General features: G+C 29.0%; 6 protein-coding genes across 7 annotated transcripts; 1 reads left to right on the top strand and 5 right to left on the bottom strand.

Annotated features, from left to right (window-relative positions):
• The first annotated feature begins 260 nt into the window (after positions 1-260).
• LOC123300461 (mediator of RNA polymerase II transcription subunit 8) lies at positions 261-1,463 on the top strand. Its single transcript, XM_044883039.1, has 2 exons — positions 261-569; positions 806-1,463. Exons 1-2 carry the CDS (start codon positions 405-407, stop codon positions 1,460-1,462), a joined length of 822 nt encoding a protein of 273 aa, XP_044738974.1. The 5' UTR covers positions 261-404; the 3' UTR covers position 1,463.
• An 8,255-nt stretch (positions 1,464-9,718) lies between these two features.
• LOC123300019 (CTD small phosphatase-like protein 2) lies at positions 9,719-16,162 on the bottom strand. Of its 2 annotated transcripts, none has more exons than XM_044882473.1 (8): positions 16,080-16,162; positions 15,797-15,827; positions 15,592-15,733; positions 14,308-14,691; positions 11,203-12,466; positions 10,527-10,751; positions 10,349-10,444; positions 9,719-10,073 (listed from the first exon to the last, which is right to left on the bottom strand). In XM_044882473.1, the coding sequence occupies exons 5-8, from the start codon at positions 12,406-12,408 to the stop codon at positions 10,008-10,010; spliced, it is 1,593 nt and encodes a 530-aa protein (XP_044738408.1). In that variant the 5' UTR covers positions 12,409-12,466; positions 14,308-14,691; positions 15,592-15,733; positions 15,797-15,827; positions 16,080-16,162; the 3' UTR covers positions 9,719-10,007. The 2 variants fall into 2 exon arrangements, with proteins under 2 accessions (XP_044738408.1, XP_044738407.1); XM_044882472.1 differs by having other exon boundaries at positions 15,797-15,984; positions 16,080-16,136.
• A 7,063-nt stretch (positions 16,163-23,225) lies between these two features.
• Positions 23,226-51,191, bottom strand: LOC123299738 (CLIP-associating protein). Its single transcript, XM_044882062.1, has 18 exons — positions 51,103-51,191; positions 50,216-50,440; positions 43,873-44,150; positions 42,846-43,446; positions 41,999-42,495; positions 41,597-41,829; positions 37,253-37,384; positions 36,161-36,181; positions 34,444-34,554; positions 33,670-34,040; positions 32,875-33,315; positions 31,580-31,642; positions 31,230-31,503; positions 30,119-30,712; positions 28,673-29,102; positions 27,914-28,094; positions 26,975-27,187; positions 23,226-25,633 (listed from the first exon to the last, which is right to left on the bottom strand). The coding sequence occupies exons 2-18, from the start codon at positions 50,405-50,407 to the stop codon at positions 25,349-25,351; spliced, it is 4,917 nt and encodes a 1,638-aa protein (XP_044737997.1). The 5' UTR covers positions 50,408-50,440; positions 51,103-51,191; the 3' UTR covers positions 23,226-25,348.
• A 1,804-nt stretch (positions 51,192-52,995) lies between these two features.
• Positions 52,996-55,062, bottom strand: LOC123299704 (proteasome subunit beta type-4). The gene is made up of 3 exons (XM_044882009.1): positions 54,806-55,062; positions 54,246-54,452; positions 52,996-53,493 (listed from the first exon to the last, which is right to left on the bottom strand). Exons 1-3 carry the CDS (start codon positions 54,937-54,939, stop codon positions 53,040-53,042), a joined length of 795 nt encoding a protein of 264 aa, XP_044737944.1. The 5' UTR covers positions 54,940-55,062; the 3' UTR covers positions 52,996-53,039.
• Positions 55,063-55,878: 816 nt separating this feature from the next.
• Positions 55,879-57,738, bottom strand: LOC123301037 (protein KTI12 homolog). Its single transcript, XM_044883765.1, has 4 exons — positions 57,350-57,738; positions 56,408-56,802; positions 56,031-56,295; positions 55,879-55,907 (listed from the first exon to the last, which is right to left on the bottom strand). The coding sequence occupies exons 1-4, from the start codon at positions 57,507-57,509 to the stop codon at positions 55,879-55,881; spliced, it is 849 nt and encodes a 282-aa protein (XP_044739700.1). The 5' UTR covers positions 57,510-57,738.
• A 1,193-nt stretch (positions 57,739-58,931) lies between these two features.
• On the bottom strand, positions 58,932-62,882 carry LOC123301036. The gene is made up of 5 exons (XM_044883764.1): positions 62,746-62,882; positions 61,687-61,856; positions 60,380-60,405; positions 59,165-59,321; positions 58,932-59,098 (listed from the first exon to the last, which is right to left on the bottom strand). The coding sequence occupies exons 1-5, from the start codon at positions 62,853-62,855 to the stop codon at positions 58,932-58,934; spliced, it is 630 nt and encodes a 209-aa protein (XP_044739699.1). The 5' UTR covers positions 62,856-62,882.
• Positions 62,883-63,252: the final 370 nt, after the last annotated feature.

Here is a 63,252-nt window from a genome sequence, read left to right as displayed (position 1 = left end):
TTTTGTTCAAAATGACCTGGCAACACTGTTCGGAAACCATCCTTGTTCCTTTCACCTTTGACCTTTGCTCCGTTAGTACAGTAAGAATAACGAATGCCATGGTATCATACGAACAAATTTGTATACAGAGGTTGTGTGGCGCTAACCAAGGATTTAATAGAATAAGTTTCGTACTTTTAATAGAACAAGTAAAATAAAATTAGCTATTCCATAATATTTGGAGACAAATTTTAAAATTTTATATAATGTTGAAATTCAAATTTTCAAATTAAAGAATGTAAATAAACACAAACGAAACATAACCTCTAAATATATGTCAATTATTCATTTGTTTATAAAAATTCTACCCTGAAGTACGAATTTCTAAATATTTAGATTGAGAAATTCGTAACTTCAGAGGAAAAATGCAGCGTGAAGAGAAACAATTGGAATCTGCTTTGGAAGCAATTACATTACGAGTAAACGATTTAAAAAATTCGATTGCTAATATGATATTTAAAATCGAACATGAATATGAAACATTGAATTGGCCTACGTTTTTAGATAATTATGCACTTCTATCAGGACATGTAAGTTATCCAATTTTTGTGTTTTGCATTATAAACGAAGAGCTCGAATTTCTAGAAGTGAAGTCTTTTCTACTATGAGTTCAATTGTTTTGTTTTTGGAATGAATTTAGATGATCAATCAATAAATTTCTATATTTTGGGAGTTGCTTTTGGCCAAAAAATTGCGCAGCCCATCAAATCTTACAAAAGATCCTTTATTTGACACTCAAAGAATCTTAAAATCTGGTTTTTTGCAGTTAACAGCTCTATCCAAAATATTGAGTCATGATAAATCACCTCCATTACGAAGTCTTACTGTTCTACCGCTGTTATTATCACCAGAGCGTGATGAAGCTTTGGCAGAACTTACTGAAGGTCGTGTCACAACATTCGCTCATGATTTAGTACCAAATTATCTACGAACAAAACTTGAACCAATGGCTGATATACGTATGGGACAATTAGAAAATAAAGCAGCAAGTTTAAGTTACGAAGCTGCGCAGAAACAAATCGCAGCATACCAAAAAGTTGTAAATCACATTTGGGATATCATCAATAAAGCACGTGAGGATTGGGAAAGTGAGTCGGGAGCGCGACAAGGTGCTCAACAAACTAGTTCAGTAGCTGATACACATCAATTAGTTGCGGCGGTTGGTATGGGTAAAGGATTAAAAATGCAAGGTCAACCTGTAGTAGGACCAGGTGGAACAGTTGGTCCAGGACAAATGCAACCGGGTGGTGCTATTATGGGTGCACCACAAGGAGTGCGTGGTAACACAATGCCACAAACTAATGCAAGTGGTCAACCTACAATGGGACCTGGAGGGGTAATGGGTCCTGGTGGTGGGAAAGCACCATCCGCTATTAAGACAGTTATTAAACCAGGCAATCAAATTCATCCTTATGGGCGATAATTAGTATAGTTTATAATTAATTTAATTTTTTTATAAATAAAAGTTTTTAAGTATATAATTTGTCTTTTAGTTTTTCAGATTATTGATTACTCACCTCCTCCCACGGGTGTCACTAAATTTTTAAGCTCAAGCAATTTTTATACCCTGTATATATGAAATATCAAGGTATACTAAATTTAGTTCCGAGTAGTAAATAAATTTTTGTTTAATTTCTTTCAAAACAATTTTATATCTCAAAAAAATGTTTCCACCAAAAAAGCCGTGTTTTTATAATAAACAACTTTTTCATCAAAAGTTTTGTTCTTTTTTATCTAAAACAAAATTGTATCTTTAACTGAACTTCAAGATCAGATTTCCACTCAAGATGCTTATGGAATGTCCATCTTTGATCCGAACAATTTTCGTTTGAAACATTTTTCTGTATCTGACTTACCTTGGAAGAAAGACGACATTAAAGGGTGGCTAAGGGCATACTGGATACCCTGCCATTAAATTTTGTTATTTTAAAATTCATTTTGTTTCTGCGAGAGATTTTGTTCCAAATATTGCTAATGTGAAGCCTAATGATGCATTTTCAACTGTTGTAGCTCGAAGGCGAATTTTTGGTAGAAGCCCACTTAAGCAGACACTGCTGCTTTTTTAATCTTCGTAAAACTACCAACAGGAGCCTTTTAACAAAAAATTTTACTACTTCGTTACATTTTCCTTCTATTTGTCCATATTTTTTAATCCTCGTAAATCTACCAGGAGCGCTTTGACAAAATATTTAGTAGAGGCTTCTAGGCTGTCTAAATAGTAAATGCTGCACTGGTAAGGCCCCCTAAAAGCATCACTGAGTTTCCATAATTAAGAAGAACTCTACACTAAGGTACAGGAAGCGTCAAATAAGTTTAAATACATCTGAAATACATTATCCGATACTTTCGATGCGAGAAGGTAAATATAGTAAAACAGTAAACATTTAAAACGTAAATGATATTCTTTTTTTATTATTATTTCAATAAGTAGTAGACACAAGAGATAAAATTTGCTAGCTAGCCTACAAATATATTATTATGGATTATTTCTTTTTATTGATCTATTGATTTGTTATTTAATTTTTATAATAATTGATCTATTTTTAAATTGGTAATAAAATTTAATTTTTTTTTTTTTTAAATATTTATTTTCGTTATTATTTTTAAAAATGAGTAATATTAATATAATTTATAATAATATAATGTGTTTGTGTGTGGCTTTAATAAAATGTTCAACAATTTATTTATTTTATTAATAATAATAATTTTTTTTTTAAACTTTTTACATAAATACATAATTAATTAATTAGTAATTATTAATTTAATAATAATCGGTGTAATTAGTGTAATGTATCGATTTATTTAAATTAATAATAATTAATCGTGTGTTAAATATATTTTTTTTAAATGTATACACAAATTATTCGATCATGGATTTTGATTCAAATTGAGCTTTGAATTATTTGTGTATAATTTTGAATTAAAATTTAATAATAATTAATATTTAATTATTAATTAATTAATTACTAAATAGCTATCAACAAACAACTATAGAAAATATATATCATTAATATTTTTACATTTTTTTTTTATTGCAAGTTTAATATGTTTGAAGTATAATCACTGTCTTTATGTCTGTCATGTTAATTTTTGTCATACTTTAAATACATAAGTAGTTGTGGGGCATTAACGAAAGGGGTTAAATTTAACTAAAGTATCTCGGTAACTACATTCGTTCCTTTATTTTATGTCGAAAACAGCACGGTTTGCTGAACTAAAAAATTGACAATTGATTTTTCGTTACATTTCTTCGGAAATGTTTTAAAGAAAAACGACAAAAATTTACTTAGCTACTATCACATTCGAATTGTCTAATTGTCGAATAAAAGTTTGTAGTATTTCTGTTAATTTAAAACAAGGGCAAAATATACATAGCTGCTACACAATGCTAGATTTTGAATGTCCGATTTATAACTCCTACCTAAAAGATTGAATTTCGTAAGCAGGATCCCATGTCATCAACTAAAAAATTTTATCAGTTCACCATCTTGATCCCTTTCCTTGGCTCACTGGCTACGATACCCTTGTCAAAAATTAGTCGTTGCAAGTTTTATTTAGGGTGAGGCATCATATTATACCAACCCATAAGTGAATGCGAATCAAAGACTGTATCGGAAAATTTTGTTTTAATATTTCACAAAATATGTGTTTGGCAAATTACATTTGAAGTAAACCAACATTATTAGATTTACATAGTGTTAAACAGAGTTTGAAGGTTTGTTAATATTGACGCCCGTGTGAACTTTGAATTAGAATGCCTTGTTAAAACCTTTACGCAAGCATTTATAACGATGTCGATTTTGCAATCGAAGCTTTCGACAGCTATTTATGTATTTAAATTGTGTATTCGTCACAGTCTAAAATGATAAGTAAATTTTTATACAAAAAGAATAATAAATAAATAAATAAATATGAACTCTTATATTCTAATATCATTATAATCCATCATGAATCTCAAATTTTATGCACATTATATTCATTTTTTTAAACACGTGAATGTATGACGTCAACGTGCTTGTTCTATTGCAAATTTTACATAAAAAGTGATTGTCTGTGTAGCTGCTGCACGGTTCAAACGGCATAGGGAACTTTATGCAAAAATGGCACCACCATGCAAATTTGAATTAACCGTAAATTGTATTAAACTTTACTTTGGATATAGTAGTTTTTTTTTTATCTTTAAGGAATAAGTAGACCCCAAAAGTTATTAGATTTTAGGTCTAGGTACAGACGTAGTATTTTACAACCATTTCAGAACGGCTAGAAATTTGAAAAACTGTTGCCAAGGTCGTGCCTAACAGCACTTAAAAATATTCATATTAAAGTCGTTCTGTTAAATGATTGTCGAAGGTCTAAGAAAAAACTTCCTTTGTAATTTTAGCATTAAAGTTCCCTAATTAAAAACAATTTTGTGCATTCTGGGTTTGTATGTGCGATTATTAACATGTGTCTTTAGTTTCGCACGAAACTACCTTTTAGTTTGTAAAAAAATTCCCATCACACTAATTAAACAGTTCAAAATAATTTAAGCAAATAAATGAAATTTAGGATATATGTTTAAAATGTAGAAAGAATAATGATTTATAGATTATGGCCACATTCAAATATATGATATGAAATAGTTTTAATAAAGTGATGAATTGATTAGTGAGCTATCGCATTCGTTTCTTTTTAAATAATCGATCTTTAGAAAATAAAATTTAATAAACGGATAGCTCTGGAAGCAAGATTTATCTTTTCTAATTTATTATCTTAAATAAGTTTTCATTTGCTATCTTAGATAATATTTCTATGTTTATAGCATCGGACTTACTTCTTTAATAGCCATATTTGATACTACCATAAAAAGGTTTCTTTTTATATTCTTCGAGCCAGAAATGAAATAAAGCTTCCATTATCAAAAAGAATAGCTTTACATAATTTTATGTGCTAGGCCGCCGTCCATATTTTCTAAAATATTTTGAGACCAAATCTTTTTTTAAGATATTCAACCATTTCCAGATTTTTTTGTAGCATTATAAGTTCCTTTTTTTTCTAGGCTAGGAATGCGGATAACTCACTTAAGTGTTCTAATATATTCAGGATATATCTTATCATATACTCACAAATTTTGCTCAATATTCATTAATATCTGCTTTATTTCATCTACAATATTTGAAAATTAAAATTTTTTGGTATAGTTGTTATGGCAAAAAAGAATAATATGGTTAATGTTAATAATAATTACGTTCTTATATAAAAATATTATTTTAATATTATTGTTTAAAAACAATTTTTTATTACATTTTTGAACTTGATCATAAATTATATATAAATTTTTTTAACAAAATAAGAACATTTATTGCTTAGTTTAAACATGTCCCCGACCCGATATGAATTAAATTGACGCCTAAAAACCTTTACATTTAACCTTCTCAGGCTAATTTCAAAATTTAATTGAGTAATTACAAACAGGGGCCATGAAAAAGGCATGATTAATTCACCTAAACTGTCTCGGATTTACTTTTTATTTATTATTTAAAAATAAAAAGCATAATGGACTTCCACAATTTAACGTTCGATATAATTAACATTGCGGATTTAAAAGAAAAGTTTAAATATCAGGAACTATATCGGTTTAGAGTAAAATAAAAATATTTAAAATGCTTCTGAATCTTTAATGAAGTTCGGTTATCATTAATTTAAACAGATTATTCATTTTTGCCATGACATAAATTTTGTAAAAAGAAAACTGACTTCAAATAATTCTGTTCAAATTTTTTTTTTTTTAATTTATATAAATTCTAGTTACGTATTTTGATTTATATAATAACATTTTAAATTTTAAAACAATGCACTTTTATCCAAGGGAAGAATTTTGTGGTCAAATTTGGTTCCAACAAGGGCAAATTACTCTAACGCCACATTTTGTAAGAACACTACTTATTTTCTCTTGTACTCTATGGAGACATTTTACTGGAAGTTATATTTAACCTTTAAAATTGAAAAAAAATGATTTGGTTTCCTTCCACTTCGAGCATTTCCAAGACGACTGCCAAAAGTATTATTACGTATTTCAAGCACCAGACATTTCATTTTCAGTGTTGGTAGATAATCAGGCATGAAAAATAAGTATAATAGCGAAATCAATTTCCAGACGCGGTCAATTCTGGTAGGCATGATTGGTAGATGTATTTTGCACCACTTTAAGCTGGCAAAGAGCCGAGGTGATTTTTTCAGCCAGTCATATACAAATATTTCTTACTCGTGTTATTTGCCGTGATATTATAGAAAAAAAAGGTTCCTACGTCATAATGTATGTTTATCCTTATCTATTGCCATCAACAACTAATTAAAAGATTTGTTTTTGTGTTTATATGTTAGACGAGGAATCTTACAACAGACAAGAACTTACACTTGTGGTGATTTAATTGTACTTATGAAATTACCTGTCTGTTTTTGACGTTTCATGATTCGATAAGAATTCAAAGAATTGTGTCATTTTTTAATAAAAAATAATTACCAAGATAAATCAAACCCAAAAACGGATATTTTCTGGTCAAAAACGATGCAAAATATATACATAACAAGATATCGATGAAGAATTCATTTCATCAGAATATTTATTAAAAATTTTCTCTGAGCGACATAAAAATTACCTGACTCTTCCAGGTTGATCGCAATCCGGTTAAATATCATAAATAAATTGTAACACTCGATGCGGTTTTTTCCTTCCCGAATGCGGCTCTCTCCCGACTGAACCGTTTATGAAGATCCATCAAATTATCTTTAAAAAAAATCAAAATCGGTTCATCCGTTTAGGAGTTACGATGCCACATACAGGCAGACACACATAGCGGTCAACCATTGACCCCTCTTTTCGGTTTGGGAGTTACAAATCATTCATCTACATACTTTCCAGCAAGTATAGAATGTTGGTGTATGGTTGATAATGCCGTAGATTGAATTAAAAGAAAAATAAACAAAAAAAGTTTCATATTTGAACATTTACTGGAACACTAATAATATTTTATTAGGACCACAAAATTTGAAATATCATAAACTAAATAAAATTTTGAAGAAATGTGATGAGATCAATTAAATGAACACACTTTGTATAAGAACGAATATTAGAGTGGCGGATACTAATCAATATTTATTTTTTTTTAAATTTAATTTTTAATTAATGAGATCTTCAAATATTTTTAATTTTTTTAAATAATTAATTTTAAATTTATTTAATACTTCTCTTTAATTGGTAGATAGGCTTCTTGTTTGTCATTAATAAATTTGTTTTTGTTAATTTTAATAAAAACATTACATTTTAATGATTGTACGTATATTTTTAAAATTTATATTTAATTTTAGTTTAATTTTATTTTCTTTATAATAATAATTAATAAATGTATCTCTTATTACTTTGTTTCTTTAATTTTAAGTTCAATTGTGCAAAAATTTTTATTTCAAATTTACCGTTCAAAGTAAATCTGAAATTTTTTTTTTCATAATTAAAATATTTTACATTTTTAGAATATTTAGCGTTTTTCAAATTATGACTGATTGATTCTCAACTTAGTTGATACTAAAAATTGTGTTCTAATTTAATTCACGATCAAATTATTTCATTATAAGTTTATTTGTTTGAAATTTTCGAACCGACGAATATTAACTTCTAAGAAAGTATTCCCCTTTCATTCTTTACATTGTAAAAATTTATGTATTATTTGACTTGCATGTAGAAGTCTATTAGTCTCTACAATTTTTGTAACGGAAACATAAATTAAACTTTTGAATAAAAAAAGGATGCAATTTTTGGTGAAAAAAAATTTTGAATTTCAAAAAAACCAAACGCTAAATATTCTAATTAAATTAATAATAAACAGTAAAACCTTGTATGGGGTGATAAAATCACAACAAATGAATTCAAACTCTCACTATTCTTGGTTTGTCTTATTTTTAATTTTTATCTTAAACAATATAGTCACCATTTTCACATTAATATAAATAAAAATAAAACATTTAACTTTTCAATTTTTTTTAATTAATTATTCTGTTTTCTTAATAAAATATATAGTAAATATAATTTTCTTTTAAAAAAAGGAAATGGAATCCAGCTTCCATTTTGTTAAATATAAAATAGTGCTTTTTTTTTCTTCAAAATATTAAGAAATTTTTTTATTAATTATAAAAAAATATATTTAAAAAAAAAAAAACACTATTTTTAAATAAAAAAGAAAATGTGCCACTTATTTCTACCCAAATGCGATCCTTTGCCAAACATCTTACTACAGACATCAGTAATACATATTCTCCTGTGCAGTATAATTATGTCTGCCGCATATTCGTCGACAAGTCATTATTATATCTTCTTATGTTTAGAATGAACTGCAGGCGGGTTTATATTCAATTATTTTAACCCGTCAATACTCCCGTTATGAGCATTTTGCTCACACTCTATTAAAAATGATGGTTAATATTTTGATTTTTGTTCTAAAATTATTCACTTATTCAAATTCGTACTCCGTAAATTAAAATCAGCAAATCTTTCATCACGCGACTAAAAATTATTGAACGTTTGACGGGAGTGCTAACGGGTTAAAAAACCTTCCACTTATCACTTGTGAAATTGTCCTTGAAACTTTCAACTAATTGTTAAAAATTGCGAAAGCGTTAAAATGGTAAAATATGCGTCAATCATTTTAAATATAATTTTGAATATTTTAAAAATAAATGGCACACCCTCCGTTGAGTAACAAAACAGGATTATTTTTAATTTTTTTGAAAAGAAAAAAATTCTAAAATTAGAAAAATTCTTCAAAATATTGCAACAACATTTTATAATTAATAGAAAAAAAAGATAATTATTATTTTGTTGAAAGAATACAATAAAACATTGCACTGGGTATTTTTAAAAAATTAATATACAAACAAAAATTAACAAAAAAAAATGGAATTTTTCATTTGAGCTTAATATATTTTACAAAAAATTTTTTAGTTCGTCAATATTATTAAGATAAAAATTGTTTTTTCTCTAAATTATTTCTTTAATTAATTTTCCAATTAACAATGTTTTGTGTCAAAAAAGATGATTCGACACCTTTCGAAACTAACATTTGCAATCTGTAGTACAAATTTTGAATAATTTTGCATATAAATTCAGTTAAAACAGTCGTTTTTTCAATTTTCTGTCCTGCCCAAATCACTACATTTTTAAGTTTTCGCGGGCAATAGAAAATTACAAAGAAGAACTTCGATTTGACTTGTGTTCATTATTTATCTATCTTTTGAGAGCGAATTTAGCGGCCTTAACAATTGGTCACGCACATAAAAAGACACCTAATCTCACCCTGTATGGATTAATAATATTTTTCGATAAAATACAAAAATGAAAATAAATTATTTAAATATTAATAAAAAAAAAATTACTTAAAATTACATTTGAGATATCACAGATAAGTGCAACGTTTTAATGTATCAAACAATTTTCTCAAAATGGTTTCTGTTACTTTCTTCTTACATACTATATTATCACCACCTAAGTAAAAAATACTTATTGAATATAATACGCGACACGACGCGAACTAAATAAAATTACAAAAATAGTTTAACAAGTTTAAACAATATACACGACGAAGGACAATAACGTATATTGTATATATAAAAACAAAACACATTTAATTATTTTAAGTAGTACGACGACACATTCAATATACGATATAAAAACAAGATGGCTGCAAGATACACACAAAAAAACAAGATGGCTGCAAGATATACACAAAAAAAACAAGATGGCTGCAAACAAGATGCTTTTATGTTTATATTAATTGGCAAGACGTTAGTTATTTTTGTGGGTTTTAACTTTTTATAGTGAATCAATTGATCCCGTTTTTGTGTGATGATCACGTTTTAATAAAATTTTGGGGATTATTTTATTTTATAATTTAGACTAATTTAAAAACTTTTTAACAAAATTATTTTTGTTAAAATATTTAATCCGGTGGTAAAAAACTGAATAGTTTGAATTTTTCACGTATATGTGGTCGTACGTCTTCTTTCTGTAATTAAAAAAAAAAAATACATATATCAACATTTAGTCACTTTTAGTTTCGATATATCCAATATTATTAACAAGGGCTACCTTATACGATCGCTTACAGATCTTAGGTTTTACTTAATCTTCAGCACCTTTATTACCAAAGTTAAAAGTAAAATTAAAGGTAGCCAAAAATAAAAGGGCCAACGTTTACAAAGTTAAAAAAGGTAAAATTTTAATAAAGGTACAATTTCCTAACATGGTTACACAAAATAACATTGAAATAAATTAACTTACCATGTGAACTAAGTCTTCTAAAAATGGTAAAAGTTTAATTAATTCACAATCTGACCTATCCACAAACCAACTTTCAATTGGTATCCCATTATTTAACTACAAAAAACAGAAATAAATAAAATTATTGATATTAAAATCGAGAAAGAAGCCAAGATGTCGTAAAAGATATAAAATTTACCTGATATCCAAACGCTTGTGGTGAATTATCGATAATTATAGTTTTAGATAGATCACGTCCAAGTATACTTAAATCTTTGATGTAATTACCATTGACACATACACAATGTTCCCGAAACAAACGATATTTAATCCATTTACGATCTGGATCCAGTAAATTCAATAATTTATCGGCATACACTCGTTTTGATGCCGTAAATAAAATTACTTCAAATAATTGTGAAACCTAAACAAAAGAACAATCGTTATTAATTTACTCCATATTATCTGTGTTGGAGTCTATGAGCCTTCTACAAAAATAGGTAGTTCTGTAATTACCATAGATTCCATTCTTTTTATCTAATCTATATGGGATTAATTTTTGAATGTAAGAGTCAGAAGTTCAGAGCAGGACAAATTGGGAAAAAAACCTGAGACTTCAAAGGAGATCTTTTTTTTGCAGAAATAGTATAATCTAATGCCAAAATAAAAAAATTCATATTTAGGAATGATCACGTTCTATGCCTAGAAGAAAGTGAGGACAAACTTCACCATTTGTAAACGTTTTGAAATTAAAGGCGTGGGAAGTCCTTGGGTCTAAATAAAACTATTTAGGTTTATACATACGAAATCAATTTTGCAAGGTATACAAAAATCCTTTTTTAGTAGAAAAACTCTTGAATGAAAAATAAATGTACCTTTTCTAAAAATTCACGAAAATATGGCCTCGTCCGTACATAGACAGTATATGCACAATCTTGAAACAATACTGGAAAATTAAAACTAGCATCAGATAATTCTTGTAAGCTGCAATGTACCAATGTTTCATCCAAATCCAACACCAAACTGAATTCAGGACTTGAACGTGTTTTTAATGGTAGAGCAGGGCATTTTGAACGCATTTCAAAAGTTAACGGCGGCAAATGCTTAATAAATAAATATGGATCAAAAGCATCCCAACAATCTTGTGGCTGTTCAACCCTTTGCTCCTCTTCTTGAATCTGTTGACTTTCAGCAACACTTGCAGCTACCGTTGTTATTAACGTATCCGAGTGGTTCACTGCACTTCCATATAACATACCATAGTCGTAATTTAATAGATCAATTGAATTGGATGATTTCATTTCTTCATCCAAAAAGCAACTTAAATCCGTTGCAGCTGGTAGATCTTGTAAATCTATATTTAAATCTTGATAATTCTCATGAGATTTTAAATGTTCGAATTCATGACCTTCCAAATTCATATTCTCTTGGTGATTGCTATCAGACGTCGCATTTTCCGAGGGAGAGTAATCCATTAAACGCGTACTCCGATTTGAGTACATATTAATCATTTCCGCTGTATATGAATGGTCATTTTCTGGTGCATTCAAATCTAACTCCAATGCTTCGATGTTTGCTAATTCTCCGTTCATAGCATTGGTGTCATCTTTTAAATTATTGTTAAGGTGTGATTGTTGGGTCTCCATTTGTATATTTAATTCTGGTTCAGATTCCGAACCAGAAACGCAACATGTCTCAGCTTCGTCATGTTCTGGTGATGACACATTATTCTCCGAGTACAATTCTGGATTGTAAACAACATCTGGGACAACTTGATAACAGTTCTCTTTTTCAGTTCCATAATCATCATCTACATATTTTTGTGTTTTGGAGTTCGTTTTACTTGGAGCCAGTTTACCACACTGTGCTTGATATGCACGACAAACTATATCTAAAGTTTTTTGTATAGATGCGTCTTTTTGAATTTCTTTTGTAAATGCAAAAGCGATCTTTTTTGAAAAACGTCGTTGCACTAACGATTTTTTACGTGATGTACTGCTGCGTGTGGTTTTATTTTTAATTCCGCTACCGTTTAACTTTCTAATACGATCCTTCTTCCCACTGCCGCTTCGCAACCACATGTTTTTTTGTTGTCGTTTTGAATGCGGATTCGTATACGAATTTTCACATTACTTCCGCCTGGAAATTTGTTAATTAAAACAAAAAGAAAAGAAAAAATATGCATTTTTAATTAATTTTCATCAAAGTTAAGTTTTGTGACGTAACATTAATAATATCAGAGATTCTGGCCACCAATTAAATAATTGAATTTTAGCAAACAAGTAGATGTTCTAGTCGTTAAAGTGGAAAAATATGCATTTTTGAGAAATATTTTCTTCATATTGCTTTAAGACACAGATTTTACAAAAAAAAAAAATCTCAGACAAAATTTGTTGGATTCAAATACGGGCATTTAAAGGTAAAACCTTCAATTTGACCTTGGGCTTCAGAATCATTTAAAAGTCAAGCTTAGACAAAGATCGAAAAACAAAAATTAGGAAAGTGCTTCTTATAAAATTTTTTTGTTTGCTACATTTTTCCGAACACCAAATCATTTTGAAAGAGGTAATTTCGAATGTAGAAGAAGGAAGAGTAATTGCATATTTTCTTTAATGTTAAAAAAGGGCTGGCTCGAAAATATGCCTTTAAGGATTTTTATTTAAAAACGGAAATCTAAAAATATTCAAAATTCAAATTTTGTTGGAAAAGTTAACGGATTTTCAAAACTCGAATGGGAAAAGATAAAAAATTTGAATAAAATCTTTGAAAATATATTCGTTTTTTTAAAAACTATTTCCTACAAGGGTAATTCCTGGAAAGGAAATAATTTGGTATTACTTTCCAGTCGGTATCAAGGATCATGTGACCATAAAGGAGTTGACAAACGATTTAGATCAATTCCTAATATTATACTTTTCGAGATATGTATTTCTAGAGGCCTTTAGTTTTTTAACGATTGGGCAAACTGGAGAATGATCATTTTTCGTAAGACTAGTGAGGATGACAAGTGTACTACCCCGGAAAGAGAAATTCGATAATTTTGGAAACCTCGAAAATCAAGCCTGATACAAAAAAATCAACTCTCGTTAAAGAACTCTACAATAACAAGTCATGGAAAGCGTAAAATCAGTTTTATAGATAACTAGCATATTTTAATATTTATTTTATTATGAAAAATTCGATCCAAAATTTAAAAAAAAAAAACAAATTTCGTGAAAAGTAGGTATGTTATTTATAGAATGTTATATGTTATATACAACTTCTCTCGCATATTATAATAAAATCGAAATTTCTCGAATTCATAGGTACAAATTCAAATAAATTTAAAAATAAAAATTGTAATTTAAAAAATCATCTAGAATAAAAATCTTAAATGCACAAAAATTGAATAATATTAAAAAAAAAAAGAAGCTATTCTTCGATATACAAAATTCAAAAAAACGATATTAGACGAAGTGTTATAAATAAATCGATATTTCTTATTTTTTAAAATATCGAAAATAAACATTGAACAAATTGAATAAAATAAAAAATGCAACTTTATTGAAACAAAAAGTAACTTTACAAATATATTACAAATTGAATAAAAAATTATTATTGAACTGATATATTGGGTCTATGTTTATAGATTCACAAAAACTACTTTCCATTTTGTAAATAAGATGTAAACAATTCAAATGCAATTTGACCCTTATTGCACTGTTTACATTCAGGTGTAAATCGCTTAATAAACAATATAAGCGTCCTATATTATTCCCGCCTCACAATTTTTATTTATTTATTTATAAAAATTTTATCAAATGTCAACGTTTTTTTTTCAATAAAACTTCTAATTAATCAAATATATTGATTAGATTATTGAATTGTTACCTGTTTTAGAAACAGTTCGAAATAACAAATTACTACCAATTTTTTTTTAAGCAAAATAAATACATAAGTTAATTACATGCATTAATTAAAAATTGTTTATTAAAAATTACCTTCAATTGTAATAAAAAATACGAAAACAATTTTATTAATTAGTACAATAAAACACTGTTTTTATTTATTTTAAATTTACGATACTCGTCTACCATTTATTATACACCAACTCTTGTCAATATGGCGTCATAGCGCGTTATTTTAGTTTACAAATGCATATACACAAATACAATACGATACACACACACATACACTTATACATTATAACACGCATGCGCATTACATTTTATTAGATTTTAAATCACAATATTTGAAAATATTTTGCTTATTAAAATTAAAAATAATTCGTTTTAGATAAATAATTATTCCATTAAACGCAAAAAAATTCTATTTTTATTCTCACTGTTTAAAATCGTTCAAAACATTTCTCCATTTTCTTGCGTCTGAAAAAATTAATATGTGGTGAATTCAATTGTACAGTGTCTTCCAAAAGAATATTCAAATAATAAACCAGACAATGTATTGTAATTAAGATGATTTTAATCAATTACGTATCTGTAATCGGAAAACGATGCAGAAAAATTTGTATATTATCGAATATTAAAGTTTTCTTAGTTTTCATTTCCTGACTTGTTCACTTTACGCCAAACGACCCTTCAAATTAGTTTATATGATCAGGGGAAACTAAGAAATTTTTTAATATTTTTCTTGGCTTTTTTAATGATTTTCTTTTTCTTGATTTTAACTTTGCATTTAAATATTTTCAAGAACTGGACACCCCTCCCCAGTAATAGATTTATGGAAAAATTACATGGTTGAAGTCTCGAAAACATTCTAATGGAAATTTTTCTCTGGTTGAATTTGTTTTCGAGATATCATCATAGAATACGGATAAAATTTGGAGACAAATCAGAAATAGCTCCTTGTTTGGCGCTTTAAGAACTCCAACAATCTTCAAATGGTCGATCTGGTTAGGAAATGAAAATCACTTTTTATTAAAAACCGATTGCAGTGGGAATCAATCGGTTATAACTGAAAAAATCGTTGAAATTTAGTGGGAAAAATACGATATTCAATAGACATTGCTGAAGTGGGAGGGATTCCGTAATTAGCCATATAAATTACGCAGATTTAGTGGAAATTCAAAATATTTTTAGTGTACCATTTTCCATGTCCGAATATTCTCAAATATAAATTAAAAAAACGGGAGCCTAAAAATTTTCTATACTTCCCACGTCTACATGGACACCAAATCCAGATGACTGAGTTCTTATTTTCATTTAATTGAAAAAAAAAATCTTTATTCATAAATAAAAAATCTTGTAGTTCTGTTGTGCACACACCTTCAACTTGAGCATAAATGTTTTTATCTACTTGCTTAATATCATTTTTTAAATTCATCGTTACTGCTTTCATTTTGATAAATTGCAGTTTTAATCTTCGAAGTTGATCAAGTCCTTCTCTAAGTACTCGTAATTCATCATCCTGTAATTATAATTAACAATCGTTTATAAATTATGAAGCTTTTACTTACAAATTTATTCTGACCTTATTTGAATTTTCCATTTTGTTTTTTTACCTAAAGATTAATGCAAATTAATTGATGTATTTACTTGAACTTGAGTTCGAAATAATAATTTTATCAACGTCAGATCGGTCGAACGCAATAAAATATTTTGATGTTTTCTCAGATCTTTCTTTTATGAATCAATAATCATTTATAATCTTGGTTACTACTATATAGCATTAAATAAAATCATTGTACATAGATAATTAATTACTTTTATATTAATTATCAAATCATCAATTTTTGTCATCACGTTTTACTTACCTTCCAAATTTTATAACCCTACCAAACCATCATAAATAATTTATTCCCGCCAATTTTAATCATGTCATCAACTTAGTTTTCAACAGTTTCCACTAGGATTACACACAATAAATTAACATAAAAATATCTTTAGTAGCTTACATGAGGGTTTATGTTCAAGTGCGTCTAATGATCTAATAAATCAGTCTTTACCAGATAATATATTGATAGAATATATCGTTTTTACTGATATAGTTTCTGGTCTTTAGCAGAATAACCAGTTTTAGGAAGCTGCTACGTATATTTGCAGAAAGTCTCTAATTCACTCTTGATAAACGCAAGCTAACGTGGATGTTTATCTCGACAGACACCTCGTTAGGCGGTACATCAATTCATTTCCAAATTAAATTACTTATTTACTTAAAACTACCTAAAGTTGTATATCTAAAGCGTAATGGTCCTTTTTAAGAAAAAAATTTTGCACTCTTTACTAAATTTTAGAGCAGAATTAGATAAATAATTTTTCACCACCTGTTTCGCCAGTTTAACATAATAATTGTATCGAATTTCTAAGATATTTGGATCATTATAAGATCCTAAATGGCTGTACAGGCCTCCACTTGCGAAATCCCGAAATACACGAATTCAAAGTACACGATTTCGAAATCTCCTGTTTTATACACATCTCATAGAACAGTACTTATATAGAACAACGTACACCTCGATATAAGCGGTTATCATGTGGTCCCACCTATCGCGTATGTTCGGGGTATATAAGTTTGAATTTTGTGTTATTCGATACAATAGTTTTTTATATAAATGCAATAATAAATCAAAAGCTATACTCTCAACTGCTTTCAACCAAGTATTCTTTAGAAAGAATGGCCTAGGAAACAATCTAATCGTTTTATTTCTAATAAATAAGATATAGTAGTTTATGTATTTAGTAGGATTGTAGTACATTCCCGGACGAGTATGAAATTTTCTGGCTTTGAACGTATCTTGAAGAACTAGGACTAGGACGTCATTATTGAGTATCGCCATAGAGATTACACTTATAACTTCTCCGTTTTTTAATCAATTTTAATTTAACTTTCTTTGTTTTGGTATCAAATCTATTTTTACATTTTATGTGGCAAATTCGATATCATGTCATTTACCCAATTGAGAAAATCGCTAGTAACGGCTTTGATACCTTGAATTGCAGAAACAAATTCTCCGTTACTTATAAGAATAATTGAACACCTTGTCTGCCCTTAACATAATTTCAAGTTCTGAGGGGCCAGTAATCTCAATTTCAGGATTATATTATTGCCCAGGAATATGTGTCATGTAATGAAATTTAATTGAAATTCTAAAGGTAAATTGTGAGAAATAATTATTATAATAATTGAATTAAAAGATTTTTTATTTGTTTGTCAAATGATGTTGTTGATAATTAATAATAATTAATTATTGATAACTGATAAATAATTAATGAATTATTTTTTTTAAATATATTCTAAAATAAAAAAATTAATTTTTGTTTATACAGAGTTTTTTTTCTTGATTCTACAAATTAATTCTATTTATTATTTTATTAATTTATTTCAGCTTCTCATACTTTTTATTAATTTTTTTTATTTATTTAAAATTTTTATATAAAGTATTAAAAATACCACATAATTATGTTCTAAAAACAGTTAAAACACTTTCAATTTAAAAAGGCAATAATCATGTAATAATAAATGGTAGAACACTCTGTATAAATATAATATATAACAAGGAATAATTCAATTTTTATTTATTTATTTTTTATTATACACATTTTTAAAACAAACTTAAGTTAAAAAATGTGTAAATAAAAAAACAATAATCAAAATAAAAACAATAAAATAACCTGTGGTAACCTTCATTTACACTTCCGATTTTTCAACAACAATTCTTATTTTAATTTTAAGGCGACACATTCCTTAAAAAAATTCTAGCTTTTCAGTCTCCAGTAAACACATGCTTTAATATGATTGTATAGGCTGGCGGTAAAATTATTTCTTTGCATTCGATCTGTTTCATTATCGTTTGAAATTTTTATGACAAGCAAAATTATAGAAAATAAATTTTACTCTGCTTTTCTAATGGGATAGTTTCGAGCACCTTATATACTGATAGGGAGCATGCGAAATCAAAATATTCGTTATATAGATTGTAAGATTCAACCGCTATCTAAAATGCATGTGAATAAATCGTGTAAACACGGACGATCAATAATGAAGTCTGACTTAGTCACTTAATTATTAATCACTTGCAAATACTAAGCCTTAGTACTTCCCTCTAGAACCGTCAATATCTCTACAAATATTAAAACTGTGGAAATCTGTACTGTATATCTGAGAAACAGGAGTAACCAGATTTTATAAAAATGTCTTCAAAATACAGGAGCGCATCTGAGCATGATGAATGTGTCGCTTTTAGAACAAAATAAGAATTATCGTAAATTCTAGGACTGCTTTTATATATCGGTCAATAATAATTTCCCCCTAAAATTCTAATCAAAAACACAATTAATTAATCAATAATTAAATGGATAATAGAATATAAAAATGGTGGATACAATTACAATTTTATTATTAATATTCTTTTTTTTGTTTGTTTTATTTTACAAGCAACAGTAAATGATTGAATTAATTAATTAATAATAATAATAATTAGTTTAAAATGGATCAATTAATTAAAAAAAATCAAAATGGAATCATAGACTATAATTAATAATTAATAACTTATTTATATATAAAATATTTAATGGTTTTTTTTTTAAACATGAATACACATGGGTCATATTTTTTAATTCTCTTCTTTCTGAAAATTACTTTAAAAAATTAAGAAACACACGCGCATAACATATTTGTCTCCTGTGCGAAATATTTCATTTAGATGTTTTGAACACAGTTTTGAAAAAAAAAAACTTCATTGATTAATTCGACTCATTATTTCTATTATAATGTTTAAGAGCGAGTTGAATCGACTCTACGTGGTATCCATTTTCAGTTCATATAATAATTAGCGTAAATATGTTACGTCAAATGAAATATACTTTGGAGACGATAAAATAAATAAATCGGCGATCATTAATTGTTTTACAATATTTTGCATTTAAGCTTCTTTCATATTTCTCCAAAAAGTCAGACAAATTAAAAAAAGTTGGTATTTTAATTTCACTCATAATTCGGAACATTCTGGTGTAAAATTTATACCCACGAGAACAAATATGTTTAGCTTACACGAAGATTATTATTTCTAAGAAATTTTCTAAAAGAAGAAAAACAAAAAATACGACTATAAACCCGGATGTCAGCGAGTATAATTAACATGCTTTTTAAATCTACACAAAAATCTACCATTGATTTCTCGACATATCCAATCTTGGGAAAAAAACGAAATTTGAGTGGTTTTCTCACAAAATTGCAAATAGTTTCGAAGATCCTGTATTAATATATATTTGGTCGATTTGAAAAACAAAAAACGATATTTACAAGTGATATTTATACTCGATGACACTATCAGGGTCTACTAACATCAGATCTAACAAAACTAATTTTTATAGAATTTTTAAATATCCATACAAAAATTATATCAAATTCAAAAAATTCTTATTTTAATAATAGCAATCATATTATTTTTTTTTCATAAAAAACAAACTCATTCTAACAATCAATCAAGTATCGAAATTTATCGATCAATTTATTTATTCTTTATAATTCGTTACACTCTCGATTTTATCGATTATATGAAAAATATTTACTTTTTTTATACTTCAAGTTCAGTTTTTTTTTAAATAATGCCACCGTAAAACTTTCTTCCAATTTATCTAAAACCTTTGGTTGTCGATATATAAAAAAAAAAAAAATTATTTGAATATCGAAATAAACGTTTTAAAATTACGTTTTTTCTTATAATACAAAAACCAGCCAACTAGCTAGACCACTGGCCAGTTATCATCACAAACTTAAATGAGGATTTGCTTTTGATAATAGCTTGAAGCGTTTCTTTTAACTAAAAATTTACGATCACGTTACAATGTTTTTTAAAAAGATTTCGCAAGATGCATTATGAACACCCGCGGTAGGTCTGAATGGAGACTTACTTCAGACTTAAATTTTAAATAAAATAATGTTTATATTCAAAATTAATTAAAATTATCTTTCTTTTAAATATTAATCTAGAATTAAAAATATTTAACTAATAAAATGTTGAATATTGACACAAACGATGCCTCAGACATTAAAAACTGAAACTTGATACTTTTTCTTTTAAAAAAAACAAACAAAAACAAACATGAAACATTTTGAGTCTTATTTAAAAATTTCGTCCTTTCACAACAAATCAAAGGATTAGAAATCACTAAAATTAAATAAGCGTATAAATAACAAAAATATACAAAAAAAGACACAGTTTCATCCTCTGGATGAATCATTTTGTTATACAAGTTGAGGAATTTAAAAAATATCTTACCTAAAATTTTCTTGTTGTCGTGTTCACTTAATTGTAATTCATTTATTAAGTGAACACGATTGTATGATAAATTTAATGAATAAATCTCGATTTGCCTCACAAACTGTGAGACCAATGACTCTAAACAGTATCGTGGCATCGAGGCGTCGTGGTGATTATACATTTTTTTAAAGACATTATTAGTTTTTTTTTTTTTTTTTTTTTTTGGGTTAGTCTAAAATAGAGGCGGGTTATTATCAAATATTATATTTGTTTAATTAAAAGCGCCAAAATTTGTTTAAAAAAAAGTTAAAAATTCAATCAAAATTGCAAAATTTTAACGCTGTTTATATTTTTTTAAGTTAAAAATGAGTAAATGATAGCGCGTAACAAGCGTGTATTTTGTAAAATAAAGGAATGTTTTACAATTTGAAGTCCATAGTTAAAAATTTTAAGAAATATACATATATAAAAAAAAAAACTTTTAATGACTTGATAATTTCGTCCAAAATTGATATACCTCAATAAATCGAGTATTCAAAGGGCAAATTAATGAATTCAGACCTTTGATTGTGAAATCTATTAAATCAAAAATTTTAAAAGACCTTGAATCAATCTGTAACTTTTACATGAGTTGTATGCAAGTTTTAAGATAAACTCGGGTGTCAATGCTTAGCCAGAAATATTACTAGATAAACAGAACACAGGCATTAGTTGATATCAAGATGTACTCTGCTAATTGCAAGCTGTTCCCGAGACATAAATGTTACCATCTTAAGAAAATACAATAAAATAAAGGAGCAAAGATAAATACACCTCATTCCTCATTTATACGGAGTTAATCTGGTGGCAGAGTTTCGATTTTTACGAAGGGTGTGCTTTTTCTCGAAGAACATTTTTTTTCAAGAAATATTTAGACGAAAGTTGGTAAGACGACTCACCCTGACTCTTTTTAATTAAAACACAAAATTGAATAAAAACGAACATTTGACTTAATCTAACTTAACATTAGAGTTTTCTTAAGCCTGTAAGTTTCAAAATTCGTATTAAATAATTTTTTTACCCAGGCTACTACAACAAAAGTGTCAATAAACACCACATTTTTATGAGAGGAGTTTGAATATTCTATCAATCCTGTACGTTAACATAATAATATCCCAAAAATAAAAAGAAATAGCGTTCTAAAGTTTTGTGAGTGTTTTCTAGATACAATCGTGAATGAAAAAAAATCGATTCTTATGATTTTCTCACAAAAATCTATCCAAAAACCGAAAGAAATTGAACTTCAAAAACCTACAAACCACTTTGAATAGCTGAATTTAATGAGAGAAACCATCATTTTGACATTAATTAATTCGATGCAAAATGTTTGGCGTTAACATTAACATAGTCCTAAAGCTTTGCTACTCGATGAAACCAATTAATGGTCCACACTATTCGATACGTCTATTCTACTGCATATGGTCGAATAACGTGCATCACTACTGGAAGCATCTTGTAACACCACCTAACTGATATTTCAAAATATTCACATTTTTATTCTTAATTATTTACAGCAGTTATCACTAAGACCATGTGATCAAATCAAGAAATTAATAATAATTCAAAATAAATTAAACAAATGATTGAATACGCTTTTGTTGTTTTTATTAAAACCTAATTCTTAAATATTTTTACGTCTTTTAATTAAATCGTTCGTGTTTCTTCGAATCCATATTTTTTTCTCTTTCTTATCTTAATTTTTAAATTACAATTAAATATTTTTTTTTTTAATCACTAAAATTAAAAAGGACTGCAAACTAATTTTGGCATTTTTTTTCTCTTAAATGTTTTTTGTTTAGTAGAAAATTTTTTCTCAATTTTTACACACATCAAATGGGTTTTTTTTTTGTTTGTACTATTTATATTATACATTTTAAAATAGTTCTTGATTTATATCTCAATTTGAGGGTAGGTGTTCACTTGAGACCAATAGTTTTGATACTTAGTATCTATCCAAGAATCCTAAAGTGGACTGGGAAAATAGTAATTTCTGATAATTGATCAATAATTTGTAAAAAATACTTTTTTCTCAGTTTTCTTACCAGAAGAAATACCGATGATAAACATAGAAACTGTTTACAATACGTAATATTCGAAATTAATGCAGTAGATGGATTAAGTCGAAATTGCTTGAATTAAATAATTTTTGATAGTACTTTTTTCTTCCTTAAAATGTTCTGTTTCTACAATTGTAATTTAAAATTGATTTATATATCTATTTGTTAAGTTTAACGCCTTATTTCAAATTTTGGTACCCTAAATGTTGCTTCAGAGCACTCAATTGATGCAAAAGAAATGGGGTTTTGAGAAGTATTCAATCAAGAGATCAAAATATTAAAAATATTTGAACAGATTTCAAAAAAATACATTACATTCTTCTAATTCTAATTGAGAAAGGATGATCAGACCTATTGGTTATATTCTCAAAGGATAATTCAGTCAATCTTTACAAAGTTACACCTAATTTCAAATGAAACTTCATACGTATTTTATCAAAATTACTTTCGAGACAACAATCAACACTTGAGCGATTAACAAAAAAGTATAACAAAATAACTATACATATTTTAGTTTAATATAAGGAATTTGATTTTTTGATGTCAGTCTATAACGACATTATTTCTTAGCAAGAAATTGCGTTTGATTTTTTATTTTTATTGAAAGGGAAGGATGAAATCATATCGATCGATCTTTGGTTGTTCACAGCTTAAAGTAACTTAAACTTTTCTGCAATATTAATCAAGATACAGTAAAAAAAATGAGATAAAGGGCCGAAACTTTAACCAGTAGGCATTTCTTCGTTTTTTTCAACAAATAAGCCGAGTATCGAAAATTTATATTAAAGCTATTAATCAGAAGTGAACACTCGCCATTGGTAATTATTAGCTATTTTTTATTATATTTTATATATGTGTGTGCAACTACTCGATATTAATAGCTAGCTAGCTAAATATACATAAAATGGCTTTTTTTTTTAATATTTATACTTAAATATACAAAAAAATTACATTCTTCTTTATTTTTAAACTTTTAGCACCGTTATTTACTTTCCTTTTTTTGTCGCAAGGCCCCTTTTTAAAATGATCCATGCAGCATAGGCTAAAATTAATTATGTTAATCATTTTAAGAGGAACCTTGGAATATAAGAAAGCAAAGAACAAATGCTTTAATGCGGAGTGATGTGTAATTATATATGAACAGCCATTTTGTTTTTCTTAATTTACGTATTACCGGGAGTAATAATCTAGTGCAATTTTATTGGAAAATTGTATTTTTTCTGCTTAAATTTTCAGTACTCAATTGAATTAATATTTAAACATCAAAAATATTCACAAAATTTAATTATTTACCATTTAAAATCGTTTAGACTAGACTTTTCAATAAATTATGACATCCACATTTTGAAAACAACATCAGAAATCTTTACGCGCCTTCTCATACAAATTTTCTTACTAAATCAATAATCGATTCAACAATTCAGAATTTCCATTCCTTCCTCTGGATATCTTGGAATTTCTCAATCGATCGGTAATATTTAAAAAGACAAACAGTTCTTAATTAAACTACCATGTCTGTAGAATATAGCAAAAAAGAAGGACAGCATCGTTCTTATGGTAAGGATTCAATTTCCTTAAAGCAGAGTTTACTAACACAGACGTATTGTACATCTAAAAAGCAAAAGAAGGCAGCTGTCAAGAAAATCTGATCATAAAAGAGCTGACAAATGCAATTTTAGAAGAAACTCTAATCCAAGAAGTATTGGATATTTCAAGTCAGGCTTACTCCAAAGCATTGGGGGTATGTCAGTTCATATACTCCAACTCCATTCAGTTAAACGTTAATTATAAATATTGTATTATCACTCATAAGATCTCTTTTCAGAGTTCGATCACAACCATTTTGATTTGAACGCATTGATCATGATACAAAGAGATAAGGTATGTTAATGCGTATAATTATACAGTAATCCTATTCCTTCCGTTGAGCCCCTAAATACGCGGTATCTCAAATAATTTAGACTTGTAACTCGAACAAAATGTAATTTTTTTTTAAGAACGTACTCAATAACTCGAATTTTAAAAAGCAGACCTAGAGAGCAAGATCCTATATAGTAAAATATAATCGTGCTTTTCTAAGTCAAAATATTAGCAATTAAATTATCTGAATCTCGAACTACTTGTTAAATCAAAAACTCATTAACTCGATTTTGCATTTTCCTTGACGTTCTGTTTTTATTCGACGTCATATTTGAATTTGTTCATTATACAAATTTAAATTCAGTCATGTAATCGTAGTTCAATGAAGGCTCATGAGACATCGAAAATTGTAGGGTAGGGATATTCATTATCATAAAAATCTTAAATTACTACCAGTACGCCATTTTGTAGTATTAGATGTTATCATCTAAAATTGTAGCACAATTAAAATACAACTGACTAGTACACAAATGGCGAATCTTATTACAAATTATAAGTTAATGACATATTTGTTTGATGTTGTGTATTGCGTAGATTGATAAACGCAAACGGATACCTTGTCTATTCGTATCATAGACTTTTTGAGATATAAAATGCAGCTAACAAACATTAAAATAGTACATACAAAAGTAAAATTTAAAAAAAATGAATAAAAATAAAATTAAGAACGTTAAGTCTAGTCTGTAGTAAAACTGTAGTAATCAATGACACATCACAACATAATTAATGATATATATAAAATAAATATTTGTTTTGATGACTTAGTTACTTAGAACATTCGAATCATATATTAGTTAGTTAGTTCTAAGATGTTGATACAATCGTAGATGTGGTCGATGAAGTGGTAGTAGTGGTAGCATTTGCAGACGATGATGATGTAGTCTTTGTTGTATTATTATTATTTTTAGGTGATGTTGGAACAGAACTATTACTCTTTGCACGTTGTATATATAAATCTAATAATTTTAATTTAACACAATTTAATTTACTTAAATGTGGTTTCATTATTTCCTCGCCTGCAGCTCTGTGTATTACAACTAAACAAAATACGGCACATTTACGTACCGGACTTTCGTTATGATCATATGCCTGGAAAAATCAATTTGAAAAAATATAAAATATTCAAATAGCATGCGTGGTATGTCTAAGTTTTTTTTTTTAATGAAAATGGTAAGTTCATTTAGGATGCACAAGCTCGCTTCAAAAATATTAAACTTTGAATTTTTTATTTTAATTGGTTAATTAGCATGATACAAGGTTCCTACAATGTTAATATTTAATCGGGAATCGAACTCACAATCTATGGCATATTACTTAATATCCAAATATGTAAACGCTAGTCATCTCCACTTATAAATCGATAACATTGTAGGAATCATACTTAAAATGGATAAATAGATTTAAAAATTAAAAATGTGTATAATAATTGAAAGAAAAAGTTAAAAATATATGACATCAAAGGTATGGAAGAATCGAAGGTATAATGATAAATGATAAGTAACCTGGTAGTATAAATTGAAACTACTCAAAAAGGATCACCTTCCTGTTTTAATTAGTACGAATTATTATCGCTAGTTGGCAGGGTTACACTCCCAGTTACCTGATAAATGTTAAGTACAAGTATTGACACCATGTGCTTTTTTTTACCGCGCACCGCGAAAATTACTACAAACCCTCACTCCGGTACCAAGCTTGTACATCCCCTAAACTCCCATACACTTAACAGCCTGGCAGATATTCCGACATATTAAGATGTTTCAATATAGACCAAATCAGTTCACTAAACAGCCTGGCAGACATTCCTTCAAGAGTTTTACGATGTCTTCCACAATTTGACGTTCATATTTTGTCGTTAGATGTCGTAGCCAGGATTTTTAATGCACGGGAGCCGTTAATTTGAATAAATAAAAAATAGATACTTAAAAAATTTTAAATGAATGAATTTATTTGTTAATATACATTTGTAATAATTTAATTTTGGGCAATTGTAAATCACATAAAAATGGATCCAAACGTAATACTTCATTATTTTTCTTATTAATATATCGATTGTTATGTCTTATTAATGCATGATGGAATGCAACCAAACATAAACATGCTGCTTTACGTAAAGTATCCAATTTATGACAAAACATCTATAAAATTATTTATAAATAAAAATCTTTTTATTTTGCTAATTTACTTTAGGGCTTTATTAGTAGGGCTTTGATTCAGTTTCAGTACTCACATTTAAAATATGTATATTAAATCCTCAAAATGAGAAAAGACTGTATAAAAATGTAGGATAGATTCGAATTCTCAATCGAAATTTTGAACACTCAAGAGCTCCCTAACCTTCTCCTACAGCGAATTATTGTTAGTAAACCAATTTTATGAATTAATGAAATAGATAATAGAAAATAGAAAGTAAAATATAAAATTGGTACATACTTTAATAACATTAGGCACAATAAGGTTAAGAAGTTCATTATTTAATTGTGTGGCACCATTTGCTTCAACCATTTTTGTTAACATTTTTAAACAACCTTCAATAATACTTGGACAATTTTCTGATGTTGTTATCACTGGATTTATCACTTGTACAACTGTTGATAATGGGAATTTGGTCATAGCTGCAGCAGTTTGTTCTGCATGTCTTATTACCTATACCAAAAAAAAAAAATATATATATATATATATTGATACTGAGTGATATTTAAGATGTCTTTAATATCGCGTTCGAAAAATATTCACAGAACAATATAAACAATACATAAAATTCCTTAGAAAATTTTCTATTCGATATACCAATGATGAGATAAATCTTCGTTGATTTTAATTAACTAAAGTATTATTATACGAAACCAATTATTAGACCAAGAGAAGGAACTTCTCAAAAAAAGGAAAATGTTAGTCTATCGTAAAATCGTTATAACCTGAGGGTAGCTCTGATCAAAGGACTTGAAAGCTCTAGTTAAAAATAAAATGTAAACAATGTCTGATGATGAGTTGTAGATACAGCATTTTGCAATGAAAGGAAAATAGATAGAATCATTGTGACATATAATCAAGTTTTTACATTTTTTGTTTATGTTTAATTGGTTTTTCAACCCCTTTTCAGTAGATGCCCTTATAAAAAAGCGGCAGATTACAAAGATATTTGCGTTGAAAGTTCTAAAATTTAATACTTGATTTTTTGAAGAAAATTTTCAAAATTTGGTTTTTTAAAAAAATAAGAAACGAGAATTAACGAAGTTCTGTCTTGTTAATGGTACCTCGGATACAAATAATGTGAAGTGAATTCTTAACATTGTATTTTCTGTATGTATAACTCTGTTCGTTTAATGCGATAAATTTGGAACACACTGTATCTACAATGGCACCACTTACCTCCATATTTGATGTATCATGCACTTTTAATATTCGTAGAGTAATTAATTCCACATAACCTAAATAATTTTGTTGCAATTGATCAGATTTAAATATTTCAGCTAGTACTTCTAACACCGCACACTGAATTTGTTCTTTATCTTTTTGTGATAAATAATGTAATAACGTTTTTAATAACATTCTAGAAAAAAAAACAACCTTTATATATACAGTCATTTTAAATTCAAATCCGATTCGACCCTTGATTTGTACTTAATGTTAAATTAAAAATAACCGAAGAAAAGAATCAAAAATTTAACCGTTTGTCCGTTTAGAACTCTGACCATAGAACTGGTATAATTAAAAAGAGCTAGTTCTTTATGATTTAGAAGAGATGTTTTGCTTAGTACAAAACTACAAAATTATATCCGCTTCCTACGCATATTTGAGAGATAAGCGAATATTTTAGAGTAGTTATAAAAATATACTATTTTGAAAACAAATTCGTTTTTTGACTGCTATTCCCACTTTATTTGACTATTAAAACTTTTTATCAAATTCGTAAAATGGTAATATTTTTCAACAAACAATTTTTACATTAATAATTCCAAAACTTTGAAACTCCTTCAAATCACAAAGTAGACATTCGACCTTGGCGTTTTTCGAATCAATGTAAGTCAGGGTTTTCCCTCCCTAAAAAATTCTGACAGATATTACACAAATGTTTTAACATTAAATAAAAATCTCTTTATGAAATCGAGAATTTAAAATTACATTTACCTAAATGTGACATTATCAACAATACATGGTGGTGGCCCCGATTTAATAATTGCCGTTAAATGATTAAAAGCCTCAACAAGTTTATCCTCACTAATTTCACCAGATACAATTTTCTTAACAAATAGTTCTTCTTCAACATTTGATGACCCATTAATTGTAACAATCATATCGTTAGGTCCTGTTGTACTTGTTGTCGTTGCTGGTAAACTCATAGGTCCACCATTTGTATTTGTGTTTGTATCATTTGAATAAAGTGTAACGTCTCGTAAACCATCTGTGATGTCATCAATGGGTGAACATAATGTACCTGTTGTACTGTTACTGTTCGCACCATGCATGTGTCCATTATTGTTACGTGTTGGTCCACCGCCTGTTGACATTTGTGATATGCCTGAATCTTGGGTATTACAACGTTCAATATGTGATATATCTGCATCAATCACCAACAAATGTGTTCGAGTGTACCGTACCCCCATCACCAAAGCGGATTGTGAAAAAAATATAAATAATATGCAATTAAAAAAAAGAAGTCGGTGCTCAAGAAATGATGCGTTCAATTTTATAATCAATGTTGGAAGATGATATTACATTACATCGTACGGGAAATTTAAATATCGTATGAGCCGCGATCACTCATTTCGGATGATTTTATTAAAATCTCATACAGTTTTAATCAATAAAGACATTGACCCATTTATTCCCAAGATTGTTAGTATATTACATGATAAATTAGAAACTAAAACTGCCCAGAAAAAGAACGTAAAATTTTCTAGAAAAAAAAGAACTTGTATGTATTTTTACAAAAGTACGAATATCTTGAAAATACGAAATGTTGTTATAACTTAAAATGAACGGACATACAGAGTTTACCTTTAATTATTGCAAGCGTTGTTATTAGTAAAATTAGAGTAAATCAATTATAATAAAATTAATTGTCTAATTTAGGGACTACGAAGATATAGAAGGGAAAAATATTAAATAATTACAAAAACTTCATTTTTATAATTTCGGTAATGGATAGAAATATTAACGCTATATCCAAATTGAACGCATCGTGTAGCAAAGCTAAGACAATCTAATATTACACTATTCTACATCAACGAAGGCGTAGCCAAGGTAGTTTAAGGGAAGGTTGCCTTCTTTGGTTCTGGAACAGTGATTTGAAAATGAAAAAAAGTGAAACTGAAGCAAGTAGACCACAGTTATAAAATACGTACGAAATAAAAAATAAGAATGATCCCTATTTAAAATTGTAAAGCAAAGGATAGCAAAGAAACGCCCCCTGTGAAAGCTCTTGTCTACGCCCATGCTTGGCGTACAATTGAAGTAAAGAAATAAATGAGCTGACAATCGATATTTATAAATTTGACTACGCCATTTTGTTGGTATACAGTCGAAGCAAAGAAAAAAAAGCCAACAAACGAATATTTACAATCTGCTACATACCTGCCGAATCAAAACTATAATTTTGTATTTCCGCTGTGGTATTACGTAAACTTCTATGTATATCTTCACGACTAGTAAATCCACCAGTACTTCCACTACGTATTCGTCCTGTACTAAGATCCATATCTGAACCACGTTGTATTAATGTTGGTGATTTAATTGGTGATGATGATCCACTTGTAGCCGATTTATTACGTAAACTTTGTATTATATTCCCTGCAATATCTTGTTGATCACGTGATAACGTTGATAATAACATCATAAATTGTGCCGTATTGCAATTTAATAATGCAATTAAACAATTCCGTGCAACATTTTGTACTTCAAATGATTTTTTATCTTCGGTATATGTGATAATTTTATCGATACCTTGTGATATTAATGTTTTGTTATCGAAAATGATCGAATTTGATATATCACATAGTCTGATAATGTAGACTAATATGGTGATTTTTACTTTCGAATTAGGTCGTTGTGTATGATCGGTTAAATAACGAAATATTGAATTCATTTGTAAATCAATTGGATAATTTTCACGTATTACGTCTAATGTACGTTCAATTTTTTTGTATATTGATTGTAATAATTCACTACCTGCAAAAAAAAAACATACAACTATGAAAATTAAATTACCGCATTTATAATCGATCACATTCAAGAACAATGAGTAAAATTAACGAAGAGCCCTGCTTCTGATTTGCTGACCCACGCGCTATTAGAACAAGGCTTCATAATCAATCGGAAATGTTTACCGTCGATTTCCTATCATCTTCAAAATAATTTTTATGTGAGATTTTTTATAGATGTAGATGCCAAAGTATTGAAAAAAGAAAAAAATATAATAATAAACTGAGACTATATATGTTGTAGTCAACTAGCTTAATTAGACCTTCAGTTAACAGCCTAACCTTTTTACTAAACGACGCCGTTCAACTAATGGCTTGAATGATATTCAAGGTACTTTCCAAGATCAAAGAACTATTATATTACGAGGTATGTTTGACATACTTGATACCCATTGTATATATAGACATGCAATAGTTAATAAAGAATTGCTAAACATTGCATAACATTCAAAACCGCTTCCAATGTATAGTGTGAATGTACATACCTAATTTATTAAAGATCCGTTGTAATAACATGTACAACCAATCATGTAATTCATTATGATGTGCTAATAGTAATTCATTTAAAGTATCCAAAAACAATGACACCACTTTTGTATTTTGATCCATAAACATTTTTGGAAAAATTTCAGTAACTTTCTTTAACTGTGAACTTGTTAATATTTTACCATCACTAAAGTACTGACATAAACCAATTAAACCTTCTTTACGTTCTGTCCATGTTGCACTTGCACATAATTTTATAATTTCATTTATATCCTATAATAAAAACGAAAATTAATTTTATCTTTTTGAGGATGACAGGGCCACTTTTGTATTCATTTATTAAAATTACCTTTTGAATAGGATCCCAATGATCTCTAGTTAATCGTGTTCTTGAACCACTTAATGAATAACTCTGTAAAATTTCAATCATATTGTGTACAAGATGTCTGAAATAGACTGATATTCTAATTTTCAAAAATTTATTATTTTTATTTTGATAATTAATATTTTTTTGAATTAATCCAAGTGGAACTTGCTTCGTGTTTGGCGTAATCTCCCCAAGGTTTCTTTTTTAGCATTTTGGTGAGAGGGTGAAGCTAATTTTTAACTAACCTTTATGCCAGTGTTAATAGATAACTTTTTGAAAATTAAAATTTCAGTTTATTTTGAAATTCTATATGTTCTATATGAGGGTGAATCAGTTTGGCTAAATAAGGCTTTACAGCAAGTTACAACAATTAAAGTAATAATATTTGAAAAAAATATTTTAAAAGGTTTGGAGGTCGTTTTCGTTGCGAATAAGACAAAACAATTTTATTAACAATCAAAATAACTACTACAAACATTAACATTTATTTCCCACTTTAATTTCCATAACATAGAATATTAATTAACATCTACATAAATTATTTAATCACACATAAAATAAGCCAGATTAAGGTATTCCATAAAATATTGTGAGCGACAAACTATTGTAGATAATTTACATTATAGGTTCACAAATTTATTTCATCCACCACCTTTCAGAATAATGCCTTTGTCCATCATTCGCTACTACATACGTTTTTTCCTTTACACAGACCCTGATTTAGAAATTTGGCTCCATGACAGTAAAATAATTGCCAACACGAGGCTTCATGCGTAGCGTTTTTGTTAACATTAGAAGAGTAAGCTCCTTACTCTCCACAAAGTCTTACGGAGACCCCTCCTCCCAATTTCAAAATCTGAGCTCTGAGAAAAGAACTTCAAGCTATGACAAAAACAAAAAAAAAGTCCCAGCAGATTCAAGATTAGCTGGACCCAAACAAAATAATTTTTCATTTTTCCACATTTTACAAAAAGGGAATCCATAAAAAAATTAAATTTTGATCAAAAACTTTTGATTCTAATTTTTACAAACAAATTTTTGGGTTAATTTGATCCAACAAAAAATGAAATCGATGAATAAAAATGAACACGTTTGAAAAAGCTCTCGATATCAGATTATCTCATTCTTTTGTATTATTGGTCAAGTAAACAACTTTTGGAATTAGAATCCTTTTTGACTACCCCCGTATTATAAACGTAAAAAATACATTTCCCAAACTATGACGACCTTCATATTCCATTTACACGAACATTGTAAAACTGTGGGAAGTGACTTACATCATCTAAAAAAGATAATTCATTTTCGCTAGCACTTTGACGACGTGTATAACAATTACTAAAATAGCCTCCAATATTTTTTTGGTCAGTAATAAAATCATTTTTCACTTCTACTCTTCCGTTAGAGTGAGTCCATTCTGCACTAGGGTATTTTCGTCCGATTAGAGAATATTTCGTTTCATTGTCATTGAAAAATAATATCCGTCGATTGTCGATTCGATGAGTATGCGTCGCACGTTTTCTCTGAATTAAATCGTAAATGTCTTTAAGATTAGGAGAAATGGTCATACTTACATCACTTGGTCGTCGGTACGAATCATAAGAACGTTCTGAGCACACCGAAGAAGCTTCACTATCGTCTGATGGATTATCCAATGAACGATTTAATTTTCTACCAGAATATGATTTTAAGAAATCGTATTCTAAAGATGGATCTGTTTGCTATAAAAAAAAGAAAAATATATGTAGTTTGCGTTGTTTTAATTTGAATTTTCCCCGATCTGTCAGATCTGTCTGTTGAGTGTTAAACATTGTATTTTTATTAAGAAGAAAAAAAAAACATTTCAAAATTTGTTATTAATTATAGTTTCAAACGTTTTTATTTTCTCTGTGCTTCCATATTATTATCAGATTCATAAGTACTTAAGACAAACAACTAATGATTTTTTAACGACTGCGCCATTATGTTTATATTTTGTTCTAAGAAGTGTTTATTTAAAATTTTTAAGCTTACACGAAGTAAATATACCATTTATCAATGTGACCAATTCTGAAAAGTTTAAAATGTAAACTTACTAGTGCTGCAGCTAATGCTGTCTCAGCTTCACGACTCTGTTGTAATATTTTCTGTGCCATAACTGGAGGTCGATGTGGACTAATCGGTGGTCTATGATCACGATTTGGTGTACACCGTAAACTACCCGGACCAGATGAACCTCGAAATGACAAACTTGAATAGCCACCCATATGACGTGATGATAAATTACCACGCGTTGGACTTGTTTCTCTCGAATGGTCACGTGACACACTTGTAGAACGTGGTATACGTGACGATGATAACTTTCTAGGTCGACTTGGTGTTGATGTATCATTATCTTGTGGTAGAAATCGTCCACCATGTGATAAATAATTATTTCGCAAGCTAGGTGACACGGATCTGCTTGTTGCTATAAATCAATCTTTATTTTAACACCTTGATTTTGTACGAAACAGAAGCTAGTTACAGAAATTTTATAATGTTACTTTTTTGAAAGAGCCCTCGGGCCTTTTTCCGGAATATTGATTTCCATTAATATTTGTGTGTTATTCTGAAATTTTAGTATGCCAGAGTAACCTGGCGAAAAAGAGACAATAGATCCAAAGTTTTTCTGAGGCAGAAAATGCTTCCCGTTTTTGAGCCTGTAATAGCCTCAACCGTGGCAACTGATTTTAAATTTAACAGAACGTTTAAAAAACAATCATTCTAAGTTTCATTGATAATCATTATTTTCATGGTTAATTATATTAATTAACGTTTATGAAAATTTCTGTCCTTTGCTCCTTTACGTTTACAAAATTTTTTAAACGTACGTTGTGATATTGAACCGCCAAGTGGTCGACTTCGTGTTCGACCCGATCGTTCTTTTGTTGTGGAAGAAGGCACTGCAGCATTTTTGGTAGCTGTTGTTTTCTTTGGTCGTGCTGTATAAAAAAATTAAAAAAAAATTCAATACATTATTTAAATCTATTATAAACAGTTGCCAGGCGCACTAAAATTACGACCAAGCTTATTCTCAGGTAAAAAAAATTTTAAACATACTTTAATCGAAACATGATTTAAACTGTTGCGCGAATTCGAGATATTCATATCCCACAAAAAAAAAACGAAGAGGACACATCAACATTTTAACACAGTCTCGTTAAAATATCTTTAAAATGATTTAAAATTTATAAAAGTTTTATCCAAAATTAAACTTGAAAGAAATTTTTTGTGCGCATACTGATTTTAGAATTTTATTAATTGAAATAGACGGGTAGAAGCAGAAACAAAGCATATTTAAGTACTCGAATGTTCGGGTAAAATTACAGTAAACTCTCAATAATACGTTTAAAGTAAATAGGAATGTAGAAAATTGAAATGAATATTTTCGAATACGTCATGTTTTGTTTTATTCTGTGTTTTACAAAATCATAGAAATGTCAAAGATAGTAGGGAAAAAATTGGCACAGATTCATCCATAACGCGCGAGTGTGTCTAGAATCAATCCATAAGATACGAAGATAATAAATTATTTGGCCGCTATAAAGGTAGCATAATTTTCCTCATATCCTGAAAGATGAACACAACTTGCCTTCTTATTTTCTGAGTTATTTGGGTCTATTACATAGTATCATGGGAGTAAAATTTTGTTCTTTTTGTCTAAATATTAAACTTCAATTCCAATAAGAATTGATGAGCAGGGAAATTGTTAATCCACTTTTCTGACTATTGAATGAACTGGATTAGGAAATATACGGATTACATAGAGTTTACTGTACTTAAGTTTAAATTAATTTAGTAGTAAAAGTGTTTCTAGATTTGAATAAAAATGAACAATATAACAAACATGGAGTCTTTGAACAAAGGATCGCTACTTCAGTCAGTTGAAAATTCAACATCGTTACGTTGTAGCTTGGCTATAAAGAAAAAAAGAAGCTTACACCATGTATATTAGATTGTAATAATTACCAAACCCAACCCTCACCAAATTCCTCATCATCTCAATAAATAAATTTAAATGATATACATAAGCTGTTTCAAAAGTCACTTGATACCTTCCACCAATCCCCTCGATCAAGCAACTCTTGGAATTTTGTACTTAACTGATTCAACACGTCTCACAAGTTGTCAGTTGTATTACAGCATATAATAAACATATCGGTAATGAAATTCTATAACTGCTTAAGGACGCTAGACTTGATTTAGACGATTTTTATTATGATAATTGATATCATGACAGGAATATCATATGAACTTTATATCGAAAACGATACCGAATGTTATCGGTAAGCACTAACAGAATACGGAGAAAGAATTAGTTATGGACATTAGCAGCACTCGCATCAACCGTTCGATAATCTTTATTACGTGATGTTTTAAATCGATCGTGAGCTAAATACTTATAACGCGAGTGCTGACGGGTTATAATTTCATTCACGTTTGTTTTCTATATATGCTGTATTACAACTGAGTAAACTATAGGTGGCAACTGTTACGTTATAGAAGATGATCATTTAAATTTATTTGTGTTGTAAATATGAAAATTACCTTCGAATGATAGATCGCCTTCTATTTAATAAGTAGACATGAAACATAAAATTACTTAGTTAGTAACAAATTCAATAAAACCAATCATCCATCCATTGTTTTTAATACTTAAATTAATAAAAATGAATATCTTTTAATAACAATTTATTTTTATTAAATTCATGCATGCGCTTTCGATTAATTTTATTTAATCTACAAGAAAATTTTTGGAGAAAATTAGCCAGCCTACAGATCAATCATTGATAAAAGTTGGCATAAATAAAGTCTTATTTAATTATTTCGAGCGTCTTGATCTCAAATCTGAAATAAGTTTTCTCGGCAAGCTACTGTTTAATCGCCATTTAATATATTTATGCAAATATGCTTTTGAACAATTTTTGTTGAATAATTTGAAAACCTATTCATTCTTTTGAAAAAAGAGATTGGTTCCTGTTTTGTCAATATTTACCAAGTTATGGTTCATGGGAATGTAATATTTTATTTTCTGAAAACAGAATCCAAGATATCAACGTTTAATAATGAAGAAACAGAAAATTATTAAGTTTTTTTAAAGTGCGAATCCTTACAAGAGACCTTGGCAAAAGTAAATATTAATAAAAAAATTTTAAACTATCAGGTTCCTCATTTTCAAAAATAATAGAATGCATTTTCTTTCAATGAGTCCATGATATTTTACAGAAAAAAAGAATAATAGCTCATTTCATCAACTTTTATTTGTAACAGTTTAACGGTAAATCGAATACGGTGTATTAGGGAAAAGATTTTTTTAAATTTATGCCAGCTTTTAAATAAATTTTGCTTATCTGATCCTATAGAAAAATAGTAACAAAAATTAGTAACAAAATATGCCTCAGCGCTTTCGGCTAACTTGATTAGTCATTTATAGAAACATAGAATTTAAAAAGACAGAAATTAGTTCATTAATTAAATTTATAACTCATGCCTGAATATTAGTTTTCATTTAAGACGATGATTTAAAAATAAAAAGTATTCTATGGAATTTAGAAAATATGAAACTCTAGAAAAAATTAATTAATGAAAGCTTTTTGTAGAAAAGAACTAATTAATAGAATATGATGATAATAAACTTACGCAATGAGGCCGTGCCAGATGCTATTTTTTGACGCGCCATAGCGGCGTATTGCGTTCGGGCTTTAGCACGTTGAGCGGCCTGCAGATCAATAGCTGTATAACTGCGCATACCAGCGCCGCGTGGCGTTTGATCTGTATAGTATTTTTAATTAATAAATATGTTAATTTTATTTTTTTTTTGTACATTATAAAATGTTAAATGCTTTTTTAATCAGCTGCGTTTAATAATATTAAGACAACAGCGGCAAAGCATTAATATTAATGCTATTTAAAAAAAAATTCACATGCTTTATAAAATAATTTACAAAAAAAAAATTTTTTTAGAATTAATATGATGGCCCAAAAGCAGAAGAGAATATCTAATAATACCTACAAATCCTGAGATATTACAATTACTTCTTTCTAATTTTTCTCTGGATTACCAAATCATAAAGTATCCAAAATTAAGCTAACCAAAGACATTCGAGGATATTGATGGAGTTAGAAAATATGAGAAGCTATCAAGACTAAGGGAAAGTTTCGATGTAAACATGGTCTGAAGAGAGAATGGGGAAATCCGGTAATTGAAGAATAAGACACATCAATACGATGATGCCTATGAAATCTGATAGAAGCTGGCGTAGATATATACTCAGAGGTGCTCATCATTCAAGAGATGCTTAAACTGAAGAATGGTTTTTAGTATAATATAATCAATAATGGAGGCAGCCAATTTCATGGTCAAAGTAACAGATAGGTTGCAATTAAATGCATAGCATCAAAGATGAGACAAGATCAAGGGTAGTAAAGTGTTGTCGAGATGCGCTGTTTTGGATACGTAATAGGAAAGTCTATTTATACTGGGCTCCCAGCTCAAGGGATGCGAAGGGAAACATGGAAACGGGCAAACTGACAAAGCTTGCCGCAGAAAGAGGCGGTTTAAAAATTTGAGATTTACCACTACCAGAGATCAAATCGTTAAAGTTAATCGTTTTCATTACACAATAAAAGCAATATTAGAAATGGTAGTATCGAGATGAGAAAATGGTAGAACAGAAACGATAGAGCACCTGTTCAAGAATTTTGGACATCGTCCTTTAAATGGTAGGGAAGAGGTGGCAAAAATAGATGGGATACATAACAAAATGGCGAAAATTTAGGAATTAATGGTTTTTAATATAAGACAACAAAATGGGTCTTAGGCCAATAATAATAAGTATTGTTTAAGTTCTTCAGATTTTGAGCCATCGAATTACTACTCCTAATTTCTACGAACAACATATTTCATTAAAAGGCTTCCATATCAAAATAAATTATATGAAGAAACATTTTTACAAAAACTTGAATGACCAAATGAAAAAGCCTTTTTATCAGGAAACAAAAAATTTATAAAGAAACAATTGATCACTAGAAATTAGGAATAAGTTTCTGAAGTACCCTGTATAGTAATATTATATAATACAAAATTAAAATATATACAGATCTCAAAAAATGAAACTTAGAGGCTGTCAGTACGTTATATTGTATTTTTGGTATCCAAAATATGGATTTTCAGTCCCCATTGATATTTCATTATTTGAGATGTAAATAAAAATAACATAACTAGGTACATAATATTTGTTGAAACCTGAAAATTCTTAAAGAATAAATAGAAATTCAATGAATGAATTCGACTTTTGACATCCCTGTATTTTTAAAAAATAATCAAAAAATGTAACAATTAATTAAGTAAATATTTTTAAATTAGAAAGTATGTACTTTCTAAATACGTCTAAAAAATAATTTAAATATTGCCATATTTGGAATATTCATTTATTTAAATTTAATTTAATTCAAGGATGTCCAAAATATTATATAAAATAAATGATTAATTGAAAATAATATAAAATTTATTAAATAAAATTTCAAAATATACATAAAATATTGTGAATTATACTGTACTATAGTTTTAATGAGTGCAAATTCTAGTATGTAGTAATTTGGAAAAGAAAAATTTATAACTAGAAGAAATAAAGATAGGAAACATTTATAGTCAAATTTTTTGAGAGAATAACCTTGTCTGCGAATAGATAATCATTTTGAGAGTCTACTCACTAGAGTTTATATCTAAATACATATTCAGTTGAAATAAGGCGCCCGGTGTAAAATTTATCACACTATCGATAGATATTTTTAGAAATCGCCTTATTTATTTTATTAAATCTATGAAAGGTTTATTTTATTAAGATCGTTTTAAAAACTTTTGTACATCGCATACAGACTGAAAAATTAGACAATCAAAAGCTGTGTATCCGAAAGGTGTTGCGATTTTTTGCGAATTGAATTAATACTAATAGTGGAAAGTTAAAGCTGCTGCGCCAAGTCTCAATTACCTTCAATCGCTCAGACCCAAACACTCAAAAGGATCATCTCGACTAGATCAAATATAATGATTTACAATGATTCTCAGAATTTTCCTGTTGAATTAAGGTAGGCATTGTACAAGTCAATAAAATTGCACAAAGTATAAAGATTCTGAAGATTATAAAAATAGAAAAAAAAGGCTGATGATTTTCAGGCGATTTTGAATCTCTGTTAACTAAGGACAAATTTTCATTATTCGCCGAGGTGATTCTCTCCAAAAACATATGTGAGATGAAATGAAAAAATTTAGAAACATTCTGATGAATATAAAAACAGATCTCTTACATCCATTACGAATCATAGAATTATCACGATTTAATACTGGTATACCACTTCGTTGTCGATACGATCTTGGTAACGATGGTGCTCTTGTTAATGTTGTTATTGTTGTTGTTGTTGTTGAATTTAAATTTTCTGTACTACCAGCTATATTATTTTTAATTCAACAACAACAATAACAAGCGAAAAGAACCAACAAGTATATTTAACAATAATACATACCAATTTGACGCGTATAGATCACAGTAGAGACCGCAATCAAAATAGTAGTAGCAGCATTAAAACAATTACAAAAAAAAACAAAGCTCAACTTTCAATCTAATTATACAACACACTACATTTTGGGAAAGAGAAGGATATAAATGTAAATTCAGGATAATAATTATTCTAAATGGACCAATGATAATGATCTAGGATCTGACGTTTGAAAATATACCACGCCTGTTTAGAATGAGACTTGTAGTACATACTAATGAGACGAAAGGTAAGTAATGATCTAACAAATTTGTCTTATTCCTGCAAATCTTTTTATTTACTCTCAAAAATGACCCGGATTTTTCATTTCCAATTTCAAGAAGGATTTGTTTTTTGATAAATTCGATATGAAATCGCGAACTTCATTTAAAAAACTCGTAAAACAGATTAAGTAAAGTTGAACTCGTTTGAAGAGGGTTCCGTCTTAAATGATGATTGACTAAGGCCCCATGATACATATTTTCTTCAAAATTTTAACTCGGCAGTGCTTCGGATCAAGCCAATAATAATATTTTTGGTCAATCCAATTGGGTACGATCAAATCAAATTTGAATTAAAAAATGAGATTCGTTATAATAATTTTTTATCACAGAAATGGAAATTAAGCTAATGGAAATGAAATTAAGTTAAAAAAGTAAAGTTTAAATCGAATTACAATTTACTGTGATTGATCAAAATAAAAAAATTGATTTTTGCTCGATCACAATCATTTTTAATCGGATTTTGTTGGACTTTTTTTTTTAAATATGACTAAATGTAGATCTTTAATGCAATTTTTGAGGAAAAATTTATATTTCTGGATTAGTTTTGAAAATGTGAGGATATTAGCTTAGGATCTACGTATCGATAATCAAAATATAATTTTTTTTATTGTAGAAATGGAAACTAGACCCAAAATAGTATAATTAAAATAAAATTTTAAAATAATTATAAAAAAAATGACACGCCAAAATTATCGGAAAAAAAAATAGTCTAGCTTTAAGCGAGCGTTAAAAATAACGAATATTGATTTTAACAACTTGTGTTTTAGCAATATTATATTTACATAATAAATCAACGTGCGTCATTGTTAACGCTCGATGCCAAGGATTTTTTTTTACCTTTTTCTCGAATTTTTTTCCGATTATTTTATATTTCAAAGAACTACTCCGTAACCAAGTAAATAAAATAAATATAAATATTTTAACTAAAGACCTTTTTCCATTTGTAAACAAATAAAATAAATCAATAAATAAATACAACAAAACAAAATCATTAAAAATAAATAAAACTTTTAAAAAATAATACAATTCACACTAAAAAATAAAACACAACAAAAGTATAAAGTAAAAAATATGTATAGTTAAGAGTAAGTGAGTTGAGTATATCAAATAAATATATGTGAAGTGAGATAGAAAATAAAAGTATGGTAATGTTATAAATACTGACCTCCTGATGTGGTTCCACTACGAGTTGGTAAATGATAACCACCACCGCCACCTGTTGAGGTTGCAGATGATTGATGTGTTGGTATTTGATTTAAACTGGATGAGCTTGATGACGATGACATATGATCACCAGCACCTGGTGTTGATAATAGAATACGTTTATATGTAGGTTCGAGGTTTTTTAAGAGAATATTAGCGGCTTCTGGATATACTTCATTAAATGACCAGAATGATCTAGAAAATAAAAACAATTCAATCTTAAGAAGCTATTTAATTATCAAAGATGATTAATGCGAACTCTAGGTCCCAAACAATTTTTGATTGAAACTTTTTTGTCGATAAAACTTGTCTATAAAGTTATTGGGGTTATGCCCAAGTTAAAAAATTCGTAATTGTAACTTACTTTCTCGATATTAATCTTGCTTCGTTATCCGCATCAGCAATACCATCTTTGATCGTATCACTAATCGTTGGTATCTGTTTACGTAACGCTGTTGTTGGTGGCCATTGTCGTATAATTTGTCCTATAAAATCACAACACGCTCGTCGTATCTCACGTGATTTCGATTCACGTGCATGTGATGCAATAATTGGTATAAATGATGGACATTGTGAATATAGAAAGATTTGTTTTAAGCATAATTGTCCGGCAGTCGCTATCACTTTTGCACTATTCTGTATTAAATTTATTAAATTTGGTAACAATACTAAAGCGACTTTCTCATATTTATTGCCCAATTCTTTAGCCATATATGCTATCGTTACACAACTCTCACGCACAACTTGTGAACGACCATCGGTAGCGGCGAGTGAGAGTGGTGGGCCTAATGAGCGTAAATATAAATGGAAATCATCGTATGATGCTGCACCGCACATCAATAATGAACGAATTCTTTTTAGCTGTAACAAAATTAAATTATTTTTTAATTAATATACAGGAAGCTTTCCTAAAATTTAGATAGCGAGCATTATTTCGCAGTAAATACTATTGAGGAAAGTTTAAATGTGATCTCCAGACGTATAAGAGGTGAGGGGTTGCCACTAACTCACTCGAAAACATTAGAGGTAAGATTGCCAGCTTTGTGGTCCCCTCAGCTCAGAGCACGTAGGGATGAGCTTGAGGCGAATTCTTCAAGATTATCTCAATTTTTTAAATATATTATTTTGGTTATACGACTAAAAATTATATTTTGATTAAAAATAATTTTTGCAAACTAAATTAAGGCAGATTTTGTAGAATATATACTTACACCGTCAATTCGTTTCGTCCATTGCATATTTTTATCACCAATAATTGCACCCAAATCTTTTAACGCTTTTTCATTAACATCTTTGGATGAGATCACTGCTATTGTTGGCACATCTTCCATAGAATTTAAAAATGATTCTTCATCAATAGCACCAGCTTGTTGTGATGAAGACGATCCACTTGATGGTGTTATTTGATTCATTGTGTTAGCACTGTTTAAAACATTACTTCCACTGCCACCAGCAGCTAAACGATGAGTACTTGGAGCACTTATTGTACGTTTTACTGGCTTTGTTGGTTTTGGTATGGCATGATCAACATCATCAGGTCCTGTACCATAATCGTGTCCACCAGCTATAAATGCAGTTGGTAATAATTGATCAGAATCTTTAATATCTTGAAATCGTTGTAATAAAATTTTTAGCTTCGTTGATGGTATAATATTTTTCTTTTGTAAATCTTGACTTAAACGATCTCCCACATGTTTATAAATCTCCACAAATGTGTTTAACGCTGTATCACGTACAGCTGGTATTGGATCACTTAAAAGTTTTGATATACCCGGTGTTAATTTATTTACTTGTATATTTGTAGGTCCATGTCTGAAATCAAATTAAGTTTATTTATTTAAATACCCTGTTTATACTGAATGTTATTTAGAAGACGATCTAGATTCTAAGACAAATATTGTTCATTTCTCTTTTCTGAATTGTTTTAACATGCTGGAAGAAGTTTATCAAATCGGTACATTTTTTTATAGTTGTAACGAACTGTTATTGTCTAAAAGGTATATTTTTTACTAAACTAATGGATTTATCACCCTCATTTTGGCCACTTTATAATTCCTGAAGACGTTACGAAAATTATATCTTTGTTTTTGAAGAAATATCGTGATCACGAACGTTGTTTGCATGTTCAATGAAACAAATAGAAAACTCCACAATTAAGATTTCTAACTGTCCCAAATTTGAGACTAAACTTACAATACTTTTTCAATAAAAAAATATAAAAGTATATTGTATACTTACTCATTTAAAATATTGATAAAACATAGTAAAACCTCTTCACGCACTTTAGCATTTTTATGTGTGAAACATTCAATAAGTTTATCACATAACTGTTGTGGTTGTAAAACACGTTCTTGTAACAATTTTAAAATGAAGAGTTGGGCTCGTTCACGTACACAATCCTTTTGATCACCCAGTCGATCAATGGCATGCGGTAATACGGGACTCACATATGGCCAAAAATCATGTTTTAATCGATCACATATGTATGTGAGTGCTTCTAATGCATTTTGTGCTACCTAAAACGAAACAAATATTATATTTTAATTAAACTTTTTTTAAATGTGTATCAAATTCAATGATGTGGGTGTGGGTGTGTTTTTTTTTTTTTTGTTTTGTTATGTTCACTAATAATAGGTACATAACTTACTTAAGTACTTCTTTATTTCTAGTTTGTTTATTGTTACTTATTCATTCAAGTTCTATTTTAACTATTTCATTAATGGTTTCAAGTGCTTATGTATCTATTTTTAACCCCGACCAAAAATAGGGATCCTAAAGTTGGATGTGTTTATCTGAGGAATTGTGGCTCCTAAACGAATGCACCGATTTTGATTTTTGTTTGAGAGATGACTTGATCGAGTGTGTTATTATTTATGTTACAAGAAAATCTGGGGAGGGGTCGAGGGTTATTTAAAGTTTATAAATTTTTACTTATAATTTAAGTCTTTACGAGAACTACTGTAATATTCATTGCAAATACACTATGCAAAAATAAAAACTTGACTTTTGGCGTCTAACAGAGCTCATTTTTAAGTGCAAAGAGTTTTAGAATGCCCTTCATCAATTTACTCTAAGAGTGTAAGTGTTCTCATGGAAATAAAAAATTCAAGACCAAAAAAAAAAAAAAGTTCAATGTAAGTCCTAACGCATGTTGCGTTTCACGCTCATATTATGAAAACTGTTATAATCATTAGAAAATAATATTTCCCCCTCCAATTTGCTACACTGTAGTTTTCAGAGCTTTTTCCGAAACTATAAGGGATAGAATGTTCCCGTTTGGTAGGAAGTTCAAGTTATTGATTTATTGTGCCTACTACCAACTCGATTTGTTAACAATAAACGGGTAAAAAAGTGTTAATGTCTTTTGAGAAATCGAACTTAATATCTTTCATTGTCAGACTTATATGAAATTAGGCACTGTAGACCTAAAACTCCAAACAACATACCAATTTTACGACTTCTTAACTTCTATTTATAGTTTCTTGCAAACACAGAAATAAAAGTTAAAAAGATTTTAGTGAAGAACTTTTGCGATAAGAGTAACCTGGTGTAGAAAATGCAACAATGCTTTAAGATCTCCTGCATCCAATTTTGCTATTTTAATGATAAAATATAGTCACAGTGGAAGAAATGGATTTCAAGTTTCCAAATTTCGCAGATGGAAGGTTGTAATCTTTCTGGCGTCATAGTAGCGCCAATCTTTAATATAAATAGACCATATTTTTATTTGATACTTATAGAATTGCAAATGTAGAAAAAATTAACGTATTAAATAAAACGCTATGTCTATTTGTACGCTAACGAGGGCGAATTCACACGACTTAAAACAAACAACATTCATAATAATATTATTTTCGTAAAAATTTTTTTTGTAATAATTAATATTAGATATCTTGAAAATGATGATTTTCGTTCAAAACAGAAATAAAATTTTTAACCATTCAATTCAATTTGATGGGGATGTAAAAACCGTTAAAAGCATTATTTTTCGATACAAAAAAGGTGTGGACCCTTTGGTGAGGAAATAGCCGAGAGTGGCTAATCATTTTTTCCAATAATTACGTAATTCGACCTATTAAGGATAGCCATTGCGATCAAACTTATAACACTTCTTTTTTTGGTTTGGGGGTTAAAAACTGATTTCCATCCCCTGAAAATTTTTCGAATTTTGCTGTATGAACACAAAATGTTTTGTACATTGACATGTAAGTCACGTTAAAGCATTCCAGATATCGAAGGAAATAACCAAGCGGAAAAGCCGGGGGTGTGTGGCTTATTAAATTAAAATTATTTGCACGTTAGCATATAAACAGATCTTTTACAATAAAACTTTGAATGAAGGGCATTTTAGTAAAATAATATTGTTATTGTTTTCAAAATGATTTCAAGCATGAATTTTAATATGAAATTAATAAAATGTAACAAGAAGACGTACCCAGTTTTATATTATTTAACAAACGTACTTAAGTAAGATTCCTTGAATATCCTACTACAAATCAAACAAACGAATTACTTATTTATTATTAACGTTTATTTTGTTAATTAAAACTTAATGTTTTGTAACTGATCGATTAAGAATTATAAAATTACACACCACACCACAAGAATAGTTTCAAAAAAACTAAAATTAGCCTAAACTTCATCTATTTAAAACCGACAACAAAACAATTTGTTGAATTGTTGCCAAAATTTTATATTAATTCATTCTGTCTAATCGAGTAATAATATTTTGGGTTATTTTGAGTGAGTGTTGTTATTTAACTCTTCTAAGTGTTCTAATCATAGTTTTATTTTTAATTATTTTAAAAGTTCAATTAAACATTTATTATTAAAATTGTTGTTAATTATTCTACATTAGAAATGTTTTTATAAATATATTTTTTAATTCAAGTGCTTTAGTGCGGTTTCCTTTTCTTTTCAGAAGAAAGCATGAAACTTGGCATGCTTTAACGTGAACGAATGCTCGTACAGTAAAATTTTAAGGGGATGAAAATCAGTTTTTAAACATTTTTTACATGAAATATATCAAGGTATACTAAGTTTAGTCCCAAGTACACGCTACGAACAAAATTTTGGTTTAGGTGTTCATAAAATCATCGCCTAAAGAGTCCATTTCCGGTTTGTCTGTCCCTCTTATCAATACGATAACTCAAAAACGAAATGAAAAATCAAGCTGAATCTCTTATAGCGTGCTTAGGACGTAAAAATTGAGGTCGAAATGAGCAACATAGGTCAATTGGGTCTTGTCGAAAAGCCGTTCTTGTAAACCGTTAGAGATAACACAAAAGTTTAAATGTAAAAAATGTTTCTTATAAAAAAATAAACAACTTTTGTTTGAAACTTTCGTAAACATCACTGTTTACCCGTAAAACAAAATATAGTATGTATACATGCATTGTATTGTATCAAGTATACATGTGTTTGTTTACTACTATGTACACTGAGAAAGTGAGAAGAAAGATACTCTTATTACTTTGTGTGGAAGAGTGACTATCTTTCTTTACTTCTTACATACGTACAAAAAAAAACAAACGATTTCGTAATCAATACTGCCCATACATGGTTTTTTCCTAGTTATTGAATCGATTTTCATTCCAATGGCAGCGAAAATTTAATAGAGCCAATTAAATTCATTTATGTTGTTTTTGCTAAAAAGTCAAGCATATACAGGGTGTCCCGTGATTCGGTGGTCATAGTTTTAGAGCGTATTCTTTTGACAATTTTAGTGCCTTATATACTTTTGATCAAAACCCAATAGAGTTAACGAGATATATGCGCTATTAAATTTAACCAAAGAGTGAAATGTAATATTTTTGATATTCCGGATGCGGTTTTTTAGTACCGAAATAATAAATTTTCTTATAAAATAACTGAATACTCTTGTTGAAAATACTTTGTTGAAAATCAAATGCATTCGACAAAAACCGTATCTAAAAACATGCTTTCCTACAATTTTTTCCAATCGATTTCTATCCAAATGTATTCGTTTTTCGAAATAATTCTCTATCAATAGTCAATAATTCTCTTCTAATTATCATACAAAAAGAAGTTATTCGCTGACTGATTTTTAAATTCCAAAATTAGAACTAAAGAAACTTTCCTAGAAAGGTAGCGATTTGGTATTTATTTTGACGTCTAAGTAATGGAACCGTACTAAATTAAAATTATAAATAACATTTAATTTTAATTGATTAATAATTACATATTTATATTAATTATAAAACTTTATAATTCTGTGGAATATTAATAAAATACACTCGCGGACATTAAATGTGGGATGTCCATGTACATATTTGAAATTGAGGAATTGTTGTCACGGTCATGTTTACTATTTTTGAAAATTAATGCTAAGTAACAATAAAATAAAAAATTTAACAGAGAACTTTCAACGTTTGTCAAGCGATTTACATTCATTTTTTTTAAATATCTAACGTTATTTTTAATAATTTATAAAACAAATTGTTCTCGACGTAAGAACATAATATTTAGGCTGGGGTCACACAAGAGCACCGATTTTAACGCTTTGTTTTTTACTGGGCTATACAGTGTAAAATAGTGCTCCAACTGGCTGAACAGCTCTATTTAACACAATAAAGTGTTCAAGATAATGCACAGTTCACTTAAAGCGCAGTGAGGTTCAAGTTCAAAATTTAGTCAATTTTTAGAATTACCTGCCAGCTCTCTATTGACTCAGTTGGTTAAAGCTTAACCAATTCCATACGAAGTATGGCTAGGTACTTAGTTGTGATGGGCTAGTTTCTAGTATAGTTCAATGCATGTGTATGCATGAAAGTGTTCTCAGCCTCTCAAAATAGTTGAGTGGCTGAAATAATCAGCGAAAAGGGAGGTAAAATACATATAGGGTATCACAAAGGGCCTCTGGCGTAAACGTCGGTACTGAAAAAAGAGGTTATATCATTGATACTGACGAACCTGCGCTTTAACCTAACTTATATACTTTCACTAACTTTTACTGAAAAAATAAAAAGCCTGCTTTTTTTGGCCAAGAGTGTATTTATTTAATTATTACGTCATTCATTCAAAATTTTAATTACCTATTGCATTATGAAATTGTATAATTGAATTAAAGTTTATAATATTTATCAAAAATATTAATAATTGAGTGCAATATTTTTTTATAATCAAATGTAATTTTTTGAACCAGGTTTTACTCGCGTACAGATGCGTTAATCTTCTTTTGCGAAAAATAAAGATTCAAGGTTAATGAAACAAATGCCGGAACATCAATCAGGCAACCGGAGGCCAAAACTTTGAAAAAAATTTCTGGGCTATTGCCCTAGGATATTACCCAAGTATCATACTGTTGTTTTTATTTGATTTACCCTTCCAATAGAAGAAGGTGGGTTGGTTCGCAGGTGTCCCCGGATTTTTTGCTGATAATTTTATAAACTGTTTTTAACACTATGTCAAAATATCAGCTACGTATCTGGCCTTTGATGTTTATCTTTCCCCACCGGGTGCGTGGCGTGTGAAATGTTCCAGCATTTGTTTGAGAAACCTTGAATCTTTATTTTCCCCAATAGAAAATTCACGTATCTGTTTACGGGTAAAACTTGCATGTTATTCTTGCTCTAATTCTAAGAATAAATGGCCCCACACATTTAACATTGGAATTGGATTTTGGTTAAAATTTCTTGATACTTTAGATAGATACCAATACTGATAATTCTGATCAAAAATCCAAATGAGGATGTACTATTCGTTTCGAAATCAGAGACTTAAAAATAGCTAAAACACTGTTTTCGTATTTCTGTATTATGATTAATTAATCATGCATCCTCAGCCTTAGTTTATTAATAGCCCTGGAATCAATTCTATCCGATCCCACAATTCTACCCACACTCATCTTATTATAATATTCAATAATTAAACTAACAAGTAATTTTGAACTTTCATGAATCGCTTAGAACAATTTTTTAATTTATAATTAAGAAATGATTAGGTACGATTTTTGAAGCGACAAAATATGAATGTGAAAAATTTGATTTATTTTCAATTTTTCAACACCTGTAATTCGTTTCATATTGAAAAAAACATAGAATGTTAAATAGGATACAACGTGGGTTGACCAAATTATTAATTAGGTTAGAGTGGCTGTCCTGGGGTGGGACACACTTAGACCATAAGGTCCGTTGTGATACCGTAAATGGGTTGGCCCATCCCCGGCCACTACTCCATGAACCATTTGGAGCTGTTTAAGAACAGCAGGAGGGCTTTGACGTCGACTGACTTTAGGTCGGAGAGGTCGTCAAAGAGAGGCTGGCTCAAGTAAGTCCATCTCCTCATGACAAGAGCTGGGCAGTCACAGAGAAGATGAGACATTGTCTCCTCCTCATCATCACTGTGACAGCTCCTGCAGTAGTCGTGATACATTGCCAGGCCTAAGCGTTCAGCATGCTTGCCGCCCAGCCAGTGTCCTGTGATAGCCGCAACAACTTTGCGAACAGAGGCCCTTGGAAGTGATTTGAGAACTTCGGAACGCCTGCCATTGTACTCAGGTCATATCTGTCTTGTAGTACTAAAATTATTAATTAGAATAAAAAAAAATTAAAAAACTTACTTTATAATTACTTCCTTGCGTCCATTGTACCAAAGCATCAATGAATGCTCCAATATCTTCACACTCAATTGGATTATCATCATCTGCTAGATATGCCACTAAATCGGTACCAACTGTTTGCCGTAATTTAGTATCACCTTTGATACAAATTTTGGCAAATTCATCCATGGTATGTGGCTTGCGGTACGCCATGATGTTCGTTTTATTTTGTTCTTTACCTTAATCCTACAAAAATTCAATCAATTTGACACAGAACTCATTTCGAAACTTGAAACTGTCAAAGGATCCAAAAACTCACAATTATAACAAAAACATAGCTACTGTAAATTTAGTGTTGGAAGAGGTTCTTTATAAAAATACACAAATTTTGGAGCACCGGCGCACATAACACATGTTAAGAAAGGGTTTATAAACAACCCCAAAAACGCAAAATATGATGCAAAACACAAATTCAATTGTTTCTACAGCAGTGAATGTCAAAATGTCATGTAATTAAAACTTTTTTAAAGAAAGATTCACACCTACATTGAAGTTTCAAAGCATGTCTTTAATAATATTATTTTGATTAAAGTTATGACAGTTCTTCAAAAATATAATTTTGGAAACAAAAACAACACATCTCAATGTTCTCAAATAAGATAAATTTCTAAAATATCTGTGATAAATGTAACACTCCTTAAAAGGATTGGATATTTACAAGTGGGTTAAAAAAGATTATTTTATTGAAATCACTCTGTTAAGATGTTAACTTGACTGGACTTGACTACATGGAACTCTGAGTCAGTATAATTTTAAGAAGATAGATTTAAGATGTTTCTTCTGAATTATTCTTAAATGATTTGTATTTTGATGTCTTGTTGATATTTATTTACAATAAAAACACTCACCAAATTTAACATAAATACTTCATATTTGATTCTTTCATTGAACATAATACCTAAACTCAATTCAATTAACTCATACTTGGTTCTATCTCTTTTCCTCTTTACCGCATACGCATAGTGTTTAAGTGCATACAATATAAATAATAAGAGTTTCAACTACCCTGTATGTACTCTTCTTATGTCTTTTTGCACACACATGAATATATCTGTATTTATATTCATTGTATATTCAATTATTGTCAGTACACTCTGCTGGACAATATTGGTATGTTTTTAATGGCTACCATACATGTGCTATAAAAACACCTAAATAACACAGGTCTGTGACTAAAATACTGCAAAGGATTCTTTTACATTTTCTTATAGATTTTGACTTCCCAAAAACAGGAAAAATATTCAAAACATTCTATCATTCAATTGGGTCTTGTGATTGGCCACCCCGAGAAAAATGTTATCAATACTACTTTGGTGCCGCCAGAAAAAGTTTTGTTGCCACCTCTCCATATCAAATTGGGGTTGATGAAACAATTTGTAAAATCACTGCAAAAGGATGGAGACTGTTTTAAATATCTATGTACAAAATTAGGTCACGTAGTTGGTTTAGCCCGTGCTGCCTTCTGGAAAAAACTTAGCAGCGTCATGCATTCTCATTATTTCAGGACACAACCTTTTCTTTAGAAAGTTCTCTTCCTCTGGAGCAAGTTCATTAACAATTCTGTTCAGTTTCAGCCGAGATTCGAATAATGTACATTCATAATCCTTGTCTCTGATTATTATGGTGAGTAACAAATAAAAATGAGGATAGCTAGACCAATAATAAATATGGTATGTACGAAATTGTACTTCGGATATAATAAAATTTTTAAATAGTTCCTTCCGTGAACAAGGTATATAATATTTTTAAAATAAGCCCATGATTATAAACTGCATGTGGCGCAGCCATATTGCTACTGGAACTGTAATAAAATGTATATGAAGGGCGGTAACAGTTTAAAGATACATCTCAAAAAAATAAATTTATGTAAATTGAATGATTTATTTATCAAAAAGACTCATTTGAGCTCATTAACAAACTTTATAAATAAATTTATTGAAGATTTAGTCATGTGATAGGACCCGTTTCCAGCCTCCCATACACTAATTTTGTATTCATTATTCTAAGTCTGTTCCAAGCCAATTCGAAAATTTTTAAATTCTAGATTTCAAATAGTCTCCAGTTCTTCTAAACTTTTGCTTTTAAAATATAAAATTAGTCATTGATCTTTATAATAAACCTAGACGAGTTTTCATCATAGAAAACAATTGTCTCAGTGAATTTTTAAATGCAAAGTAAAAGATTGAAAAGAGAAAAGATGTTTCAAATAAAGTTGTTTCTTTAAAAAAAAAAAAACTTTTTTCTTCGAACCTTTCTTCTATCTTTTATAATTTAAAAGATACATTTTTGTAGGTCCCAAAGATCAATTCAATCGAATTTTTTACGTCCACGAATTCGGTTTTAAAATTTCAGCTCGCTATAGTTTTTTGTTTTAAAGCTATATCTATCAATATTTCTAACCATTTATAAACTTTGCGGCATCTACATGAAAATGGAATCACATACTTTATTATAATCCAGCATGGCATCCAACAAATAATATTAGCCGTCCTGAAAATGGTAGTGCAAAAAGAAGGAAGGTATCTTGAGCAATAGTGACGATTATAAAGAGAATTGAAAAAGTTTTCGAATTACTTTCTTGCTGTTCATCACAAAATTGTCCCAGACCTATATATCATTTGGAATAAGCATGAAATATTTTTCAGTTAATGAAGATGCTGTGAAGGATACATCGTTGATTTTTCAACGACAAAAACAAATAAATAAATAAAACAAAATATACAAGTTTATGAATTGTTTATTGATTGAAAAATAAAGTTATATAAAAAAGAATTAAAATTTGTATTTATATGTAGCCACGGATTAAATGTGCCACATCCCAATTTTGTTTAACTTGTTTCTGTTGCAATGTGACACCTTCGCCCGTTGATAAAATTGCCATGTCAAATATTGGATATGAACGTGTGTCACGATAAAACAATACTTCCATACAATGTAATACTAATTTTTCAGCTTGTTCCTTAGTAAATGGTACTCCTTTATTTTGTTCAGCTGCTTTACGTAACATTGGTGTTGCTAAATATGCACCGAAACCGGTTGCAATCACATCATCTACGTAAGCGGTACCTAATTTATCAACGGTACCAATAAATGGTTCATTATCTTCTACACCAGCTATGATGAAATTATTCCATAATGGATCAAATTTGCTACGTCTTTGATAGAGGACACGTGTTAACCAACAGTATAAGGCTTTCGGTTTTAAACGGAAACCATCATCCAAACACTCCTCATCAATTCTATAATTGAATTTATCATTAATATTGAAATAAGCACTTTCTAACAGAACATTCGATGTAAGAAATAAGTATAGAGCACAGAGATGGGACAAAAAAAGGTTTATGAGTTTTAAAATCGAAAGTATTTATTTCACTTGAAAATTCGATCGTACCATATAAAAAGTTATTAATGCAAAAGGACTGTGCGTTAAAAAATTTCAGCCAAATTGATAAAAATCAGAACAAGCCATCCTGAATTGAAGTTTCAATGAATTAAGTCCGGAATTATGGCGTAATACATTTTCAAATGGAGCAGTAATTTAATCCTAGAATAATATGGAATTCACGTACTACGTATACTCTATGTCAAAAAAAATGTTCGTTTTAAAACATTCTAAGTGTTACTATTATAACATAACATATGATGAGTACGCTTAGAATGTTTTAACTGTAGCAGTTTTTTTGGAATTAAGTATACGTAATAATACGCATATTTTTTGTTACAAATATTCTACTTCGGCGTGCATGGTTACCCCAAAAGAAAATGAAGCTAATCGAGTAGCATCCTAGGGTTAAAATAAAAATCCGACAAATATAGCACCATATTCATTTAATCTGAGCTTGTTTTGTGGCCCCGAAACTAAAATGTATGGCATCAAATGGGGTCTATTTTTGAAGATTAGAAAGAATTTATTTCAACAGATCAGTAGGTATATTATAGAGTAAAATTTAGTAATAGGTAATATTTACAACTAATGTTTAATGAAACTTACATTTTTTGATTAATTATATCTTTTAAATATTGAAAATCACCATAATCTCCTCCAGCACCTAATATTATATTATTGTTGACCTTAAGGCAACGTTCAACTTGTCGGAAACGTGCTAACGAACCATAGGAACCAAGTGTATCGGCTGCGATTATTACACCTTTATCAAATTTTACACCAATTACAGATGATCCAGTTGTTATTGGAGCCCTACATAGCAAATCAATTTAAGTATTAACTTATTAATCCTATATCAGATTTTCGGTTAGTGCGACCCTGTTTGAATTATTATTGCCTTGATTTTTTTTAAATCCTTATTTTATGTTTTTATACATAGTTCTTATTTTAATCGTAAAAGACAGGATAAAAGTGTAGGAACTATCGTTAAAAACACGTTATGCAAAGACCAATTTAACAAACAAAAATGTGAAGCTAATGTGACCTGTGAGGTTTGAGTTTTAACCTTAATCTTAATTCAGGATTATATATCTTAGTGTTAATAATATCAAACAATGAAGTAAGATTTTTTAAACTGTTAATTTTACGTGGATGATAGAACTTACTTTGAGCGAGTGAAATAATCAGAATTGAATGTACTATTTGATGATGCGGTATCTGGAAAATTGTACAATTTACCAGGAGCTGGACCATTTTGCCAAAATGGAGGTGCTTCATTCATATCAGTTCTTGAAAACATAATTTTGAATTATTTAAATCTTTTATTTATGTAAAAGTTAACTTGAATCTTGAAGCCGATTCTTTTATTTTAAATATGACTATTCACTTTTTGTAATAACTATGAAATTAGTTGAATAATGAAACTTGCAAGTTGCTGTCAATATAATTTACCTCTCACTTCATTGCTTTACAAGCATTTTGTAATAATGGAATAACATCTATTCACAAATAATTAGTAGGGCTACTTAAAATTAGATCGCTAGACCATAATAAAAATGTAAGCTTGAGATTAGCTATCCAGCTTCTCAAATTACTATGATGGTAAAACAAAAAATAAAATTAAGAATAAAAGAATTCTATTTATTTAAGGAGTATTTCACCCAGAATTATAGTTCTCGAGGCATACATTCAAAATTTTAGGATTTGAGAGCTTACTTCATTTTTAAGGACTCATAAGGAGCATAAATTGAGTCTTTCAAGGTAGATGTAGGTAGAGGAAGGTTGGAAGGCCTTTTTAAAAATTTTGATTACAGGAAATATACATTTAGAATAAAATATACCTGTCTTTTATATTTTTAAAGCCTTCACACATTCTTTTAATACAATAATAATAGTAGTTAAGAATGTAACAAGCCCAGTCCCCAGCACCTACATCTATATCCTACACCTTTTTTTAGAATTAGCCTTCGCCTAAAAGCAGAGATCGATTAGGGAGAAAGTTGCTGTTTCGATTTAGTTAGATATTTAGCCAGTGATTAACCGCGATTACGATTTCTCACTTTGTGACACTGCTAATTTCAAATGGTACCGTTATTCAAAAGACAAGTCTTTTCAATTAATTTTGGGATAAGATAAAACATTCTAGTCTATTAAGTTCAAAAACTGCTAATTTTTAGGTACAAAATGACGACTATGCGAAGATATCCAAAACACAAATAATTGCAGACTTGAAATCATATTAAAATACGTGGACATGTACGTCTAAATCTGTAATAAAAGTATCTTTAAAGGATTTTAAAATAAATTAGTAGAGACAAGAATAAGAATGAGTAATAAATAATTTATTAATTAGTCGATAATAATTAAAAAAAATAAGAAATCAAACTTTAATTGAACTTTTTAAAAACTGTACATATAAATTTGGTATTGTATTCACATCAGCTGGATGCATTTTAGTGTATGTCATAAATTGTCGACGTAATTGTGTCAATTGTGTTGCATTTATACCACCGCAATCCATTGTTAAATCACGTGAGACACCTGGTAAGCGTATATTCTCTGAGAAACCTAAACGTAAAGCTGCTAATATTGCTTGATTTATTTCTTGTGTAATCTTATCTAATTCATACAAAAAATTTGTTGAATTTAATGGAGCCTACAAACAAAATTATTCAGATTATAGCGAAAACAGACAAAGAAATCGAGAGAAAATACATCTAAAATATATGTGGTGTATTAAAAATCAAAAAATCATGAATCATACTTACATTCTGTGTAGACATATTCGGCTGTGGGGGTTTTTTATTAAATAAACAATCATTAATTGCCTCAAAATTTAATAAATCACCAGGAAAAACAACAAATAATGGTGCGTCCCAACGATTTTGTCCATCAGGTGTTTCATATCGCATTACAAGTTCATCAAATGTACTTCGCGAATATTGATCGTCTCGTAATTGATTAAATCGAAAAGCTTCTTCAATATTGATCTCACAATGAATTGTACATTGAGTGCATTTCACAGCTTTCGCAACACAGTACAATTCATATCGATAGCCTTTTATATAATTACTGCCATCGAATATTACGACGGTATCAGAGTTGATTAAACGTTGAACTTCCGATTTTAATACACCACGAATATGCTTTTCTTTTTGAGAATCTGAAATCAATAAAAATTAAATTCAGTAATATTTGTCGTTCATACTGAATGCAAATTTAAGACTTTTATGATTTTCTCATGGATACCACTATCAGAACTCGACCAAAATGAAATGGGACCACACGGGAAGTACTAGCTCTCAAATAGATAAATAATTATCAAAATTGGTTCACCCAGACGAAAGTTCTGAGGTAACAAACATAAAAAAAAATACAGTCGAATTGATAACCTCCTCCTTTTTTGTTTGAAGTCGGTTACAAATAAATGAAAAGCCATTTAACGCACTTATCCCAGCCTAAATTTCGCATAAAAAGCCATTGATACTTAATATTTTAGTTAAGTCTTTGACAGTTTTGTATGTTACTGGATTAAAAATAGGGTACAGTTTTTACTTCCAGTTCATGTTTCCACAAACGCGTGTGCAAACTTTCTGGTTGATTATCAAATTTTTTTTCGATCGTCCCAACCCCTCTTGTTTAACCAACCTCGATATGGTTTGTTTTATATATAATTCCCCTATTATTGAGTAATGTATAGAGATACAAACCTGAATAAAATGTATCTTTAGTAAAGCCAGCTTTTGAAATAGCATCCGTTTCAGATACCACAATTACTTTGACATTCTTTTTTTCAAAATACTCTTGTAACTCTTTAGCACGAGTTGTTTTTCCGCTACTTGGAATTCCCGATAAAATTATTAACGGCATTTTGCTTTTATTTTATCACATGTATCGTCAGGTCTGTTTGGTTCTGTTTCTGTTTATTGACGACTCGATAATTTTAACCTCACTTTTTACGTAGTCCTTTGATTTATGTCACTTATGTTTGTTATTTTTTACATTGGCGTACCATCTTTTTTAATGTGTCTTTTTTTAACAGTGTAAATATGAGAAATTATCCACTCAAATTACACTTTGAAGGTTACAAAAATTCCCATAGAGCTAAAAATTGGTATGAATGTTCAGAATACTATTATAAATAAATTGTCAAAAGTCCCCATCAATCCCCCCTGGGAAAAAAATTTTATTGAGGGGGAAGTTTGCAAAAATAGGTTTTTCGCGTTTTTCAGCAAAACGGTGAATTTAACAGCAAAAATGGTCAAACAAAAATTGTAGATCATTCAATTTGCTACAAAATGTGTCTCTGCACCTTTTTTCATAAGTGCTGCCATTTTCGTGATATAGCGGTTCAAAGAATTGAAATAATTATTTTATTCGTAATATGCACGTTTATATACACTTTTGAACCGTTATACGAGTAAAAATATGGGTATGAATATCTTATACATACAAATTTAAAAATTTTTAGAATATAAATCAACGTCAAGAACTTTGTCTCTATTTTTATTTAGTAGCATGGCCTGAGTAACATCTGTCTTCCATGCGATGTTCGTATACCTGCCTCGTTTCAAAGGTCTCATACTCCACACAATACTGTTAGTCGTAAGTATTGAAAGAGGTGGTGAATTTTCGGAGTACCTGAAAGACCAGACATTTGTAAAAATTCATGTGCAGTGTCGAAAAAATTATACTCAAAAGAGTAGCATTGATGCTGTGAAAAGACAGCGCCAAGAAGAAGAAGCTGGTTCATCAAAAATAAGTCCTCATATTTTTATTCGTTCACTTTTAATGAGACAACTTAGCGATCACAGCGCCTCACTTATTTTGTCCATATTTTGGCGACAATATTTTCTATAGCGATCGTTCTCCTTCTTTATACCTCCATGGGATAGGTATTGTATGTAGGTATTGCAGGAATTTTGTTTAAAAGGCCGCGAGGATTTAAAATTGGGAAAAATAATATGTAAAAAAAAAGAAATGCATTTTTGTGAATAAATAATTAAATATTTAATAAAAACTAATATTAATATAAATAATTTCAGTCATATATTTATTATTGCCTCCATAATAATGGTCTAATTACTCTATCAATAATATCAATAATGTTTTAGTTAATAATACTCTATTAATTAACCAAGTATCCCCAAATATGGTTAAATTTAAAGTTAAAAATTAACAAATTTTTTTAATTCGCCTCTGGGTCAACGGCAACCAATATTTAGGGTGAAACTTGGCCATGATGCATAAATATTTCAATATGTATTTTGATATGCGTTTTTTAAATAAAGTTTAACTAATTTTATGCATTAACTGATGTTTACTAAAATTTGTTGATAACATTTTTTTATTGCAAACATCACATTTTGCATAAATTCGTTTATTTTGTATTGAATTTTCATCCAAATTCATTTCAGAATTCGTAGATGATGATTCTACTTTTTCCAATTCTATTTGTTCTATATCAATTTTTTGTTGTTGATAAAAATTATTGATTTGATTAAAATATTCTTCCCATGATAGACCATGATCATATTTTAAATTTAAGATTACTGTTTGTAATTCATGATATGTTTTTGGCTCTTGACATTCCATTTCATGTTCCATTGGACGATAATTATCAAAAAAATCATTTGGACGTTGAAAATTTGTTATTTTATCATCTTTTTGAGTTTGTGTCTTCTAAAAATATAAATAGATAGATAATGGTTTATGAAACAGATAGATTACTATTCCAAGCAAAATAAGAAATCAAAATACTGCATTTTGAAGAAATTCTGTATATATACTGTTTTGATTGTTTCTTTTGTCTTGGCCAGAGGCGGATTTAGACTAAGGTCCCCGAGGCCTAGGTCGCCATCAGAATCAAATCCGCCATTGGTCCCGATATAAAATAAATTTACTGGATAGTGTAAATTACAGAACGTAACACTTTGCATATTAATTCGAATCAATCATAGAGATAATACCTTAGAGCTGTAAAGTCGTAGCCAAACGGTTGATCGCAGTAGAGAGAGACAACTAAAGTAGGCGCGGAAAACTGCCTTCGCGGATAACTCTTATACGTCTCTTTTATACGCCTACCTGCGGTCAATAATTTACTTATTGCGTTTCCTATGCCTATAAAGTTCTATGATATCATCTCTATGGAATCAACGCGCCATTGCCCGTTTCTACATCGTACAGGACTAAACAAAACACTCATGAAATGAACCGCTGTTTAGAAAGAGAGAAAGCAACCGTGCGCCCAATACCTGCCCCTTTTCCGTAAGTCTGTAGTATAGACTGAGAACAATCCACTGGTCGCGGGGATAAAATACCGGAAAAACTATATTTTAATAAAGGACTTTGAATTTGAAAATATACACTCATTATTACTACATATATTAGTTTATGCAATGTGCACATTTATTGTGTATTGTAAGTTGCCTATATAAACATTGCCTATATAATCGATCGCGTTGTCTCTTTTAAATATTTCTGTCCGTAGTTACTTTATAGCTGGATAAGGAACGCAAGCCATTGATACAGCCCTATCATCACATTGTTATAAGGTTACCCTTTTTTAATTGAAATCAGCGTAAATAGTAGCTGTATTCGATATGTCTCAACAAAGTGCGATTTGAAGCCAACGTGACTCCGAAATATGCGTAATATATGAAATATTTGGACAAATTATAAAAATGATATCTCTACAAATTATAAAAATGATATAGGGTGTTTATTTCAATATATCTTACCGATTGTTCATCATTTGTTGCGTCATCTAATTTTCAACAATAATTATTACAATTAATTATTATTATAGTTATTGATTTTGTTAATTACCAACTGGCATTATGGATCTTTTAGTTAATCGATTAATTTTATTACTATCCTTTTTTGCACATAAAAATATTGAACTTCCTTTATAGCATTAGGTTTTGCAAAAAAGAGGGGAAATTTCCGAGATATAGTAGCTTTACAACATGTTTTTAGTTGAACCTAATTTATTATAATACTGACACAAGTTTTGTCTTAATTTGCACTCTCGCAGGAAAATGTTAAAGAACTTTTAAACAAAAGTTTTTAATTTTCATAAGAAACATTTTTTTCATTTAAACTTTCGTTCTATCTCTTACGTCGTTACGATTTACAAGATACGTCCAACAGAACAAAGTTTACGAATTTAAACTTACTTTTACGATCTGAGCACACTATAAATATTTCAGCTCGATATTTATTTTCCTTTTGGAGTTATCGTGTTCACGGATAGACGAGCAAACGGGAAGGGACTTATGAACATGTAACTTTGGTGATTTTATGAACATCTATACCAAAATTTTGTGTGTAGCAGCAATATTTTTAGTGTTATACAAACTAGGGACTAAATTTAATATACTCTTATTTGTTTTATATATAGAAATACATTCGAATTGTAACTCCGCGAAAATTTATTTCATTGTGTTAATTTTGGCGTTGAGTGTATTAATTGAATACAGCAAAAAGTTGTTATATTATTAGGTATAGGCAAGCACTAATACAAAAATGTAAAATAAGTTGCCTATGCTTATGACAAAACCTCCTGCCTAGAATAGAATCTCCAATTGTTTAATGAGAGAAGAATGAAGATAATAATTTCCCAACTCCATTTGCCTCTTTAAAGGGTTAAAAATTAATGATTAATAAATAATAAATTAATGAGTAATAAATTTATTTCATTGTGTTAATTTTGGCGTTGAGTGTATTAATTGAATACAGCAAAAAGTTGTTATATTATTAGGTATAGACAAGCACTAATACAAAAATGTAAAAAAAGTTGCCTATGCTTATCACAAAACCTCCTGCCTAGAATAGAATCTCCGATTGTTTAAAGGGAGAAGAATGAAGATAATAATTTCCCATCTCTTTTTGCCTCTTTTAAGAGTTAAAAATTAATGAGTAATAAATTAAAGAATTGATTATATTATTTAAAAAAAATTCTAGTTCAGAGTTCCCATAGAATATCTTTGAATCTCACAATGCCAGTTAATAGTTTAAATCAAGTAGATAGGTACATAATACTTACTTGAAACAAGTATTTTTGGTACGGCTGTAGGTAATAAACGATTTTTTAAATCGTTCGCAAACATTTCATCCTCAAAATGTTTGGCACACACACGACAATTCTTGTAAGCATATTCTGTACCTTTTTTCAATAAATCACGTCGTCCAGTTGCATGAATCCATGCTTTTGAGCTTATAACAATAAAAAACAGTACAAATCAATTAAAAGGTTTGAATCAAGAAATAACAAATGAAAATAAACAATTTTACAATTGACTGAGTTAATTGTTGAAATACCTATTATAGATAGTGTTGATTATTATTTTTATAAAAGTGGTCATATTTGGGCTTGAATTATTTTTATAAATATGATTAGTTTAAAACAAAACAAAAAGACGCATGTAAAACAAAATGGACTTTTTTCCGAACTCCTAGAATATAATGAAATGGGTTTTATATGAAATTAGAAGCAATATAGACTCATTATTTGAAGCTACCTATATACTTTCCAACTTTCTATATTTGATAGTTTTTGAGAAAATAGAAACTTAAGATTTGTCCTAATTTGGACTTTCACAGGAAAACAAAGATATTTACTAAAAAAAATTTTCAAACAAAAGTTGTTTATTTTTAAATAAGGAACATTTTTTTCTACCTTAATTGACCTATATTGTTCGTTTACGAATTCTTAGTCACTTCAGCTTGATAACTTTTTTCTTTTTTGAGTTATTGTGCTCACGGACGGACGGACAGACATACGAAAATGGATTAATTAGGTGATTTTATGTAGATCAATATTAAAATTTTATTTGAATCGTTAATATTTCTAAGCGTTACAAACTTTAGACTAAAGTTAGTATAGGTACTCTGATATCTCTCATATATAGGTCATGTTACTGTACATAATACTTAAACGTATTGTGTATACATATACTCAATAAACAATACACAACTGTATATTTATAAGTTATTTTTTCATTTTTATGAATCCACTCAGAAGTCTGGACAGACAGACCGATAGACACTAAGATCAAACATAATAATTCGTGAATATAGGGAAACGTGACTGACTAATACATACCGTTCAATATTTTTTGGATATCGAAAAAAACTTATATTTTTATTCATATTCGAATTGTTTCTACATCCATATACCGAACACCAGGAACCACCTTTACGATTAGATGGCATATTCACTATTTTCTATTTTAAAATATAAATTTACCAAAATTTGTAGATATTATTATTATACACTTATATAATTTTTTTTTTGCTCACAATATGGTCGATTAAAAATTAGATAAAAATTACGGTAAGGTTTTTTTTATTAATGACAATACGACTTATTGTTAAAAAAAATTTAATAAATTCAAATCGATAAAAATATGAAGTTAGTATGTTTGTTCCACAATAGATGTCGTTCAAATACCCTTTTAGTATATTTTGAATTCAGGATTTTAAAGTTTTTATGAAAACAATTTTTCAGGATGTTATAAGTCTTGAAATCAAAATTTCAGGGCTCAAGAGCCCTTGTGACACATCCAATAGGATTTAACCCAGGTAGAGATAACAATTTAAAAAAATTTCG

This window comes from Chrysoperla carnea, chromosome 5 (assembly GCF_905475395.1).
Source record: "Chrysoperla carnea chromosome 5, inChrCarn1.1, whole genome shotgun sequence".
Lineage (NCBI taxonomy): Eukaryota > Metazoa > Arthropoda > Insecta > Neuroptera > Chrysopidae > Chrysoperla > Chrysoperla carnea.
Note: the sequence above shows the minus strand (reverse complement) of the source record. Positions and strands in the feature narration are given on the sequence as shown.

Excerpts from the sequence above, each read along its gene's own strand:
- LOC123301037 (XM_044883765.1), bottom strand. The coding sequence starts at position 57,509 with ATGCCGTTAATAATTTTATCGGGAATTCCAAGTAGCGGAAAAACAACT. Across the intron at positions 56,803-57,349 it reads TAAAGATACATTTTATTCAG|ATTCTCAAAAAGAAAAGCAT; the intron begins GTTTGTATCTCT and ends TATTGATTTCAG. Across the intron at positions 55,908-56,030 it reads ACAGTTTTTAAAAAGTTCAA|ATTTAGACGTACATGTCCAC; the intron begins TTAAAGTTTGAT and ends CTTTTATTACAG.
- LOC123301036 (XM_044883764.1), bottom strand. The coding sequence starts at position 62,855 with ATGCCATCTAATCGTAAAGGTGGTTCCTGGTGTTCGGTATATGGATGT. Across the intron at positions 60,406-61,686 it reads ACCAAAAATACTTGTTTCAA|ATGACGCAACAAATGATGAA; the intron begins GTAAGTATTATG and ends GTTGAAAATTAG. Across the intron at positions 59,099-59,164 it reads AAATTTAAAATATGATCATG|AACAAATAGAATTGGAAAAA; the intron begins GTCTATCATGGG and ends AAATTGATATAG.
- LOC123299738 (XM_044882062.1), bottom strand. The coding sequence starts at position 50,407 with ATGGCGTACCGCAAGCCACATACCATGGATGAATTTGCCAAAATTTGT. Across the intron at positions 37,385-41,596 it reads TAGTGGAACCACATCAGGAG|ATCAAACGCCACGCGGCGCT; the intron begins GTCAGTATTTAT and ends AATACTATACAG. Across the intron at positions 36,182-37,252 it reads ATCTGGCACGGCCTCATTGC|AAGGCGATCTATCATTCGAA; the intron begins GTAAGTTTATTA and ends CTTATTAAATAG.
- LOC123300019 (XM_044882473.1), bottom strand. The coding sequence starts at position 12,408 with ATGTGGTTGCGAAGCGGCAGTGGGAAGAAGGATCGTATTAGAAAGTTA. Across the intron at positions 10,752-11,202 it reads TTCGTGAATTTTTAGAAAAG|GTTTCACAATTATTTGAAGT; the intron begins GTACATTTATTT and ends TCTTTTGTTTAG. Across the intron at positions 10,074-10,348 it reads TAGAAGACTTAGTTCACATG|AAAGAAGACGTACGACCACA; the intron begins GTAAGTTAATTT and ends TTTTAATTACAG.
- LOC123299704 (XM_044882009.1), bottom strand. The coding sequence starts at position 54,939 with ATGTTTTCAAGAACTGATATGAATGAAGCACCTCCATTTTGGCAAAAT. Across the intron at positions 54,453-54,805 it reads GATTATTTCACTCGCTCAAA|GGCTCCAATAACAACTGGAT; the intron begins GTAAGTTCTATC and ends TTTGCTATGTAG. Across the intron at positions 53,494-54,245 it reads GATATAATTAATCAAAAAAT|AATTGATGAGGAGTGTTTGG; the intron begins GTAAGTTTCATT and ends ATTCAATTATAG.
- LOC123300461 (XM_044883039.1), top strand. The coding sequence starts at position 405 with ATGCAGCGTGAAGAGAAACAATTGGAATCTGCTTTGGAAGCAATTACA. Across the intron at positions 570-805 it reads ATGCACTTCTATCAGGACAT|TTAACAGCTCTATCCAAAAT; the intron begins GTAAGTTATCCA and ends GGTTTTTTGCAG.